The sequence below is a fragment of the Muscardinus avellanarius genome (genome assembly GCF_963383645.1).
Source record: "Muscardinus avellanarius genome assembly, chromosome: 17".
Taxonomy (NCBI): domain Eukaryota; kingdom Metazoa; phylum Chordata; class Mammalia; order Rodentia; family Gliridae; genus Muscardinus; species Muscardinus avellanarius.
The window spans coordinates 10,081,917-10,154,005 of record NC_137803.1 but is presented as its reverse complement, the minus strand read 5'-3'; positions in this window follow the sequence as shown (position 1 = coordinate 10,154,005).

The following is a 72,089-nucleotide window of genomic DNA, read 5'->3' as shown; positions in this document are numbered from 1 at the left end:
ATATATCCGTATTAAGTAGTTTGTGAATCAGTAACATTTTCTATTGAAACCTTGAATAAGAAAGAGAGTAAGAGAAATAAAGTCAATGGTAAATTAGGTCTTAAAAGTAGCAAGATAATGATTACCATATATTTTTGAACATTATCTATTCCCTTTAATTGCTCATAGTGAATTTTGCTAACAGAATGAGCTGGCTACATGCCTGCTGATTCTGAAATAGCTTCTGTGATTCTAAGTACAATTACATCTCCATTTTAAAAGTACATTAAAATAGCCTAACTTGGTGGTGCATACTTGTAATCCCAGCATTTGGGAGGCTGAGACAGGATGATTGCGGTTCGAGGACAACCTCAGCAATTTAGTGAGGCCTTTTGCAACTCAGTGAGACCCTGTTTCAAAATAAAGAATAAAATACATTTCTGGAGTGTAGCTCTGAGATAAAATGCCCCTGGGTTTCATCCCCATTACCATAAATAGGGACATAAAATATACATTTTCTTTCACCATTTTTCAAATGAGATGCTCTTTAGTATTAAATAGCAAATATGCACCATTTTTATGTTGCTATATTACTAATAAGACTCAAACATTTTGGTAAAATAATAATAAAATTGTCACTTTTCTTCTTTTTTGTTCTTTTGCTGATACTGGGGTTCCTGGAAACCCTTCTACCTCCAGGCTACACTCCCAGACCTATTTTATACTTTTTATTTGGAAACAGGGTCTCTTAAGCCAGCGTGGCTGGCTTTGAACCTGGGAGATCCTCCTGTCTCCACCTCCCAAGCGCGGGGATTACAAGCCTGGGCCACCATGCCCCGGCAAATTGTCACTTTTCTAACTTCTGTTTTTCCCAAGAAGTTTCAGAAAGTACCTCAATGCTATAAAGTGAATACATATTCTAAAATACATTTTATTAGAGTCTAAAGTATTACTGATAAAATGTTGCATACATTAATGAAACATTCATATTAAATGGACATGCTTTTATTGCCATTAAGGTTTTCATTTTTATCCCTTAAATTCAAAATAGGAGTAATTAATTTTTAAGTTTCAACTGAGTCAACCACAACAACTTTGAAATTGCATAATAATTTACCTGAAGCAACCAAAATAAAGATTACTTTACTACACATTAGTGTTTTATGTCTCATTATCCTGAAAGCCAGTTTTATGCATCCAAAACTATTTCAAAAGACAAAATAACTGAAACTTTAATGATCTAATTTGCTTCTAGTAATCACCCTGAATTGAGCAGATCCCCTTCTGAAGATTTCACAAAGGGCTCCTTTAGCTGGGCATGGTGGCACATGCCTATCATCACAGTACTTGGGAGCCTGAGACAGGAGTGTAGTAAGTTCAAAGGCAGCCTCAGCAACTTAGTGAGACCATCATCAAACTTAGTGAGACCCTGTTGTTCCAAAACTAAATGAAATAAAATAAAAATAGGGGCTGGGTGTAGCTCAGAGATAGAGTATACTTGAGTTCAAAGTACAATACTACAAATAAAAAAGGAAGAAAGGAAAGAAGGAAAGAAGGAAGGAAGGAAGGAAGAAAAGAAGAAAGGAAGGGAGGGAGGGAGGGAGTGAGGGAAGAGACTTCTTTAGGGAAAGCAGAAGAGTTGGTTTTTATAAAGTAGATTGCAGAAACAAAGAAACGATGACATGATACAAACGTGGGTTAGATTCCATCTCCTTACTTCCATTCAATGTTCTTTTAAGGTTTAAAGCAAAGCAGACTTTGGTATCATGAATGTTAACACTGGCCTGTTTAGGGATCTGGCTATCAAGTATTTTTATCCATTTGTTAGCAGGTTGAACAACCCAGTTTTAATTTGGTAGCACACGGGTGTGGTGGGGCACACTTGTAATCCCCGCGCTTGGGAGGGGCTGCGCTGGCTTAAGAGACCCTGTTTCCAAATAAAAATATAAAAATGGGTCTGGGAGTGTAGCCCGGAGATAGAAGGGTTTTCAGGAACCCCAGTACCACCACCAATAATAATAATAGTGATATGGTATCACATAATCTTTGTACTAATGGCTTCAGTTCAGTCCAAAACAATTGTGTTCTTTAAATTTTATTTAACAACAACATTAACAATCAAGCCTTCAGTTTTTTGAATTCTCTACTAGTTTGTTGTTACTGTTTTAGGTAAAACATCCTTATCAATCAATTGATCCTATGCTTTTAATACCCAAAAGTATCTTTGTAATTTTTGTACTTATGAGATAAGATTCATTTTGTAAATAAAACATAGTCATAATTTGAATTATATGTGTTGACATGATGTAATATTCATATATTCATATATTGTTGAAAATTTCTGCTATGAATATGTAAATAATATTTCTTCTCAAAATGTATTTTCATGTGAGACTTAAAGAATAATGATCTTGGTTTCCCTTATTCATATAGAAAAAATAGAGATATTCTGGAAAATATCTCTATATAGGTAGCAATAACAGGTATTTTGAGTATTAACACACAATTTTTTATGTATATATTGTTTGATATAATATATAAGCAGTTTCATATATATGCCTTCCATCTATGTTATTGTGGTATAGAGGGTTGGCAAACAATTATGATAATGGTAAAATCAGAATAGAAGATAGGTACAGAGCAACACACAGACACAAAGCGAGATGTACCTAAGTAACCAGGGAGGTCAGACACAACTTCAGTTCAAAAGACACTTTTGAGTCACTTGAATAATGAGTGGAACCTATTCAGGAAGGTAGCCACTTTTAAATGTGACTACAAAATAAGTGTTCTCAATCAAAGCCCAAACCGATCTCTGTTATAAGACATGCACGCAGAAATGTCAGAAAGTGTTTATACATTCCTCATTTGGTTGCAGAAGGTAGAGGCTTTACTATGAGACTCACGCAGACCAGAGAAAACACACAGTTCTGGCAAATAACTTCTCAAATGGAAGACAACATGAAGGGCATAGCAAAATGCTCTCAGTAACTTAATAGGAATGCACTATCAACTTTCATTCCTTTCTTTTAAATAGATAAATATTTTCACAGACAAGAGGAATAAAATGAGAAACTCATATCATGTCCCAGATTTGGCCATGGTGATAGATCTTAGAGGAAAAGCAGCTGAAAGCAATAAGCAAGATGATAATTTCTATAAAAGAGGAGTGGGTAAACTTACATAATATCCTATAAGAAATCCTATAAAATCCTAAAAAAACAAAACGCAAGATCTGGCCCTGAAAGTTTAGGTAAAAATACTGAGATTTAAAAGCCATTTCAAAGCAAGATCTGAACTCATGACTGCACAAATAGAAGATTCCGGAACAGAAGACAAAGGTAATAAAGTAACATCTTAGCATATATATTTTGTAATCAATATCAGTGATAAGGCATAGCTTTTAAATACAGTTGTTTGTAGACGTCTCTGTTGTCTTTGGGTCAGCATATATTCCAATTTTCCTTAAATAGGTATTTTGAGTATTAATATACAATTTATATGTATATATTGTTTGATATAATATGTAAACAGTTTCATATATATGCATATATATTATATATAAAACACCAAATAATATATAGCCTATTAAAAGTTTAAAGCCAGATAGATATACACTTGTTTATGTATTTAAAATATGGTATACATTTATCAAATTAATTATATCTACAAATATAGGCAAAAATTACCTAATAAAACTGATGTTACAAAATTTTGATTATATGCTAATACACTTAAAAACATGAAACAGTAATAAAATTTTATTCATGAGAAGACATCAAATGTGTTATCTCACTCTTTGTGTATGTGTATGGATGTATGAATGTATTGATAAATTTTACATTTTCTGAAATTAAAAGAAAAAGTATAAAAACCAATTTATATTCTTTTTATTTAAAGAGAGTATTGCAGATGGCAAAGTTTCTTAGGATAATGGCAATAACCATATTATATCTTGAATTATATAAAATATAAAGACATTTATTTTTCCTCCTCAAAAAGGGTTCTGAAAAGAAATTTTTAAGCCAGTAGAGTTTTTGTACATGTCAATAAATAAATTTCTGAGGAAATTACTTTGGTATTTTTGAAAACAAACGTTCTCCCTTATTTTTGCTAAGGGCAGTTACATAAAAGCAAGGTCTTTGTTGTCTACCCAAGAATTCAAATGCTTTAGCTATTAGTCAGCCAGTATAATCATAATTCCCATATCAAAACTTCAGTTAGCCACTGCGGAATGATGACAGTACATTTTCCAAATGCATTGTATTAGATAAAAATATAGTTGAGAGAAAATAAAGTTAGAATTAGTCTTATCTCAAAATCATCAGAACTAGTGAAATTTTCCCTGACATACTTTGAACATCCTCCACTTTCTCACTGAATCAGTTTCAAAATTATCAACCCTTCAATACTGGTATAAATTATGAGCCAATGCCCTGGCCACTGCTGTGCAAGAGGATTTTGGGGTGGCTGTTGTGTGTTTCTTATGGGTCTCACACACCCAACCATCTAGAAGGGAAATATATGTTTTCTATGGAAGCCATACAATATGATTTAGATAATGTAATTAAAATTGTACAGCTATATTTTGGTGTATTTCTGAGTGTTTAAGAAGAAAATATGATTACAGAATAAATAAATGTGTCAGCCGACTCATAGAAATATAAAAGAACAGGTGAATACTTTATAATTTAAGTTTGCAATATCCGTAATGTTAAATTCACTGAATGGTCTCAAAGCCACTCAAAGACAATAGTAAAAAAAAAAAAAAAAAATTGGGCCAATGAATTGAAGAGAGAATAATGAAAATTAGTTGATCCAAGAAGAGATAAAAATTGACAGATTAAAAAACATAAAACAAAAAATAAAAACAAAAGGAGATTCTTAGGTAGCACTTGATTAGTGTCTTAGGAAGTTCAGAAAAGAGCACATATAATGAAAAACTGACGGAAATTATATGAAATTTATGAAACCCTAAACCTTATAATTATACTTTTAAGAGATAATAGAGACTGCTCTTAGATGTATAATAGTAAAGTTATTGAAATCCAAACATAAGAAAAAATCTTGCTATTAAACAAGAGAAATTAAACAAGAGAAGTTAAACAAGTAGATAGATTATATAGCTTAATTTTACAACACCTTTCAAGTATCAAAGAGAATGCTGAAACAAAATGTAGGCTATTGCAAGGGAAAATGAGCTCAACAATTTGGCCAATAAAAGGAAAACATTTTTGCGCATATGATTTTCTGTCTTAAATTACTTAAATGATATGTGTTTAAGCAAGTAGCCTATTTGATATATCATAATGAGGCTCTGTCTGAATTCACACACATACACATAAACGCAGTCACACGAGTGGTAGAAGAGTTCATGCCCGATCATGTTTCTTTATTTCATGTGAGATAATATAATAGTAACTTGAGTGGCCTGTGATAATTTATGAGTGCATATGTAATTCTCAGAACAATACTGATAAAACTATCAATAGCATTAGCTCAAATGTCTAATATTCAAATGAGATACTGGAATCCATTCAAGTGACATATTTCTAGAAAATGGTTGCCCTACAAGGAGCTCTGATCTGGTGATCCCTATCTGTTCATCTTTTTGTACAGCTCCTCCCTTAAAGTTCCACATTTGTCCTTCTCAAGCAGGCCACAAGGTTGCTAGAAATAATCATTCATCCTCTGTCTTCCTCCCTTTCTCTCTCTCTCTTCTCTCTTCTCTCTTCTCTCTCCTCTCTTTCCTTTCTTCTCTCTCCTCTCCTCCCTTCGCCCCTCCCCTCCCCTCCCTTCCCTCCTCCTCCTCCTCTTCCTCCTCCTCCTCCTCCTCCTCCTCCTCCTCCTCCTCCTTCTTCTTCTTCTTCCTTCTTCTTCTTCTTCTTCTTCTTCTTCTTCTTCTTCTTCTTCTTCTTCTTCTTCTTCTTCTTCTCTCTCTCTCTCTCTCTCTCTCTCTCTCTCTCTCTCTCTCTCTCTCTCTCTCTCTCTCACATGCTCTCCCTCTCCGTCACATTTACTTTGAAAGTGACTTAGTGACTTTCAGGTACTTGATGTCTATACCTCAACCGGTCACGATGGAAAGCTACCCACTATGACTTATGTCCAGACAAATTCATCACTCAACTCAGCACCTCAGCACAGATGAAGAGGTCTACTACTCCCTTCTCTAAGCTCCCTCTCATTTTCCAAAGGTATTATTTCAGTTATTGGTATCTTTCCATCAACATCATGACTTTCTCTTTACATACTCAAACCTTGATTTATTTCACTAGTTAAATAAATAAAAGAGCCCAAAAAGCTGCCAGTCTTGCCACCATTAGGTCTTTCATTCTGACTCTATCGCAGGAAACCTTGGTTTTTCTCTTAAAATGGACTACTTTTTCTACCTAGGTCTAAAGTTTCCACTTTTCCAGTAGCTCACAAATTGTTCTTATTTATATTTAAATGTTACCCAGAAGTGAGCTACATTTTTCCTTACCATTTATTAGGGCATTTGCATTAGCCTACAGACATGCTGCCTCTAACATTATTTTCAAACTCTCCCTGGATTTCATATATGCGTTATAGAGTGCCACAGTATTCTGGTCCCTCCCCATTTAAATTTGTCCTGACTTGAGTTGATTCCGTTCCTTGTTCAGTCTCTTTCCATTCTCTCCTAAAAAAGAATTCACTCTATCTTCTGCAACCGAAATATAAACTAAATCCAGTATTTTCAAAGTTATGATTAAATTCCATGTTGACACATTTAATGGTCAACTTGCTGTGTTCATCACACATGAACTGGCAATACATTTTTAGAAAGCAAAATTTTCCCTTTAAATGTATGTTTATTTTTAAATGTATATTCATTTTATTTTCACTGGAATCATCCTTCCATTTTCATTTGAACACCATTTCCTTTTTCCTTTCAGATAGCTTATTAAATTCTTTTCTATGGCCCCTGTTCCTCTCAATGTAAATACTAGTACTTAAAGGGGGGGGGATCACATGCTTATCTCTTTAAGTGCAAGCACTTCTTTTTTTTTAAGAGAATGTAAAGAAATTAAATTAAGAAGCAGCCTGATTTACGAACTTAAAAACAAAGAAATAACAAAAAAAACTGGCATACAAATTAACACAACAACTTGCAAACAAACTAATGTAGGGTCTCAAAAATACTTAAACAGGGTGAGCCTTCCTAATTAGAAAATTAGAAATGTGAAGTTATCTAAAAACAACACATTTTGAATGCTAACATCTTTTCATATATTGGAGATCCCACATACGATGGGTTGCCATACAACCCAGACTCACTAAAACAATTGTGTAAAATTACTTTCTGATTGTGTGTATAAGGTATATGTAATATATGAATAAATTTTCTGGTTTGACTGGGAATTCAGCCCCAAACTATCTCATTACATGTATGAAAATATGACAAAATTCCAAATATTCAATATCTGAAATATTTCTGCTTCAAAATGTTTTGGATAAGAGATATTCCAACTTATGTACAAATGCACTTTTTCTAAATTGTATACAGAAGATGAAAGCAAATTTCTAAATTTGAAGGATTTAGCTCTTTGAAATTTCAATGATTGTATGGAGACATGTTATCACTGTTAAAATTTTGGAAAGAAAACAAATATTAAATATTTTAAGTGAAATTAAGTAAAGTGTGTGTGTGTGTGTGTGTGTGTGTGTGTTGTGTGTGTGTGTGAAATTTTCTGGGTATAATAAATTGATCTCTGAATTTATATTTGCTCTATACTTATAGGACGCAGGGGATGGTAAGGCTTTATTTTTATTTTCGAAACATATTTACAATTATTTCTCATAACTGTGTCTTCTATACTCCTGAAATGTCAGTAAAATAAAAAATAATTTCTTATAATTCACATTTTACTATCGACATCAGGGATTTATATTCAGATTTTATAAATTGCTTCATAACACATTTTTAAATCGCTGCTAGACACCCTCCAAAATTATTAATGAAATCCTACAGTTTATTTTCACTACATTTTTAATGCTGTAAATTCTTAGTTTAGAACTGTCGCATCATTACTAAGAGTAAATTGTTATAAGTATGAAAGGGTGATGTGCTCAGGTGTGAGTTCTGACTAGAACCTAATGAGATTAAACATTTTGCTGCTCTGGAATGCAGAATGGCTCCTTGATTTCTGTCCACTCAATCTGTTCTTGCCTTTCATTTTCTGAGGCACCCCCTGTTTAGTTATTCACTTCTCCAACCCACTGTGCCCTGTGCTACTGCACTCAGACAGGTCAACTCTCAATCCGTGCAGGAAGTCCTCCACAACATTTTACACAGGGTTAGGAGACACCGGAGAAACAAAGGCCAGAGCAAAAGTAGCTGAGACCAGGGGTGGAACAAAAGGAAGAGAATGAAAGTTGAAATTATAGTTAGGTGATGAAGTAAAGGAGATTGAAACAGGGAAAGGGAAAGGCTCTGTGAAACCTAAAAAGAATAACACTGGGTGAGTGTGCGTGTGTGTGTGTGTGTGTGTGTGTGTGTGTGTGTGTGTGTGCGTGCATGATGTGCTCTTTTATATAATGCTTGGCACGATTAATACCTTTAAAATTCTCATTTTTCTTTAGCAAATATTTGGACACATAAATGACCACAGATGCCAAGGAGGTAAATATGCCTGACCCATATTGGAAGAGCAGGGAAGTCAGGGGGCCTGTAGAGACCTCATTCAAGGCAGAAAAATGTTACCTTTTCTGAGTAAGGTTTAAAGGGAGAGACAAGTATATTTATACTTTCCCACAAGTCTTGCTTGTTCAAGGTTAACTGTTGTAGTAGTTTACGTTGATGAATGCTAATCCTTGATTTTGCCTAGTATTAAAATGCTACTATTCAGAAAGAGCTCTTTCTGGATTTTATTTATTTATTCATTCTCTTCACTGTCACAATCTGATAAGGATATATAGCTAATATTTTAGAAAGACTACTGCCTTTAAGAAATCTTTTATTATTTCAAGCAGGTTAATTTTGTCTAAAGTGGATGCTTCAGGTAGTATCTAGGTTCTACTTGCCTTATTGGTTGGTATTATAAGAGTGCTACCCCAAAAAGAAAATGTAGGTTGGAGGACACTGAGAGATATATAATTATTCTGTCTGAAATTCTAACCATGTACAGATCTGGAGGACTGGGATTCTAAGAAATATTGGAAAGGACGCAAGTGGTGGGGAGTGTCTAGGACTGGTCGAGAAGGCTTTTCTGGAAAGAACAGGGAAGCCAGGGGCTGCCCAGGACTCTAGAAATAGATGAGGTATAAAATATTGTCAAAGTGCAAGAACACACGTGTTATGAATTATATCTGCTGCATGCTTAACAAAGTAACACAACTAATGAGTAAAAGCTGGCTATGTGTTTGCTGCATTAAATATCTGTCAATGGTACCTGGTAATCACAGGAACTCCAGGGGCTAAACAGTAGAATTGCAAGTAGATTAAGGCCTACTAGGATCCATTTGCAAGACTGTCCTAAAACAGAAAAGGGTTGTAAAAGTAGCTCAGTGGATAAGCATCTTGGCTCAATTATTGTACCAGAAAAAAATATACAATAAATTGTGTTTTCTCTTGTCCCCAGATGACATTGTACAAAAGATGACCAAAATATTGTGCCAAATTTGTAATATTTTATTGAATTCTTTTATTTTTAAAATAGAGCAATGACAATATCATCATTAAAAATTCTCCCTCTTCCCTTATACAATTACCCTATAATATCTTAGAGAAGACATTATCCACTCACCAAAATGGCTCACAGATTTTTCCAGACTTAGTGACATTCAAAGCTGGGTGAGAGAAAAGGAAAACTTCAGATGAGGGAGAACAAGGCATACACAGATTTTTTTTTTTTTTTGACAAGGAAGTTATGTTCATACCACACATAGCCAGTTTCAGCATGTACTGTCCTGGATTGTACAAGCTGGACAGAAGGCACCCAAAAAACAAGACTGAACTATGTAGCATAATGGTTGACTGCTGAGAAAGAATGAGAGGAGCACATTCATGGTGGCACATCTCATGGGAGGAGCTGTATAATCACAGGAGGTTTGCCAAACTCTGACGACTCTGCCAGGAAGACATAGAGACCAACTCCAGAGGCAATGCATGACCAGGCTTGTGGAGTTCCCACACACAGCTATTTATTATAGAAATCAAAGTTTCTATGTTAGAAATTTTCTCACTGACAAAACAGTCATTACAAATTTTAGAAATATTGCTCAGTAAATTTAAGCTGAGGGCTTTCTGCAATACCACTGAAATAGAGCAATGCTGGTAAAACTTGTTCAAAAAGAGTTAGCAGTAGCCTTTCTGCATCTGATGCATGCCAGGCATAGGGATTCATGGCAAAAGCTGGGCCTTGCTGTCACACAGACTACTTTTCAAATGAAAGACATTCAGGTCAGTTTCTATGTCACTGTGTTTTGGTAGAAGCCATAATTGACGTATGCGCAGGGATCTGAGTACAAATGCTTAAGAAAGAGAACTGAAGAAGACTAACCCAAAAGGTGGCATTGACAATGATCTCCAATGCAATACTTTTCTGCACAGATAGGTTTAATAGAAGTGTATGTTTTAAAGCATTTAACAAAAGTATTCTTCCTTTATTATTCGTATTCAAGATCAATGGAAGAAGCCAAGACCTCAGCCATGGTGGAATTATGCCAACTGGTATGTGTGAACGCTCATGGCATTCATGTTGGAGTCTGTTTTTATCACCTCTGTGGCAGTATCTGAGCCCTTCTTTCTGGGTGGGTCAATAAAGATTGGGTACTGCCGAGCGTGGTGGCACATGCTTGTAATCCCAGCATTTGGGAGGCTGAGACCAGAGGATCACGGTTCGCGGACAGCCTCAGCTACTTAGTGAGGCCCTCTGCAACTCAGTGAGACTCTATTTCAACATAAAAAATTAAAAATAGGGCAGGGGGTGTAGCTTGGAGGTCAAATGCCCCTGGGTTCCATCCCCAGACCTGCAAAAAAAAAAAAAAAAAAAAAAAAACATTGTGTAGGCACTCCTAAGGTGTTTATTAAGTCAGAGATACCAGACACAGATAGGCTATCTTGGTTTAGTTCAATTTATACCCTGGAAGGTTTTACTTAGGCTAATTTTTTGGATGGTGGCTCATAGGTGGAAGCAAATTATACAGATACTCATGTGACTTAGGAGATAGTTTCCAGAAGTTGGCTGAAAATATTGTCTGGATCAACACAAGGACACATTCTAAGTATTTTATGCTGACATTTCTTCACTTAGCAGTGGGCTGTGCCAGAAGAAATTGGGGAAATATACAACAGTGTTAAAGGCTTATGAAGTGGACAAAGGAAAAATGTGATTGCAGGGTGGTGAGGAATCTGACATTGAAAATATCCCAGAGCATGAACTATACTGTTCTACTGTTTGATATTCTACCCCACTGTTGGTTTTTGTTTGTTTGTTTGTTTGCTTTTTTGTTTTTTAATATTTTTTATTGGTGCATGTAGTCATACATCTTAATGGGATAAAAATTTGTGGAGATATACATGCACACATCACCCAATCAGCCCTCACCAAATCCCTAACCCCTTCCCTCCACCTCCGTCCTACTCATGCTTCGCTTCCTGATTGATTTTGATATGTTTAGGTACATCGGGTGCTTTAAAGAGTTTCCCTCTTCCCCCTCCCATCCCCTCTGATAGTTCACCTTAATTGCTCCTCTATAGGGTTCCTTCTTCATCTAGAATTTCTTCTATGACCCATTTCTTTCTAGTTTTCACACATTAGGAAAAGCATCTGATTTCTTATTTTTGTGACATTTCACCGTGAATGCCATAATTTTGATCTCCCTTAAGGCTGGGCAAAATTCTATTGAGTATACATCCCATAGTTTTGAAAAAATATGGACTGCTTCAGGAATTTGCGTGTCATCCTTGCGCAGGGCCATGCTAATCTTTTCTGTATAGTTTCAATTTAATATTTATGCTGTTTTTGTTTTTGTTTTTGTTTTAATTGAGTATTGAACTCAGGGACATTCTACCTCCAAATTACAAGCCTAACCTTTTTTTTTAATTGTAAAACTGGGTATTACTAAGTTGCTGAGGGTTTTGCTAAGTTGCTGAGGCTGATTAGCAAACTGCAATCTTCTCAGTTTCTCAAGTACTGGAATTACAGAAATGGGCCGCCATTTTGGATTACATTTATTTTAATTTCTTCATCTACTCGATAAATATATATTACCATTAGATACAAGTTCCTAGGCAATAAAGCCCTTTTCTCTCCTGATCCTTCATAGCTGAAGTGCACGATGGAGGAGCTGCTAAGGCAAATGAGGGGCATAGTTTGAGTAGTGTTTTGATTCTGCCGGTAAATGGAATAACCCCATATGTAGTATGTAGATTATAGCTGGCAGGCTGCTCACTGCTGCTCTAAAGCATATACAACCCGCACGGACCACATACACCATTCATCTTTACGTGTGCACTCACAATGATGTGAGAAATGAAACGCATTCTTCAAACAGCTTCATTTGATATAAAGTACAACTTTTTTTTTTTTTTTTTTTTTTGGTGGTGGTACTGGGGTTCCTGGAAGCCCTTCTACTTCTGGACTACACTCCCAGACCTATTTTTACATTTTTATTTGGAAACAGGGTCTCCTAAGCCAGCGCGCACGGCTGGGTCCAAACCTACGCGATCCCCCTGTCTCTGCCTCCCAAGCGCGGGGATTACAAGCGTGCGCCACCACGCCCGGCCTTGAAGTACAGATTTCAAATCATGAACCACACTACCTAAAAGTCTAACTGCTGTTCAGCTTTACTTGCTTCTCTGTACCAGTCATGAGGCCTCAAATCACTTTCCTGAAGCCTCTCTCACTTTCTCTGACAAGTCGAGATGGCAACATTAGCACAACCCTCCAAGGAGTTTGAAATTTGATAAAATGTTGGCTGTAATACATTTTTTCAATGATTTACACACAAAGACATTTCACTACATGTTTCTCAGGATAAAGAAAAAAACAAAAACAGAAGTAAAAATGCAAAGCATAGAAGCAGATTTTAAAAAGATGACATACTGATGAAAAATTTAATTTGGGAACTATATAGGTAGATGGAGAAATAGATTCATAGATACATATATACATAGATAAATAGATGATAGATAGATAGAATGATAGGTAGATTGATAGCTCCCAGATAGGTGTTTATATATACATACACATACATATATATTTCAATATATGTAGCAATAAGAATTAGAAGTTCTTAGTAAAATGCAGATAATACAATGAAGATATAAATTAAATCTACTCTTAAAAATGCATAACCAATTTTACAAATTTCTAAGATATCTAACAGATTTAGAATCATCAAGGTTTTTTTAGTCCAGGTCATTATAACTGAGCATAACTCAAAACATATGCAAAATTCAGTCGTAGTAATAGATGAGACCCTTCAGTTCTTCGCATGGTCATATCAAGGCTAGAGTAAAGTGGTATTAACATGGTGGTAGCTGGAAGTCCATCTTTACAAAGAAATTTGAGGAAATGGTTGCTTTTGGTTGCTACTTAATTTCACAGAAGAATTGGATAATAAGCACATTTTGGTATAAGGAAAGATGGTTAATGGGACAGTAAATGACAGACTTTTGCCTTTGACAATATTAAGATGTACCACTTGCTGAGTTTGTGATGAAAAACCTGTGTTTTTATCATTGTGAGTTTTATATTTTTTGTATCAAGTACATTTTACACTTATTTTATTGAATGATTTTAATAGTATTTCATAGAGTACCACTAATGAGCATGTGGTTGTTGTTGACATTTTATAAATATGTCAGTATTTAAAAAATGAATAATCTTATAATATGCTCAAAAATGTTCAGATTGGATATACTATGAACACTGATTTTATTCAAAAAAATCAAAGTATGAGTAATGCATATAAAAACAAAGTTATGCATTCACTTTTGAAAAATATTCATAAGTTTATGTTTCTTAATATTTATTATCATAAAAATTTCTTTAGGAGATTTTTCTCCTCATTAACAATGAATTTATAATGTTGAGCAAAATTTTTTATTAGAAAAATGTGACCACAGAGATAGGTAAATTTTTGTTTTTTAATTGTTTGTTTTTGGAATCAATTTTCTCTTTTGCTTATTCCCAGTCTACATATCAAGTCTGTGAAGGATCTAAGATATTTTCTTATTTAAAATGACTCTCTGGCCGTGTGTGGTGGCGCACACTTGTAATCCCAGCATTCGAGAGGCTAAGATTGGAGGATCGTGGTTCGCGGACAGCCTCAGCTTCTTAGTGCGGCCCTCTGCAACTTAGTGAGACCCTGTTTCAAAATAAAGAATAAAAGAATATGGCAGGGGATGTAGATTGGCGGTCAAATGCCCCTGGGTTCCATCCCTAGACCTGCAAAAATAAATAGATAAATAAATAAATAAATAAATAAATAAATAAAATGACTATTTTGACAGTATAACTTAGATTTCACCTCTATCTCTTCTCAGCACAATTTAAATAATAAAAACCAGAGAGATGTTTCTACTTAAAACATAATTTATCTTTGGAGACACCCCCTACCTTTTCTTGGTGGAAATTGTACAATTCTACCTATAAAACTAAAATATGTCAAATAAAATTCATCCATAGTTATTCAAAAATGCATATACTCAATAAAAATCTTTTCAAAAATAGGATCTAAGAATATGTGCACAACTTTTTCTGTTTACACATCAATACACTGAGCTTATCCAAGGTTACACCTTTTGCCCAAAAGTTCATTGGCCTGAAGATTAGAAAAAATACTGGCCCATATATTCTGAGATCATGTGTCAGATAGACAGCAGATTAATACGGAGGGCCTACCAAAGTTATTCTAGTTTTACATTTAGTTCTATGTGTAATGTGCATTCTGCTACATTACCACAATCTTGCATTTTCTAACCTTAAAATTTAAGTACCGGTTTGCTTTTTACCTCTAATTACTATCAGATATTTGGCACTGACTTAGAGAATATGCAGAAAAACTAATAAGAATAAATGAAAAGCAGAGGCTGTGACCTCAAAGTTATACCTGTGTAAAACTCAGAGAACTGGTGAGGATACCCTCTGGCTGGTATCTTACACCATTTGGGGTTTCTTTTCTTCTTGATTTTCTGTGTCATTCCAAAAGCACATGTGTTTCAGGATCATTCTACCTATGTTGAAATAGAGTCACATTTTTATTTGGCAATTGTGTCCAATCTACATGTTTACATTTTGTACTGAAAGAAGAAGAGTAACCAGAGAACAGCAAGACCATAGGAAACATAACGATGATTTCATTGGCATCTTCCTGTCATTCACGCACTGAGTATTTTGTTTCCCATCTTGTGATAAATACTTCCCTTATGGTGAAATGCTGCTTGGAAAATGATTCATCTCCCAAGGCTATGACCGCAGAGTATAAAGGGAATTTTGTTTCCAAATGCCATTTTTGTGATCTAAACTCCCTTATGTTCCCAAATCAGCAACATGAGAACATTAGGACCATTCAGGTCCAGTTCACAAAAGCCAGTCTCCTAAGAGGCTGTATTGTGCTCTGCTTTTATGAATTACATGTCTAGTAATATTACCTTCTGCCATATTCATATTGCCAAAACTTCAATATCATTGTAATTAATTTCCTTAAGAAAAAAGACATTTTTCTTGCCTATAGAGATACTAATTATTACTTTTAATTAAGTTAAATAAGAATTAATTTGCTTATAGAATCATTTATTTTAAAAAGCCATTTTAAGCACATTTCTTATTTCTCAGCGAAGTTACTACATACTTGTCATTCAACAGTGGCAGGAAAAAAACCTAAATTTTACTGTGAGATATAAAACATAGCAGGATGCTTGTTAATCACGCTATTAAAATGTAAAGTCTAGCAGTTACCACACAAAAACAACCATTCAGCAACTGATTCCACACTACTCTCTGGCACTGAGCTATATGTGTTAAATCCCTGGATTAATGGTAAAAGTTAAGACAAATTATAGGTTTCTTAAACCTGAGAAAATAAAACAGGAAACATATGTTATTGTTTTTTAAATAGTGATTATGACTAGGGAATAAATTTTTTATCTAGAGAGAAGCAATAAGGCAAAAAGAGATATATTCAATTTGAGAGGAAAAGACACAGGAACGGAAAGACAGCTCATGTTAGTATAAACTCCCTAATTGTTCCAAATAAAGGATCTTGAAAGGGGAGATAATTTTACTTTAAAATGCAATAGACATGAGCATGTGATATTTTGAAGGTTTGTTTTTTGATTAATTTTCCAGGCATACTTTTTTCTTTCACTTGAGAAATCTTATTTCTTTTGCTGTCACTAGGAACTGACATTGAGTTGTTGGGAAGAAGCGAGTAGGGGCCAGAGAGTGACGTGGATCCTCTGAAATAAATTTTGGCCCCATGGTATGTCAGAGTATATGTCATGCCATATTAACACTGTCCTGTGTAAGTCATAAGCAAAATACTATATATTTATTCATTTGCAGATACAACCTTATTGTGCTGCTTTTAATTATGAAAGATGGAAAATGATGCCTTAAAACTTGGAAGCCACTTTGTACAAATTCTGATTTTTAAATATTGCTTAATAAGGGGCTCTAAACAAAATATTTAAATCCATATAGTAAAGTATTTAGTGCCATTGTAGTTAAGAATTGCTAAGTTTGAATATGTTTACCTTTTATAAGCTATGTGGCCAATATTTAAAAAGCATATTTACCATGAAAGTGTAGAGTTAGAAAGAGGATTTTATATTCTGCATCAAATGATTGTTTTAAGGATAAAAATAATACCAACTAGTACAGAAGCCAAAACATCTTTTGTTATATTTTGTGGAAAATATTATATAAGGTAAGTGGAGAGTGGTGGCACATGCCTATAATCTCAGTAGTTCCTAGGCTGGGGTAGAAATATTGCAGGTTCAAAGTCAGCTTCAGCAATTTAGCAAGGCCTTTAGAAACTTAGAGACACCCTGTTTCAAAATAAAAAACAAAATAGGACTGGGGGTTTAGATCAGAGTTAGAATGCAACTAGCTTCAACACCAGTACAAATATACTTGCTTTCAATCTACTTATTACATATTTGATTTAATTTCTTTTCTCCATCCACACAAAATTTGGTTTATTTCCAAAGCAACCTAATTAACACTTGGATAATTTGAAAATGCTGTGGGAACTCTAATACATTGTTAGTGGGATTGCAAATTGGTACAACTGCTTTGGAAAATAGTACGGAGGATTCTCAGAAAAAGGAAAATGATCTACCATATGATCCAGCAGTACCATTTCTGGGTATCTACCCAAAAGAATTGAAAGCAAACTACCAAATTAATGCATGAGTTTCTGTGTTCATAACCGCAAAATCCGCAGTGGCTAAACTATGGAAGTAGCCAAGATGTCCATCAACAAATGAATGGATTAAAAAAAAATGGTGATACATGCTTGTAATCCAAGTATGAGGGAGGCTGAGACAGGAGGATCTGGTTTCATGGCCGGCCTCAGCTACTTAGTGAAGTCCTTTGCAACTTAGCGAGACCCTGTTTCAAAAATGAAAAAGAATAAAAATGCAGGCTAAGGGTGTATGTAGTTCAGAGGTTCATGAGGAGGCATCAGCAGCAAAATAAGATGTATGACTACAATGCACCAATAAAAATGACATCAAAAAAAGAAAATACACTCTCTTTATGTCATATAAATCCATTCACCAAAATATAATTTAATTTGGCTTTTAAAAAGGGCTAAATGAATGTGTATCACATCATCCTGTATCACATAATGATGCATGATTATAAAGCACCAATAAATTTAAAAAGATAAAGATTAATGAACACCCTTTTCTAAAGAAAAAATAAAACAATTGAATAATTTCATGTTGGTTACAGTCTGGGTTAAATAAAATATATTCAGGCCTGTTGGTGCATGCTTGTAATCTCAGTATTTGGAAGGCTGAGGCAGGAGGAATGCAGGTCCATGGCCAGCCTCAGCTCCTTAATGGGACTCTGCAACTTACTGAGACTTTATTTCAAAATAAAGAATAAAATATAGTGCTGGATATATAGATCAGTGGTAGAATTTCTCTAGGTACAATCCTCAGTACTGAAAAAAAACAATGAAAGAAAAAAAGAAAGAGATAAAGAGATAAAGAAAGAAAAAAGTGTTACTTTAATTATTCAACATAATACAAAACTTGAATAATCAATTCAAGATACAGCTGTGATTGAATGACTTAAAGTCAGATACTTCTACTGAAAATATATTTAAGGTTATTACCAATTGAACATTTTATAAACAGATTTGTATATACATGTCACAATAATTTTAAATCCACACTTTTAGCCGGGTGGCGCAAGCTTGTAATCCTCGTGCTTGGGAGGCGGAGACAGGAGGATTGCACAGGTTCAAAGCCAGCCTCCACTGGTTTAAGAGACCCTGTTTCCAATAAAAGTATAAAATAGGTCTGGGAGTATAGCCCAGAGGTAGAAGGCCCCTGGGTTCCATCCCCAGTACCACAAAAAATAAATAAATAAAGATAAAATAAATAAATAAATCTACACTTTTCCCTTTGTGCGCAAACTGGGATGAAATAAATCATCTCAAAATTTAAGAATAGTACATTTTTAGGTTTTGCAACATCTATATTTTCATATTTCTCAGTTTTATATTGATACAGAAATTTCTAATGTCTATGAAATCTGAGAAAACTAAACAATAAGGCATTTTTTTTATTTTCTATGAATGCCATTATTTATAAATGTCAAGATAAACTCGCTTTGAGTGTGATGTAATTTCACATGTCAAATATCATCGACATCACAAAATCATAGCATGAATTGCATTTGGAGATGTCTAACCAACCTTTCTTCTATGTCGAATTCTCAGAGCAAAGATAAAGCTATTTACTTTTCTGGCAAGAGACCATGTTATAAAAAGTGATATAATATATCTTTAACAAAAAGATGTATCAGATTTAAAATGTCACCTCCTTCTCTTCTCAGCTTCTCTATTGAATGTGGACATTGTGAAATTACATTCAGCACAGGACATCATATTTTTTGGTGACTTAAATGTTTATTTAATCTTATTATTATGAAGCAAAAGTCTTGTAATGGATACAAATGTTTTCAGAAAGAAAGTTTTAAAAGCATATTTAAAATATAGAGCTTGTTAGGGACTGAAGTGTGTCTCACCCAAAATTCACTTGTTAGTGCCTGACTCCCAGTGTAGTCCTGTTCGGATGTTGACTGGATTCAGAAATAATCATGAGAGTGGAGCCATGATGATGGGATTATTGCTTATTTAAGAAAAAAAAAAGGGAGCAGCAGACATTTCCTTTTTCTCTGAGAGGACCTTCAGCTAAAAGATGCTTCACCAGGATCGGACCCTGCTGGCATCCCGATTTCAGATTTGTAGGCAGACAAACTCTGCGGCACAGAATCCTGTTATTTCACCAACCAGTCTATGGTATTTGTAATGTCCACCACACTCTATGTATTTTCTTTATATTTGGAGATTTTGACAAGATTGAATTCATTACCCTATTAAATTAAAAACTTATTTATTTTGATCATAAGTGCTGGCTTACAACTGGAGGAAAAGTCAGAATTTTATGATTAAAATTCCATTTGCTTAATTTATGTCTCGATGAAAATAATTTTACTGAATGCCAAATATTTTTCAGGCATTTCAATGAAATTGAGAATAGCAACTTAAGAGAGGCGTGGTCCCTGTCCTCAATTCTCATTTGTTCTAATGGGATATTTTTTTCACTGTTGCAGTCTGGAGTCAGAGTAAGAAAACAATTGGTATTCAGGCCAAATTTACATTTGATGTTGAAAAATAACTGGGAAATTTTCAGGCAAATTTTCAACACCCTCCTCCAAAAGGAAAAAAAATACTCATGGCATATATCCTAACAACAAAAACAATAAAAAAGAAGACATATTTGGTCACCCCCCGAAAAAAGGTTTTGTTGTTGTTCTTGTTGTTGTTGTGGTTGTGGTTGTGGTTGACAGCTTCAGGATACGACAACAAGGCTGATTTTGTGTGCTTAGAATGTATATATTGCAGAAGTTAGACATTTGCCCAAGTGGTTTGTGACCTTCTGCTCTGTCCTGTGGAGTAGCCTTTTATGATGAGGAACGAACTGTGATTCATGAAAGTATAGACATATATTTGGACTAGGTCATGAAAACCATCTACCCCTGAACAAATCACCTCACATCTCTGCTAATACTTTGAATCTTGCCTCACCCAGTTGATAGACCAGCTCCGTGATTTTTACTTTTATTTTTTAATTTTATTTATTTATTTATTTATTTATTTATTTATTTATTTATTTATTTGGTGGTACTGGGGTTCCTGGAAGCCCTTCTATCTCCGGACTACACTCCCAGACCTATTTTTACATTTTTATTTGGAAACAGGGTCTCCTAGGCCAGCGCGCGCGGCTGGCTTCGAACCTGCGCGATCCTCCTGTCTCTGCCTCCCAGGCGCGGGGATTACAAGCGTGCGCCACCACGCCCGGCTACCTACGTGATTTTTAAAGCACAGCGTCCAATCTCAAATGATCTTTGAGAACTGAAGTCAAGCTTTGTGTTAATTTCACCATTAACTCTGTTTTTCAGCAGGTGCATGTGGGAACTGGGGGATGACTTTTTTCCCATTTTGAGAAAAAGTATTTTAGAGACATGTTTTAATCATTATTTGGAAACATATAAAATCCAAAACTACTCTCAACAAAGAAATTACCTGTGGTTTTCTAAGTCAAAGGTCTTATATTCACGTATCACCTCAACACGGGAATGCTAGCATGGCATTCCACCTGAACGCTAAGCATTAGACGTGAGCCCACCCCAAGAACGCGTTCAGAAACAAAGGTATGCATCTCTCCAGCCAAAGGAAACCAGAAATGCCCGCGATGCTCTATAGAGTTACTAAATATTCAGATGTCACAAAGATCCTTCAGCATAAGTCATAGATTGTTTCATATTTGTTTGAAAAAAAAATAAGAACCATAAAGAAGAAACACGTTTCCTCTCGATGTTTGATACTAAAAGTCAACTTTTATAACTGGAAATTGTTCCCATTGCACCTTATGGAAATTAGGAATGATTACCAGTGCTTTAAAATAAAAGCACGTATTAACGTGTCAAAAGAATCAAATCACCAAAGAAATTGTTAGAGTAAAATATTCAGGAGTAGGAATGTTCCAGTTCCTACATTTTATTGTGTAAACTTATATTGACCAAATAGTTACAATATCAGTGTTGGAAATTTTAGTATATATAATGCAAAATTTTTAAAAAGAAATATTAAACTTTAAGTCAGGGAAAGAAAGAAGACAAAAGTGACTAATACAACTTTTTACAGACAGAGCAAAATACACAGAAACAAAAAGCCAAAAATCAATTGCCTTCTGATGTTACATTTGTTTTAACTAAGAAATGTTTTTTAATTCTTTTGTTAGTACCTGGCAGTCATACATCTTAGCGGGATACAAGATTGTGGAGGCATACAGGCACACATCCCTTATTTAGCCCTTCCCCAGTTCCCACCCCATTTCTTCCCCCTCCCTCCTTCTCATGTTTGGCTTAGTGATGAGGGTACGTACAACAGAATGGAAGCCTTATCACCAAAACATGTTTGGAACAAATTATTCACATTTTACTTAAGTATGATACGAATTAAAAGTAGAGATCGAATTACTTGAACATAGCATTAAAAATCAAACTATGTTTCAAATCCTTTCTCTACCTTATTTGTCCAGTTAGAGCTGATATTTTCAGTGGTGATTGAGCTATGAGCCACAGGTACAAAATTAAAGTATTATTAACATTTCTGTTATATACATAGTAAGTAACATTTATTTCAATTCACCATTGAAGAATTAAAGTTAATGAGAAAATGCATGATAGCAAAATATCGAGAACTTGCATAAAGTTTCAACCTTATGCTTGAATAATTCAATTTCCTCACCTCACCCTAGTCCTGGCCTATCGGTTGCTTCTGATACTCTACATATGGTGAAAACAAGAGCTCTATGTTGATACACATCCCAATGCATATGTGGGCACATGAGCACACACACACACATGCACACACACGCCACTTCTCCCTCCGATTTTACTCAGGTGAGTTCTCTCATGCCATTCCTCCTTTCAGCACATATTACCTGTTAGGAATACAACACACCTTGCCTTCAGATTTCTTGCCTGTAAATTTCTGAATCCCTTCAGTAACTGGATTATCCTCAACAGACATAGACCTAGTACCCGTCCCTCTGAGTAAGACTTTTCTTCCTTAGAGAAAGTGTGTTGATCATTTCTAATGGAGAAACAGGACATAGGTTAATGAAATAATGACTAGTAAATGATGTTCATGAAGATGTCCTCAGTTTTAAATGATGTCCATGCATGGTATTTGGGTGCTCCTCCCCTGTAACTATCCCTATTTTATGGATGAGAACACTGTAGAACAGAGATAAAAGAGCAGAAGTCCACATATCTGAAAACTTTCCCTAGTTGGTGTGCAAGTGGAATAACAATTCTTGAGTTTTTCTTTAAAAAATATATTTTTTATAACTGGAGATTGAGCCTAGGGTCATTGTACCTGTGAGCTATATTCTCAGTCTTTTCTAATTGTAGTTTTGAAACGAGGTCTCCATAAGTTGCCAGGGCTCACCAGGAAACTGATATCTTCCTTCTCAGCCTTCTAAATATTGGGGTTATAGATGTGCGCAGCCACTCCTGGCAGAATTTCATAATTTTTACTAATAATTTCACTCTTACCTGAAGGATTATTATTCCTCTGAATGCTTCAAATATATTGTGATAAAATTGATTCTAGAATAGGTCAGGTGTATTTACCATTATATAAACACAATTATTCTGACTGTGTCAACACACAACACACACACACACATACACACACACACACACACACACACACACACAAAGGTCTGTTCATATGTTTCCAATCAGCACTGACAACAATGATGGTATGAACTGTCAAAAAAAGAAGTTGGCACCATCCAAAAATAATTTTCTTGCCTTTTGGGCTGATTTCTCTGTCAAAATGATGAACCAATTTTGCAAGGAGAGTCAGCATCTAAGCATCCAGGGTGGTATCTTTTTTACCTGTCCCAGCAGTCAGTCTTATGGAAGTATAAGCTGATAAAAATGCCTGAAGTCTTCCCTTATCAGCCAACAATTGTCCTGATTACGAAGAAAAGAAACTAGGTGCAAGGCAGGATACGAAGAAAGAAAAGTCTTGATGATCATCCTGAAAATTGCCAAACCATCATATTTTAAAATATAAATCCATTTTACAACAAATAATCGGAAAAAACTCAGAATGAAGATAATTATTACATATGAATTTCTTCAAATATTCTCCCACATTGCGTACTAAAGTACCCCCTTAAGGATGCAAGCTGCAGCCATTAAGTAAAAGGGTCATACCCCTATGGAATGCACACAAATGCATCAAATTATTTTCTAAAATAGCCCAGAGCAGCTCCAGTGGTTTTCAAATTGCTCCAGGCATTCTTAAATTCCTAACAGACAAGCACTACAGAATTTAGCCATAATCACCTTTCTTATTCAAGAGAAAGTTCATAATTTCAAAAATAAAAACAACCTTCTTGTATTTGCACATTTTTAAAATGGAGAACAAAGAGAACAATGCCCTCCAGATCATATTTATCTTTGAACGAAATTGTTAAATAGTGCCGACTGGAGAAAAATAACAAAACAGAATTTGTCAGATAGCTCTCTGTCTAGAAGGCATAACCTTTAACAACTTTTCCCAGGTGTTGTTACCTGGGAAAAGCATTGCAGTGTTATTGTATTTTGGTGAAAATTATAATACTTTTTCTAAAGATTTCTGAAGAAATTGCCTATGTTTACTGACTCAAAACCAAGCAGAGATAAGCTTGATGATCTTGCTGAATCTGCGTCACTTGAAAAAACTAGAACTCATAAGCAGAAAACCATAAATCTATTGTAGAAAGACATTGTTGAAAGTAATTTGTTATATTTTCCATATTCACCGGAAAGCAAGAAATTGGATGTGATGTGTTAATGACTTGTGAAAACAAGAGTGAATGGCAGTGAAGGTGTTTCATGGTCTAGAGGCTCTGAGCGCGAACAGTGTGTTACAGAGCTTCGGGTCTTTCTCAAGAGAAGAAACACTTAAATATTCCTCAAAGAAAATTTTTTTCAAAGATGATTTTAGGTTCGCTATGAATAGCTTATAGAAAATAGAGAGCTCACTATCGAACTTTTCAATGTGGCAGAATTCCTATAGATTTTTTTCTTTTATATAATAATTTCAAGCCCAAATCTTCCATCTGAAAGTTATTCTCATTGTTCTTAAATCCATCACGTGAGGGGTGTCTGAACAGTTGCACTGTTTTTCCCTTATAGCCCCCCACCACCATTCCCTATGGCTTCTGATTGTGCGATTTAAATGCCCCCATTTTTTTTTTTTTTTTACTTTTGTCTTTATGGAACATAACATCCACTCCAAACTCCAAATTTTCTTCTTAGATGTTTTTTATTACCTTGCAAAAAAAATTACTGCTCATAGATATTCAACTCTATTTACATAAATTAGTATTCATTTTAAAACAAAGAGAGTAGAACTGAGCTCTGGACAGCTGATCTACTAAAGTCCTTCCTCATCTCAGTTACGCTAACTCTAATTTCTCTTTCTCTCTCTCTCTCTCTCTCTCTCTCTCTCTCTCTCTCTCTCTCTCTCTCTCTCTCTCTTTCTCTCCCCTCCCCTTTTGGCCGAATTCATAATTCATGTTGGAAATCTTATTTTTCTACCTTCAAATGTTTTCAGAATTTGACCACCATGTTTTGACATGGGTCCTGGTGACATCATCTCTTGGCAGGATTATTGCCTCAGCCCCGTCTCTGGTCACCAACCTTCTCATCATGGAACAGTGTCCTTTCCTCCCTGGGCAGTGGTCTTTCTGGTAAGCTCCAATCCGGACACTCTATGACTATCTGCCTTCTTGCTTACTCACTCTGGTACAGCCCCACTATACTTCTTGCTCTGTTGGGAAGGTGAATTCGATGATGAATTCACAATAGTCTTTTGTGAATATCAGATAATCTAATATTTTGGTCTTAATGATTTTATTTTTAGGGAATTGTTCTGTGTACCCCTAACAAGAAAATGCCAAGAAATGACCAAAGATGTAGCCAGACATTTTTAAATTTCCCCTGTAGATGGGGTCAAAATAGTTGAGAATCATTATCCTAGGACATTGACATTTCCTGTTTCTTTCCTCAGAACACAATTTAATATCCAAAGTAGACTCACTTTTCTTGTCTGCAGTTTACTCAAATATCATGATTTCATTGAAGCTTTTGCACACAATAACTAAAATTTATACAAACATCATTTTAGTGTTTCCCCTTATGTTTTATTTAAAAATATTTTCAGTTATTTTACTAATTTTTCTCTTATGATTACTGAAATTAAAAGTCCATATTTTGTTTCTTTTTCTCCCTAAAGCTTCTCAACTCTTTAGAACACTGGCCAGCTCATAGAAACAGACTCACTTAGTAATTGTAGAATAAAAAAAATTCATGAATAAATGAGTTATTAGAGTCATATACAGATTCTAGGGACTTGACTTCTGAAAATGAGAAAACTTGAAGTACTGAGTGTCTATCCAAAGACTAAGGAGTTTTATTCAGAGTTAGGAAATGTAGAAGTAATATGGTAGGAAGACTATTTCTGGCATTATTCTTTGCTAATTATTTGATGAATGTAAATTTTCATTTATATTGCATAAAATGTGATATATCTAATATATAAGATTTTAAAAATACATAAAATATAAAATATGTAATATTTTCAGATGACTTTTGGATTAAATTAGATTATTCAATTTTTAGTTTGAGAGAAATGTAATTATTAGAATTGCCATTTGATTTATACTAAGAGACTTTCACTAGTAACACAGGCCAAACAAATCATGAGTATTTGGGTCATTCCTCCATTGCCCCTTTTTTATGAAAATGAGAGAAAATGTAAAATATAAGCATGTTATTTAATTTCTGTCTCCAATAGAAATGCTTGGGTTGTGTGTACAATTATCCAGTATTTACTTTAAGAATATAAAATCTGACTCCCAAGGTAAAAATTGATAGGAGCATTTTAAGATTGCTATAGGAGGAGTTAGGGTTTAATATGATATGAGAAGATATATCACATGCCTTTTCGTCATTGAAACAATCAAATATAAGAAAAAAGAAATAGAATCACCATTTTAGGGAAATAATATAAATTTGTAATCCTGAAAATTAATTTATTTACTGACTGGCTGTTGAAGAAACACAGTCCCTGGATGGGTTCTGTGGTTTCTTATGCATTGGATCAGAAAGAATGTAGAGGGAGGCAAAGTGGGTATCGTCTTAAAGCAGCTAAAACAATGAATCTTGCCAGGTCTAGATCCCTGGAGTCTTCTTGACCCTGAAAAGCATCAAGAAGTAAGAGCAAAAGAACTGTCCATGGACAAACAACACCCCAAACACACTAGACAGAGGAGGAATGACAGATGAGGAATATGCATCAGAAAATATCATGCCAAGGCAAAATAAAGTTGTAGCTAAAGCCATTATTCTTCAGCATTTGAACAAAGTATAAAAATATGTCCACTTAGAAGCCATGCAGAGCTGCTATAAGGCTGATGATACAGCAATAAGAAAAATATGGTTTGTAGAAGTGCCATACAGTGAGGAAATAGATTAACTTGCAACAGAGAGATTCTCAAAAGCCTGAGTTGTGATTACCACAAGAAAAAAAATGGAAAATGTCATTTGCCCAAGCCAAGAAACCTATGATTTATGACATGCCACTTAACTCCAAAAACCTAGAAAACAAAAGTGACAGTGCTCCCATGCTGTTAAAAGTGTGTTCAGAAGAGCTTAGCAAGTATATGCAGAGCTGAATTCTAGAGGGCCCCAGAATAAGGCTTTAACAGACTCACTCAGGGCCAAAAGACTAAACCAAACGTTTCAAAAGAAATCACCAGAGTTGATCTACTCTGACCTACAGACCTCGCTTAGGAATTTCCAAAATGTAACAATTCAATAATTTTTTTTAAACTTCACATTTTAATTTCAAAAGAAACGGGAAAGAAAAATAAAAGAAAAGGAAAAAGGTGATGGAAAAGAAATTTGAGGAAGATATGAAGTTTCAGACTTTTGACCATTTTGAGAAACAAGTTACTATTAGTAGTTTTATTGTATTATGTTAGAACATTCAAGAGAATAGCACGCATTCTTCTGTCTTCTTGTTTAATCTGACCCACATAGGATTCATTTATTTGTTATCCTGTCCTATCATTTTATATACTTTACTTTTCTATACTTTTTCTCTACATCTGATTTTATTTTTCCCTCACTAAAACATTTTCAATCTATGTCCATGCTTTCCTTTGCTCTTGTAAGACTAACTCTTAAAAAAGTCTAAAATGGGATCTATTATTTTTCTACGTTCATGTTTTTTTCACACACTATTTATAGCTCAAGGATAATATGGTTGTTCCATGAAATAGCTCAGAGAAAGTAAAATTAACATGAATATCCCTTAAGGGAGCAACACGGGCTCAGTAGTTGCTAAGAGTTGGACACTATTCATTTTCCTACCAACTCTTCAAAAAAAAAAAAAAATAACAGGAGTAAATTGGATTGACTCCGTTAGATTCACCATGAACTTTTGATTAATGCTCTGTTGTGGTTTCCACTTCTCAGCTCTCTGCTTACCGTGCTCAGCCCATTGATCTTTAAATGCAAGAAACCTGGAGCTGTTCTATTGTTCCCCTTTTGGTATAAACCAGTCTTATCTATTGTGAATATATGGTGATACATAAAGTAGGTGTATATTTAACAGGCCTGTGTTCAAGGATTCATTATGTAATGGAACTGTATATTTTATTACTACGTTTATAGTATCTGCATATAATCTCAATTATTACCACATCATCAAACCCAGTGGTATAAAATAAAATTAACATTTTATTTGTACAATTATTCTTAAACAAAATAGTTGACTTGTTCTTCTTTAGCCCAGATAGCCTATATTTATACATATATATGAAGAAATAGATAGGTATTTGTTGAAAAATTAATCTCTTAAAATTCAGTAGTACATTTGCTATTTAGTTAAAATTCAATATAATAAACTGTTGTTATTAGAACTACTTTTTTCAATTGTCTGGATTAAGGTGATTTTAAAATCCATCTTGATTTGAGGTTTATATGTAAAGCAATTAGAGTTGTGTTCATAATACTGATTATCATATAACATACATTAGTTTTATGTTAAAAGTTTTATTAGCATAGTAGGATACCAGTGGTTTCTCTGGGCCATTGGACTGCTTGAAAGGCAGTCTACTGCTATGTGACATCTCTCTACCTTATTGCTTTTGAGCTTTTACACTACGAAGGTAAGTGCTATGTAGGTTAGATTGTCTAATATTGAGAAAAATACACAGATTATGGATAAAATAAATAGTTTCAGAATTATAAAACATGTGTTTTAAAATACTTATAAAGTAATTTTAAACGCGTTGTACTGTTAAATAGTTTTTGTCGGTTGTCATAGCATACACCAGGAATTCAATTACTTGGTAGGCTGAGACAGTGGATGGCAGGTTTGAGGACAGCCTTAGCATCTTAGCAAGACGGTCAGCAACTCAGTGAGGCTCTGCTTAAAAACAAAAATAAAATAGGGCTGTAGGTGTAGCTCAAAGGTAGAATGTCCCAGGATTCATTTCTCAGTACAAGTAATAATGATAAATAATATAATAATAATAATAATTTTAACCCAAATTTCTCCCATGTTTTTATATATTCAGATTTTCACTCTATAATAGAAGTTCACAGGCAGAAGAAGAAAATATTTTGAATATATTTTCTAATATATTAATTTGAGAATAGGCATGATTTTAGGAATCCTTTTTTTCTCAGTGGTTAAAGAGTCCCATTTGTACTGTTTTTACTGTTTCCTTCTGTTTTATTTGATTGTTAAGTTCCTCAAATAAAGAAGAAAATTTTCATTTAATAAGGGTTTTATATTTAAATAATACCCAGGAGAAAGTTTTCTGTTTCAATATTATTATTAGTCCAGGTTCTCCAGAGTGGCAGAACCATTAGATCTATGTAGACCTAAAAACAGATATATGAGGGAGGAATTTTAGGGGAATTGACCAGCATAGTTATGAAAGCTGAGAAGTTCCACAATAAAAAATAGTTACCAAATATAGATTACTAAATAAACTTTACTAAGCAATTGAATATTTCAATGAAAAAAACACTTTCATATTATTTCTAAGAAATAAGGATTATGTAGTCATCAGAAATATTTATAGAGCCCTAGAGAAATGTTGATTTAGCATGAATGAAGTCTTTTGAAATTTGAGAAATCACTCAAAAAAGTAATGCCTTAATTTTTTTTTGCTGTAAGTGTTATATGCTCACACATGCATGCACACACATGTATGTGTATGAGAGAGAAAGAGAAAAAGAGATTAAGAGAGAGAAAGAGAGAAAGACAAAATCACATAAGACTGCTGATGCCAGACAAGTTAGGGTTTCTTATTCTACTTAAGTTATAAATAGAGAACGGTGGGAGGTATGTATGTGGTTTGTATGTAAAAGGAGAAGAGTCAGAACAATTTAGAGTAAGAAATAGATGTAGATGTGGGAAAATCTTATCAGGACACAAATTAACTAAAGATATTCAAGTACATATTAATTAATACCTTAGGTTCTCTGACTAACTCAGGGAATCCTCTATATATTTTCTGTCCAGATCTGTGAAGTGTTTTCTGGTCTTTGCTACAAGCACTGCTACATAACTGATCATCACTCTTTCCAGCAACTGCAGGACCTTCTCCATGGGCTTTCTCTGCCACAACTGACACGTGCGTAATTCCACCAGAAGCCAGTGGCAGTTTTGCATGATTAAAGATGGCAGAATCAGGGCCATACATACATTTCCATGCAAATGTGCTAGAGAAAATAGCATCCAATACATTATGTAAACATATTTAGAATGAATAAACACACTCAGCTAAATTTTCAAACATCTGTTCAGGCTCATGGCAGTACCTCAAATTTGCATACCTAACTGTTTTTAAACAGAGCTTAATTTTATCCTCCACATTATTAGATCACAGTAGCCTCTAAAGTCCCCAAATCCATAACTTTGATGGTACAGATGATGCTAATCATTATTTATAAAGTCCAACTGCACTCTGGCTTTAGACTTCCTCCTGGGCTTTCTTTCAGAGAGAGGAGCAAACAGCAGGGTTTATGATTGGAGGATAACTTTTATACATATTCAAACTCAATTCATATGTTATCAAGATAAAAATTGAGATTTGAATTATTTTACATCACTGTGCTTCCAGCCACGTAAAAGAAAAAACTCAGGCATTCTACCACAAGATGCATATTATATCCACTTCATGGCATAAATCTGCCATTGCTTGTAGTTTATGTACCCAAGAGTTCAAGCAATAATTGAGTGCCAGTATTTTGTTTTTCTTTGTTTCCTATTTTTATTTAAAAGAGTTCATTTTATTTTCAGTTATTTTATTTCATATTATTTCAATGTTTCCGGCATTGCAACTTTTCTTTTTCAGTTTATATAACATGCATTCACTGTTATGTATGCTAGGTATATTAGTTTTTGGTAGGTGTATGCATTGTAGTGGAAACTGGGAAATTTTTTTGTTTTTTAAAGTAGATATATTATATAGAGAAATACATTTGCTTTTATTAGTTACAATAGTGAAAATGACTTATAAGTACATGCTATAAAATGGCTGATTTTTTGTAAAGTCCAGTAAGTTTCTGAATGCTTCTTCTCCTGCAAGCCTTGTGTCTTTTCCTAGATATCAGAAAGATAAATAAGCTGGGTGCAGCAGTCCATGTCTGTAATCCTGGTTCTTGGGAGGTTGTGACAAGAAGATCACAGGCTGGAGACCAGCCTCAGAAACTTAGGGAGACACTGTTTCAAAAATAAATAAGATAGGTCTGGTTCCTTCAGAAGTAGAACACACCTGTTGGTTCAATTCCCAGTAACAAATAAAGAAACAAATAAACAAAGCAAACCCACCATACTAGAGAAGTCATACCAACAAAGCATATCAGAGCAAGGTAACGAAAGCTTCCACAGTAGTGGGAAATGAGACACTTCTTGATGTATCTAAGGACTGTGAGGTGGAGACCATGCCAGACCTGAGTCTTCTCTCTTAGAAGGTGGTCATTGAAATGTAGAAAAAGGGGCGTGGTGGCACATCCTTGTAATCCCTGTGCTTGGGAGGCAGAGACAGGAGGATCACGCTGGTTTGAAGCCAGCCTTGCTGGCTTAAGAGATCCTGTTTCCAAATAAAAAATATAGAATAGGTCTGGGAGTGTAGCCCGGAGGTAGAAGGGTTTCCAGGAACCCCAATACCGCCAAAAAAAAAAAAAGAAAAAATGTAGAAAAAGGAACCCACCATCTCTCAGAGGAAAGTAATGATAAGCAAAGGTACCAAGGTGTAAGATGGTATCCATGTTGTTGGGAAACGGTAGAGCTTTTTCTTACCTTTGGAATGTGAAGTACACATAGAAAGGAGAATGGGTATGCTCTCATTCCCTGTGTAGGGATTGTTGATTTAGGCTCTAACTTGAAGAGAGGAGGAAGATATTGGCACATATTTACGTAGAAAATACCATGAGTAAATCCACATTTTAGATACATTGCTTTAGGACGAATGAAAAAGATAGATTGACATGGCATCGCAACAAACAGAAATCCAGGAAACTAAATCAGTAGAGAGAATAGGCCATGGGGGGTTTACACTTAAGGAAATAATAAATTCTAGAAAACAAATATTCAGTAATTCATGGTTGATTGAACATAGTGGTTCAAAGGAAAGTTAGGATCACAAAAGATAAACTTTTAAAAGAGAAAGATTGAGTAAATCTTTGCTATTTATTTTTGTACATAACATGGGGAAAACAAAAAATATAATGTCCTTTGTCATATAATATTTCTTTGTGCGTCTGGGAATGGAACCCAAGGGAATTCGACTTCTGAGCTACACCCCCTGCCCTATCTTTTATATATATATATTTTGGTGGTACTGGGGTTCCTAGAAGCCCATCTACCTCCGGGCTACACTCCCAGACCTATTTTATACTTCTTTATTTTTGAAAACAGGGTCTCTTAAGCCAGCACGGCTGGCTTCGAACATGCGTGATCCTCCTGTCTCTGCCTCCCATGCGCGGGGATTACAAGCGTGCGCCATCATGACTGGCTTATTCTTCATTTTGAAACAGGGTCTCACTAAGTTGCAGAGGGCCTCACAAAGTAGTTGAGGCTGTCCACAAAACGTAATCCTCCAATCTCAGCTTCCCAAATGCTGGAATTACAAACATGCGCCACCACGCCTGGCTGTCATATAATTTATAATTATAGTTTCTGAGATGTAAGCGTTAGTAAGATATGTGTTACGGGTTATCATAGAAATTTTTGCTACTCTATCAATTCATAGAATGTAGCTTCAATATATAGATATTTTAAGAGACTTTTTTATTGCATTTCAATGCTCTGTGAGAAGAGCTGTCTAAAGTGAGACAGAAAAGACTGCACTTTTCAACACCAAGATATGGCTCTTTTACTATAAAGCTACCCAATTTATCCTAGTTCTGATTGATCTTACCCACAAAGAAGGCAGAAAATCCTTCAGAGGAAAAAGAATTCGAACGTGTTTCTGATCAGGGAATGTTCAGATTAATCGAGTTGTCAACCACCCAGGACCATTACACTGATCAAGATGTTGAGGACACCTACTCAGAGAGCAGAGCATCTATCTTTTCTTTTCTACATTAAGTAGATGACACCTGTAATGACTATATTATATGTCAGCTGTAGGAACCCTTTCCTGAACTATGCCTATATCGTACCTAAATAAAATTAACACCTAGATCGTCTTTTAATCTGCCATCAGAAAGTTTCTGAGGTTTTATTTAAATTGTAATTATAGTCTTTACTGGTGTAATCAGCTATATAGTTTCCTCATGTCAAAACAGATGTAGGTTTTCTTGAGTAGTTAAGCATAAGGGAAACCCACAGCAAACTATGTGCCCAGAATTTGACTGCAAACAAGAATAAGAACTGGAGCTCTAGAATCTGGACCAGTATTGTCGATTATACTTGTGGGACCCTGAGTTAGTTGCGTTTTTTCTATGGCTATCAATACTTTACTGCTATAAAATGAGGAGGTAAAAATTAAGCCTGGATGAACAACAGAGAAAATGTTGAATATGAAGTCTGGGAAATCCCAAAGGAATATAGCAAGTTTCAGAACAGGATACAGTAGTCTATATAAGTTCTTAAGAAAGGACTTTATCTTCCCCTTTTTGAACTAACAAATTGGGCTGCATTTTCTTTTGCTTTCTTGAAGAAATATTATGTTAAACTATCATAAACTGTTCTTGATTATTTTTTGTAATATTGGAAATGGAACGCAGGCTTGTGCTATCATTGAGCTACATACACATTTCCTTTTGCGTTTATTTATTTATATATTTATTTAACTTTGAGGCGAGGTCTCTGTGTTGTCAAGAATGGGCTTGAATCCACGATGCTCCTGCCTTAGCCTCACAGGTACTGGGATTTCAAGTGTGGGTCGCCACACCCACTGTTCCCACCTATTGATGTGATTCATTGCAGAACTCATCTCTGCTTTTCTGTTCCCTTCTTAGAACCACATAACACAAGCACAAATCTTAGGAGGAACCTCTTTCTATTTTCCTTTCTTGGAGAATGATGGAATGGCTCTGAAGGGAACCTTCTCTAAGGATGCAGCAAAATAAATACATCTAACCTTATTGAACTATACAAATGTAGATAATTTTCTATTGTAAGATGAGGTCTTATGTGTAGATGAATCAATATTGGATGAATAGAAAAATCTTCACGGTTTTGTGATTACTTAAGACTGACATCAACAACTAAAAATTAATAATATTAAAACCCAGAGATATGTGTGCATCCCACAGTGATAACAAATGTCATCAAATATGAAAATGCAATAATTTGGGGATTAGACCCATTCATTATATCTAGCTTAGACCCATTATATTTAGTTCAGGTACAAATAAATCACTACTTCTATTTTATTTTCTCAGTTATTATTTATTGGAGAAGCCACCTATTGCTATAAGCAAGCTTATTTTTCATAACTTCCTAATCCATAATTGTCCCCAAATTAGCTTATTCAGCTTGACAGAATTATCATTTTTGTTATTATTCACTGACCGGAAAACTGAAAGACCAGAATATTCTACATTCTGTTTTTCCCCCACTAATACCATGGTGCCATGTTGAAGACTCTGTTTTTTTCCATGACATACTAACAGGGAAAATTCTAAAACTTCTGGGTCACTGAATAACTAAAATTACTATATCTGGAATATACTGCCTGTGACTCAATTATTACGAACTTTGAAGATACTAGAGTTGGGGTTTCTGGATTGATTGGAAGGCTGGGATCCTTGAACAAAAAGACAGTGAAACAGAGACATTTCCCCAGTGAGCATTATTTTAACCAGTATATCTAATACAAGTAAGAAATAGTGATTAATTATTGTCAGGAAAATCAGGCACTGGAAATATTAGTTATTGGCAAGTATAGTAATAGATATATAAACAGACATTTTGGGACAATATAAAATAAGAAAAATAATATTTTAATTAATTTTATATAATGATCACCAACAATGGAAGTTGATTATAATTAAAGAAAACAATGATACTCTGTGTAGATTTAAGTCAGCAACTCTGCCAAATGACCCTAACTTCCCCCAAAGAATCCAATTTCAAAATATCTTAGCAAAAGACAAGTCATGGATGAGATCAAAATATTCTTCCCTGCCTAACTTCTTTGAGGATATATGTATAACAATTAGTCTTGGAAGACATATTGTCTCTCTTTGAGAGGCAGAAAGTAGATTATTTTCTTCAGGTACAATATTAAAAATGCCAAAAATACCGCTTTGTTTCCAAATGAAAATACAAAATTCTGAGCAAGGGTGTAGCCCATAATTAAAATTTCCCTATGCTTAATCCCTAGTAACAAAATTACATGGAAATTTATAAATAATATACATATATGTAAATATATATATATATATGTATATATATATTTTATGTGCCTATCTCTATACCTCTATACTTATATATAGATATAGATTTCAGAATTTCCCAGTTACATTACAAAGGCCATTTGTACTATATCCAAGTAGTCATTTTCACATTGTCTTTGGATTTGAGGAAAAAGAGAAACTGGGAGGAAGGCATAACCCTCATTGTGTTATGAATAATAAAATTCTTTATCTCTGATCAAGCAATCTTATTTTTTCCCAGAATCCAAGAAACTAAGAAAGGTTAAATTGATACTTGAAATTAAGGTAAAATTTCGGACATCCACAATTATTGAAAATGTAAATTGTACAGTGAAGAGCTTTAAATGGTATTTTTGCAAACTGCATTTATTATTGGATGTAGTTGTTTTTTAATATATATGTTAGTAGGACAGAAAAATAGGGCAGGGAGTGTGGCTCGGAGGTCAAATGGCCCTGGGTTCCATCCCCAGACTCGCCAAAAAAAAAAAAAAAAAAAAAATTAAGAGACTCAAGAATTAACTTCAAAATTATAAAACCAAGTAAAAAGAAGTTATTTGTACCACTTAGAATACTACAAAGATTTCTCTTTTAAAGAACAGATATTACACATAAAATATCCGACTTTTTGAAATGTTATGAAGGCATATCTGGGTAAAGATATCAAGAGGACCAGCCTGAGACAAAAATCAGAACTCATCTTTCTATACATGACTGTTGGGAGCTATTCTGAGGCTGAGCCTTTGAAAGATCTAAAATTAAGGGAAACCTTTTATTGAGAGAGTAAAATAAAAGTTGAAGTTGACTATAAAGTCAAGATACTGATATAATCTTGAAAACAAGAGAGAGAAGGGGAGCACTGCAAAAATGTGCTAAAATTCTCAAAGACTTTTGAGAAATTAAGTCATAAGGAATTATGACAAGTTCTAGGGAAATGACATTGCTCACCACTCTGTCCTCACTGTTTGATGGCCAGCCAAAAGGGAAAAGCCTGTATCCTTAAAGCCTTCCACTTACTAAAAAGACGTCATAGTTGGCTTTCTAGAACTCCTCCATCTCTTGCTTGGCACAGACTACAACTGATCATCCTTAAGACATTCCTTTCCCACCACAAGTATACCTGCTCTTCAGCCTTAAGAACTACCCACCAGGAATTAAATTCTCCTCCTTAACTCATACGAGCTCCCAGCTAGTACATGAACGTGGGCTCCATCCTATCCCGAAAGTGCCTATTCACAGGTTTCATCTCAATAAAGCCTGTTTGCAATAGAACGGTTTCACTCTCTCTCCTTTGCCTACCCTAACCTTTTCATCCATAGCCTAACAGTGAGTGGTATTAATTCACACTAAAAAAAAAAAAAAACACGTTTTTTTTTTTTTTAATACTGAGTAGGATAATATATACATGTAATCCCAAGGACTCGGGATGGTGAAGCAGGAGGGTCATAAGAGGCCAACACAGATATCTAAATCCTAGTACTTGGGAAACTGAGACAGGTAGATCAAAAATCTAAGGCCATCTTAGGAAAGTAAGTGGAATCCTATTTCAAAATGGGCTTGGGATATAGCTCAATGGTAAAGCACTCCTGGGTTTAACTCACTGTATCCACCCCCTCATGAAATAAAAAGACTTTAATAGTGCTGCATGCATTAAACACAAACTAGGTAGCCTTGTATTCATGATTTTATCAGGATATCAGTCACGGTACTGAGGTCTGTAGATTTTACAATCAAGCTAACGTGATTTCTTTTTATTTCTTTTTTATTTTTTGTGGGTTTGGGGATGGAACCCAGGGTCACTACTGGCCTACTTTGTATTCTTTATTTTGAAACAGGGTCTCACTGAGTTTCAGAGGGCCTCACTAAGTAGCTGAGGCTGGCTGCAAACCATGATTCTCCTGTCTCAGCATGCCAAATGATGGGATTACAAGCGTGCGCCACCACTCTTGGCAGTTTCCACTCCAACGCATATCTATTTTAAAATGCAAGTGTCTTGGTGAACATTCTCACTCCTCCAATCCAAAATGATTGACTACACAACACAGAAGAAAAATTTATTTTCTCACAATTTTTTGAAGATTTTTGAGTTCAGTACATGTAAAACCTGGTCTTCTGAGCTCAAGAGATGGGAGAAAAAAGAAGAGAAAGGGAGAGAGAGAGAAAGAGGTCTGCTCTCACATCATGGAGACTAGAAGTAAGAAAATAAGCAAACACGAGGATACTAAAACAAGAACACAGTACCTACGGTCAGAATGCCCAGGGACTCAACATCTTCAGCCCTATCTCACCTGCCTAGTTACCACCCAGTAAATCCTACTGTCCTGTGAGATTTAAGATCTAGAGTTCTGATTGCATTTTCAGGTAGTAAGAAGTAACTCTGTGGGGCTGTGTGGTTAACAAAGAGTGCTTCTGTTGCCATTTCATACATCCAGAGTCAGCAGAATTTGCTTGCCTGTCTCCTTTGACTCATCAATGTAGAAAAGATCTAATCAATCCACAATCATGCTAATCAATGTAGTGTGCTACCTCCATTGCAAAGAATAATGCTGTTATAAACTCGGTTACATTTTAGAATAATGCAAAAATTGAAAGTGCTATTCTGTGTGGTATGCAAATGAAGCATTTTATGACCTGAGGCTTCCCCATCAAAATTCCATTTTGATCCATCAATTTTCATCAGCAAATTAGAAGAACTTGTAACTCAAGAATGGCACACAATGAATTTAAAGTTACAACCTATTATTTATACAGAATGTTACAAAATAGACTACTTGTAACAACAAAATATAAAAATTCATTGACATTTCTGAAATCAAAAGCCCAAATTGTTTCTGTATCACATTGAGCTAAATATTATAGAAGGCTGCTTTGCTCAAATAACTGAACTTTCTCATAATTAAACCAACACGGTTTCTCCTTCTGATTTGGAGAAATAAAGCACCGTGTCTTCTTAAGATTCAAATTTTGTTTAATTATAGCCAGGTATTGAGGTGGACAGCTATAATTCTAGTGGTTGTAGGCTGCGGACAGCAGGTTTGCATGTTCGAAGCCAGCCTCAGAAAGGGAGGGGACTTAGAACCTAGCAAGACTCTGTTTCAAAATAAACAATAGGGCTGGGGATCACAGTTTGTGGACAGCCTCAGCTACATAGCAACCAGGCCCTTAGCAACCCAGAGAGACCCTGTTTCAAAATAAAAAGGCTAAAAAAATAGGGCTGGAGGTGTAGCTCAGAGGTACAATGCCCCTGGGTTCCATCCCCAGTAAAGCAAAAAGAAAAAAAAAAAAATGAAAGAAGAAACAACATTCAAGCCAGGCATGGTGGCGCACGCTTGTAATCCCCACACTTGGGAGGCAGAGACAAGATGATCACGCAGGTTCGAAGCCAGTCACACTCGCTTAAGAGACCCTGTTTCCAAATAACAAAAAAAAGTATAATATAGGTCTGGGAGTGTAGCCCGGAGGTAGAAGGACTTCCAGAAACCCCAGTACCTCCAAAAAACTAAAATAAATAAATGAATAGCATTTATAAACATATCAAAGTCAATCACCAAGCCAAACATGAGAAGGAGGGATGAGGAAGGAATGGGATGGGAAATCAGGGAAGGTCTAAATGAGTGATGTGTTTATTTATGCCTCTTCTATCATATACCCCATTAAGATGTAAGACTACAATGCACCAATAAAAAATATAAAACAAACTAGCAACAACAACAATATTTCAAAATGGCTGGAGTGTAACCAGGAGGTAGAATGCTCCTGGGCTCAATCCCCAAAACCACCCCCAGCACCACCAAAAAAAAAAAAAAAAATTACTTATTTCTCTCAGCATTTATATTTTTGACATAATTCTCCAGATTCCTCCCATTTTAGTTATTTTTGTCTTGTCATTATAAGATAGTATTATGTGCGCTCTTTACCATTTTGTGTATATTTTCTAGGTAATAAATAATAATAGATCACAGGCAATTCAATTTTGTCACTTAAGCATCTCATATTTCAGACATATAATGAGCATCAGAATAGGTTTCCCTTTATGGAAGCATCATACTAGACAAGGTTTTCCATAGAAACAGAAACAATAGATATGTGCAGACATATGAGAGGGAATATTTTTTGTGGTACTGAGGATGAAACCCAGGGATATTCTATCTCCAAGCTACACCACCAGCCCTATTTTTTATTCTTTATTTTGAAATAGGGTTTCACTAAGTTGCAAAAGGCCTCACTAAGTAGCTGAGACTGGCCACGAACCTGGAATCCACCTATCTCAGCCTCCCAAATTCTTTGATTACAAGTGTTTTCCACAATGCCCGGGTGAGAAGAAATTTTTTTACAGGTAACAATTCACAAAATTATAAAGACTGAGGAGTATGTGTGTGTATAGATAGATAGATAGATAGATAGATAGATAGATAGATAGATAGATAGATAGATAGACCATACTTGCTATTACAGGTAGTGATAGCTTAGTACAAAGACCTATGGATTTGGTAGTAAATAAGACAGCTCTCTTCTAGGTGCCAATTTTTTCTATAAAAGTGTTAGCCATTTTTCTATAAATTGTGAACAATAGATATATAAAATGAAGCAATAATTTTAGCCAGTGAATATACTTTATGACTGCAAGCCATAAATTTCCTTGGGATAAGGTTGTCGTAGGCAGTGGCTTCATGAATGTAAACTTAAGGCTGGCCTGTGAGGATGTGAAGGACTCAGCTCAGGGATGAAGGAGGAACAGTAACAGCGTCTGTGAATGCAGTAAGGGAGGAATGAATTGAAGAATCCACCAGAGAAACAAGAGGTCAATGATGTAATGCACAGAACAACTTATTGGTATAATATACTATACGCGAGGGCATTAGAAAACAAGTTTATGCAGCACCCTGTAGTTTCTGTTTTGGACTATGAAATTTTATTCTAAGTAAAAAGGAAAACCTGCCCTAATTACATTAATTGATTGATTCAATATACAGTTCAGGAAAAGCAATCTGGCTAATTTTTAGTGAATGGATTGCAACAGTAAAAGTCACAGAGGGAAATTGGGTCAGATGACTAGGCATATAACCCAGTTAATGTGTATTGGGAAGATGAATACAATTAGGAGGAATGAAGCAACAGAAATGGTAAGGACAAGCCTGATAAAATTCATAGGATTTAATTCATAGGATTCTTTGCATGAGATGAAGATGGAAAATCTTTGCAAGTCAAAACAGGAGATGCTGAATCACACTTTTCTTTAATCCTTAAACTGTCTTCTTTGCCATTCTCAATACTGCATATCAAATTCCTTCAGCCTTTCATGTTTGCTTTATGTCTGTTAAATTTATGTGTCATCTGGGCTACACCATGACCCTATTATTTTGGTGCCTAATCTTTGGTGGTTCTGTGGGGTGCCTGTGAGAGTATTTCTGGGTGAGTTAAAATTTGAATTCAGAGACTATGTAAAGAAGATTTTTCTCTCAATGTGTGTGGGCTTCATCAAATGTGTTCCAGACAGGATAGAACAAGTACATGAATAAGAGGAAATTTAACCTCTGTCTTTCAAGGCGGGGGGGGGATCATCCAATTGTTTATCACCTTATTTAGTCAAGAGAAAATTACTTATAGATTATATGTAAAATTTTCCATCCATTTTCAAATTAAAGGTGCCTTTGTCTCAGAGCTAGACTGGAACTATACTGTAAGTCCTCCTGAATCTCAGCTTGCCAGTTACATATCTTGGGACTCATAGCCCTCATACCCATGTTAAAGTGGTTACGTATAATAAATCTATATACCTAACTACTTTTCTGGAGAAGCCTTATATGCTTACCAGACAACAGTCTCAGTTGTCTTGAATTTTGCATATATTTTACTAAAAATCTTCTTAGTTGGTTACTCTTACAGGGATAGAGACCTTTATTTATCTAGATGAATTATTCATTCTGTTGTATCCAAGAGGTGATTAAGGAAATTCAACCAAGATGATTCTTCTTGCTCACAAAGTGTCCCTTTCTTAAGTAAACTTTTATTGAAGTATAACACGTTTAATACAATATGCACAGATAATAATGTATAATTCTACCTGGGTGGGGCGGTGTACACTTATAAAGCTGAAACAGAAGGACTGTAGGTTCAAGGAAAGCTTCAGTAATTTAGCAAGACTCTCAGACCCTATTTCAAAACAAACAAAAAGGACTGGGGTATAGCTTAGGGGTAGAATGCCCCTGCTTTCGATACCATACCACAAAAAACATGAATAATGTATAATTTTAAAAGTTATTGTAATCCAGGCATGGTGGTGCACACTTGTAATCCCAGCATTTGGGAGGCTGAGACAGGCGGATTGTGGTTTGTGGACAGTCTCAGCTACTTAGTGAGACCTTTTGCAACTAAATGAGACCCTGCTTCAAAAAAATAAAGAAAAAAAAATAGAGCTGGGGTTATAGCTTGGAGGGAGAATGCCCCAGGCTTCCATTCCCAGTTAGGCATTATAGAAATCAGATTATATTCCATAGTATTTTATTTCATCTCATCTTTAGTCCAATGTTATGTTTGAGAAAACCATATTTGTTCTCATAATAATCATAGAATTCATATTTTTAAAAACAGGTTTATGTGTACAATAGAATTTTAATAAACAGTGGCTATGTAAAATGCACAGTGGATTTTAACTGTCATATACACCCATGAAACCATCACCGCAACGAACATAATGAATATGGACATGATCCTTATGTGTCTCTTATTCCCCCTCAAAATTCTTTTTCTCTAGTCTTTCCACAACCCACCTCCCCTATCATTGGGCAAATAATAATGTTTTATATTATTATTTATATCACAACTATTTTTGTAGTACTGGGGATGGAACCCAGGGGCATTTTCCCTTGAGCTACACTACCACCCATAGTTTTTAGTCTTTTTTAGTTTTGAAGCAGGGTCTCCCTGAGTTGCAAAAAGCCTCACTAAGTAGCTGAGCCTGTCCGTGAATTGCGATCCTCCTGTCTCAGCCTCCTGAATGCTGAGATTACAATATGTCACAACTCTTAATTACATCTTTTAGTTCTATAATTCTATTTTAGTTTATAAAGATTTATACATATATGTATATATGTCTATGTTATACATACATATATAATCCACATACATATATACACACATACATTTCATATCTACCTATGTGTGTATTGTAAAAAGCTATATATATGTATATGTGGAATACATATGATATATATGTATATATGTGTATATATTTGTGTACATATATTATATATATAAATTCTGGATACAACCTCATAGCCTGGATTTGATTAGAAGTAACTGAAAATAAAATGATCAGAGATTAATTACCTAATTCAGAACTAAGTTCTTTTTGTTAATTAGACAATAAAAAATTCACATTGAATGTAACAGTTTTCAACAGGAAAATATATTTTTTCCATCACAGCAATGTACTTATTTCTTGGGTTACCAGTATATGACTACTTTAAATATTAATATTCTTAAAACAAAATGTTTCCACTCCCCATGGTCTTCATAGTTCCTAATGAGTATAGCTGACATTTAGGAAGAGATAATTAGTCAGAATCATAGCTTACCACTTACTACATTATTGAGAAAAATCACCCAGTCATTTGTGACTTTAATTTTCTAAGAGGGAATGACTTATGGATTATGGAAAACTCGACTGATTATTTTTAAGCAATAGAAAATGGAGAGAAAAATTAGAAAGAGAAATGTCGTATGCACTTACACACTAACTATAATGATGTGCTAGATTTGATACATTCCCCCTGGTACTGATATGATGATTATCTATAAATATTGGTTATGCACTTGAACCTATAGCAGAGTGTGTCATATTGCAATAAAATATTCAGTGTGATGCTTTGAGATCTTCAGAGGAACATAAAATAGTTCCCAAAGTGCACATTACATGTAGTTTTCCATTACACACTGCACAGAATGTCCTTGACATTCAAGTGTGTACCATCATATTTTAGTCTACCTCACTCCAGGGTGTATTTGAAAATACCCTCCATTTGCCTTTAATAATAATGACTTGTCATATGGAATCCAGATCGTACGTAATACGCACTTGATGGTTTTTATTAACTGTCAAATGAAACCCAATAGTCGTCAGAAACATTCCCCCCTTCTGCTGTGCAATTGTTCTCAGCATGTTTGATTTCTGACCATTCATGTAAAAGGTTAATAAACTCAACTCCTTGATATTATTAATATTCAACATGCGTTCCGAGGGAATCATTTTGCAGACTTTTGATTTTGAAAGATATTGGGCTATTAATGTTACTATTTTGCAGCCCTGTAAAATTATACCATGCAGCAGGCATACCATAATTTGAGCGCTAAAAGGTGTGAAGAATTTTTGCTACGCTACACTTTACTCACCTTTATTGAAATTCAGATGATTCCTTTCGAAGATAAAAATTTTCTTTCTCTCAATATTTTGTTTTTCTTTTCTATTATTTCTTATTAATAACTAGCTCAATCAAATTAAATTTCTGGCATTACTGGATCCCTTATTGTCATAAAATCAGTTGCAGATTTTATATGATTCATTTAATGGTCAATATATATTGTCATATAGATTATTAGTTCAACATGCTTAACTGAGTTCTTCAGTTATAAAATATGTTTCGAATATAAAAGGCATTTGAAGAAATTTTCAGACATAATTCACAGGTTGTTACTTGGAATCATTAAAGAGGCTTAGGGTTATGAAAATAATGGATTATAAAAAGAAACTCAAAGATGAGCTTTGTCTTCAAAATTGAACCTTAATTTAATTTTCTTTTCTCTGACAGCAAATGTCTCATAGTTTTCCCTTGAAATGGAAGAATTCCCACAGCTCATTTTATTAAAAAAAAACTAACAATAAAGACAGCAACAAAAGAGATGTTAAGTAAATCATTCTTACAAAAATAATCAGAACTGAACAAGGTCTTCAATTCTTGCTAGAACAATGATAGAAGTCTGTGTCGGGAATTTGCAACCAATCATTGTTATGCAAGGAAAATGTCTTTAACAACAATTGACAGGAGTAAAGCAAGAAAAAATATATAGGGCTAGTACCCTCCTTTACTCCAGGCATATGTAATCAATCACCAAAGGAAATCCAGGACTGTAACACTGTTGAGATATGGAGGATGAATCAGATACATCTAGAATATCCCTGAAATATACAATGTGATTCTGGAAGCCATTCCTTGTTAGGTTATTTTCCAAGTATTGTACATAAACACATGAACACATAGAAACACACATATACTCACATATATGTCGTATAAAACACAGGAAGTAGCGTTTTTCTGTTGTAATTTACAAGTATGGAACATCTTGGGAGTACAATGGATACATTACTTAAAATAGATAAATCACTTAAAATTATTGCTAACACAATATCCTGTCAAGTTCTAGAGCGCACATCCGTTGATTTAGAAGAGTTTGATGTTCATTTTCAAATGGTATCTGAAATTGAAAGTGAACGAGGTTACAAAAATCTTCTTTCATGGAGAGTGGGGACAGGATTTATGGTAGTTCATATTTGGTGAACAAAATCATTGTTACTATAGGTAATATTTTTTGGTCCTGAGGATTGAATTTAAGGGCATTCTACCTCCAAACTATACTCTCAGACCCTTTTAATTTTTTATTTTGTAACAGTTTTGCTTAGGTGCTGAGGGGCTTGCTAAGTAGTTGAGGCTGTTTTGAGAACTGTGATCCTCCTATTTCAGTCCCCCAAGTATTTGGATTACAGATGTATCACAATGCCGGGTTTACTGTAGGTAACTCGAGGTTGATTTCTTCTTAAACTTTATAAACACTTTTATTGGTGCATTGTAAAGTTGAGGTTTTTAGTAAATATTTAAGTTAGCAAAAAATAACTAATTGAAAGCTTTTGATTGCAGTTAGAGCCCATAAAATTATTGGTTACTGTGAAAAGTACATAGGAGAAAAAATTGTTGAGAGACTGCAGATGCCTGAGATATAATTTGGTAAAAAAAAGAAGAGTTTTATCTTTTGAAATAGCAACATGTATATTAGATTAGTGTCATAACAAATATAGCAAATAGAAATGCAAAAAGAACGCTACCCTGGGTTGTTTTTTTGTTTTTTTGTACTTAGTATTGAACCCCAGGTATTTTATAGGGTCTCTCACCAGGTTGCTGAGAGCCTAGCTAAGTTGTTCAGACTGGATTTGAACCTGTGATTCTCCTGTCTTGGCTTGTACTGAAATTACAAGTACCCACATTGGGTTTACAAGGATTTTGCACTCTGAGAAGTGGAAGGCAGAAAATGAAATTTTAAACTTTCGTTTAAGCCCTGATAAAAAGAAAAGAACAGCTGGTTTGGATGCTGGGCATATGTGAGACAAAGGTTGGCAAATCCCACTGAGACTGATTCGATGATAAATGAAAATCTAAATCCGAAGTGTCCATCCATTTCATAGCCATTACTAAGGATGATTCCTGAACACCTTAGACATAAGAACTGACTAGAGAAAAATAGAAATAGTTACAAGCCCATTTTTAAATAACCAGGTACGCTAGTGTTCCTCCAAGTCTTAGCTAATTAGCATTGTTAATGTTGTTGCATTTTTTCTATAACTTTCACAAGTATTTATAAAATACCTTTTTTCCTATTTTCATAAGGTCTTATACATATGCATATTAATTACTGGTTTATACTTTACAAGGCCTATGCATTTAAGAGAAAACTGCTTATAAAGTAAAATTTACCAAAGTGTTCTTAAAATCTATGATTTACCTGGGTAATTGAAGATAAATTAATGAAAAAATTAGTTTGGCTTTTATTGTTATAGAATTAAAAATATTAACATTAAATCCAAATATAGATCATTATAATATTGAAAAAATTGAGGTTGAGACGGAGGTTTCAGAATGTAGGCTTCCTGTTACTGAAATATTTTCCTTCCTCTAAATAATATACGAGTCAGTATGTTGACATAAACAGATGTAGTTTCCAAGTGGAGTTGTCATTTTCAGCTCAAGTTTTCCCTAAAGTTGTTTCCTATCATCTCTGGGATGATTAGACATACTGCCTGGAAGGGGGTCAGTTGCATGCTTCTCCCTGAATTTATGCAGCCATTGCCTCAGATTTGAGCAGTAGACAAAAAGTTGTGGTCACTTAGGCAGAGAAGATATGAGTCTTCACATTTGGAGATGGAAGAATTTGACATGCAAGGCCCCTGACATCAAATGTTCTCCTAGTATCTAGAACGATACAATGATGACAGTTTATCGTTCTGTGCTAACATATTGAATTAAAATTTAATTTTCCCACTATGTATATTTGGGAGACAGTTTAGAATTTCAAAGAAAATTGGTTTTCTCATTAGCTTTTATATTGCTAGAGCTAAGAAGTAAAACCAAACATAAAGTGCTGTATCTGTTCTTAAAACATAAAAGATTAATGAAAGAAAAAATAAGTTAATAAGCTATTGCAATATTTTTATGTTTAAATCTAAGTATTGCAAGATGGAAATCCAGTAAATAAAAGTTTACCAAAAGTATGTGTGTACCACTCTTAGGCAAGTGATGAAACTTTCTCTGTGGATGAAGTTTCTGCTACCAAAAATGAGAATTGATTTTCTATACTCAAGTGATTCTACAAAATGTGTGAGAAGTAACAAAAGTGGCTATACAGCCAGAATTTCTAATTTATTTGCAAAATAATGACTTATGTATCTGTATACCTGAATTGTAGAGTTAGTATTTTGCATCTCGCATTGTCAAGAAAGCCGCGGGTGATACTTCATCTGAGAATTGCCACTGGGATATTATTTAGAGTTTATTAATGTTAAGTATTTGGGTTCTCTGTTATTGTACGATCATTATTTCAAACAAAACAGAAATTAATAAAATATTCATAGATATAAATTAGCAATGAATATTAAAAAGCCTCTAATTCATACAGACATTCAATCAACTAATTATCCATAAAGAAGATATTTACTACTTGAATCGCTGTCTACCAAGGATAATTTTGGCAGATATTGTGAATCTTTCCAGCCAAAAGCAACATTTGTCTTTTGTTTAGCAAGAAAAGAAATAAAGCACATAAGAGAGATAACAGTGCGCTCTTAATCAAAAGCATGGAAGCTGCAGGATGTCTCATGCTGTGATGAGGGTAATTGTATTTGCTAAGACCTCCATGAAGTTTTTATTTCATGAAAATACACACGAAGGAAACTGCTACTGGTTTTATATAACAAAAGATTTTAAACATTTCAATCCAGATCTTCATGTCTTCAGAGAATGTGTCGCTATGAAATACCTTAACTTTGGATAGCTTGAACTTCTATTAATAGTGTCTACACAATCCCCATCTATTCTTTATGTCTTCTCCTCTATTTCCACAACTGTTTTTTAATAATACCTGTATATTTCCATTTATTTTGCTTTTTATCTTTCTCATCCTTTTGCGTTGCTGTTTGTTTTGTGGTAAGCATCGAGTATCCTTTTTGTATTTTCTTTTCCGCTTGTACTCTGACCAAACACTTTGCCATTTTGTCTCAATGATCATTCTCTTCTTTCTAAACTAGTGGAAGAAGGATGAAATGTCTAATTGTTTTGAGTTTTATGGTTCCTACTTTATCTCCATAATTGCCTTTGTAGATACCCAGAGCTATAACTGGAGCTTGGCCACTTAGCGCATTTTCGTTTATGGTTTGATGCTAATAAATATTAGCTAAAATATTTTAACTCCATATTTTATGATTTGATTAAACTGTATTACATATCTATTTTGTTGGTAGTGACTATTTAATGAGAACTCACCACCTTTCAGGCACTGCAGTAATAATTCTAAATATATTGTCGTACCTGCTTCACCAATAATCATGAGGTATATTTATAGTTATATTTTTTGAAGTCATCTTCTATTTATTATTAAATGAACATACTAGGTAAAAGTTTTAGATCCCTGACGTGATGTTGCTGTAGAGAGCTGATTTTCATTCCCTTCCATTTTGATTATATTATTGATTGATACAGTGTTGTTCTTCTGTACATTTTTTCTCATCCAATGAAATTAGTCCTATCTCTGGCTATTATTTTAATTAAGGTATAGATGTAATAATACGGTCAGGTAATTGAGGAGATCTCCAGAACTTGAAATAGAACCCAAGGGTGTACCTGCAAGAATGAGTACACAATGAGGGGTCTTATTTAAATTTCTGAAATCACAAAATTTAATAGACTGTATAAAGACCTGGTAACATTTTCACAAATCTATCTTTATTATTTAAGATATATACATATGTGTTTTTAACTTACATTATTTTCATATCTGGTTTTTGTCTGAAGTAAAATGATCATTGGGCTGGTCCAATTTTGAGCTCTGTTTCTTTCTATATTTATATTCCTCTAATTACTCATTGATAAAGTCTGTCAATGGATAATGCTTGAGAACATTATCAAATGGCTTGGTAATGACTCATGCCGAGCACTGATATCTTTCCTTATTTGCCTAATCAGTATCTCACTTTTCAATTTGCCTAGATCATTACCTCTGGCATGTCTCACAATACTTCTGGGGCCCAAGAATTTAGCTAACAATTCTAAAATATAAAGCCTCAGTTGCTGCCAAATTGTTCTTTTCTATCTAAACTACTAAACACAGTGTGTAAAGTAAAAACAGTACATCTTAGCGGGGATTCCACCAAGAAACTTAATGTCTTCTGTAAATAGTAAATGCTTTATAAAATTTAAAATAGAGAATGTTGCTACCTTGTAGGTATATTTACATATAGTTAAAATAACAATAAAAGCAATTCCCTGAAGTTCTTTATAGTATTTATATATTTTTCATTTATATTTATATAAATTCACTGTTAATGTTATCATTATTATTATAATATTTTCTCTGATATGTGGGACAGACACAGGGACATTCTACCTCTAAGCTACAATGCCAGCCCTGTGTTTGCCTGTTTATTTGTTTTTTGTTTTGAAGCAGCCTCTCACAGTTTTGCTGAGGGCCTTGCTAAGTTTCTGAGACTAGTCTTGAATCTGGGATTCCCCTTTCTCAGCCTCCAAACTACTAGAATCACAGATATGGCCCACCATGCTTTTATTATCTTTATTACTAAGTTCCTAACAATGTTAGCTTGGGATTCTTATTTTTTGGAGCTCATGGATATCATCATTACATGGTAATGCTTTCATGAAAATCAATGTGATAACATGTCAGTTTTGACTCATAATATAGATCCCTGGTCACATCGCAAAATGGTGAGAGGGTATCCATCTTTTGGGCAGAGAACACTCTTAGCAAGAAATGTCTTTATCTCATGCTCAGAAAGTTCCATTACCTTTTTCTGTTTTCCTTTTCAGGCAGAGGTGCTAATAAATCAAATAGATGGTTCCTTGAAATTTTTTGATAGAAGTCAGCAGAGTACACAATACATTTGTAGTCGCCAGGAGTCTGTGTGAACAGATTGAAGACAACCTTGTATGATGAGGTCTACATTTCTTTCAATGTATTCACCATGTAGATGGTTCCAAAATCAGTCTCCAAAGTTCCTTTCTCAGCTTTTCCCAAGGTTAACATTGATATTTTTCTCTAATTAATGATTATATTGATTGTAATTTTTACAAAGGCATTCATGTTTACTGACCCACAAAATAAAAAGGTTTTTTTTTTCTTTTTCTTTTTCTTTTTCCTTTTTTTTTTTTTGTGGTATGGGGGATGGAACCCAGGGACATTCTACCTCCAAGCTACAACCCTAGCCCTATTGTTTTATTCTTTATTTTAAAACAGAGTCTTACTGAGTTGCAAAGGGCCTCACTAAATAGTAGCTGAGGCTGCTGGTGAACCATGATCCCAGGATCCTCTTGTCTCAGCCTCCCAAATGCTGGGTTTACAAGTGTGCACCACCATGCCAGGCTAACAGCTTTTTATTTTTTTTTAAATCATTGAATTAGGCTTAGTCTTGCATTCTAGGATTCTGGTTTGTACATAAAATCTAGGAGAGGGTGAGACTTTTATAAAGAAAGAAAAGAGTGAGCAGCCCTTATCCATGCAAAATACAATAGTCGATTACCTTTAAGATGATTTTAAAAGAAGTATGAAGAAGCAATATAAGGCAAGTTAATAGACCAAAGCAACTTCGTAATGTAACTACTGCCAGCCAATTCCTGAAACAGAACTTGGTCACCTTCCCTGGACTCCCCACATCTCACAGCCTTCTGTGCTCTTCCAGATATCTTTCCTTTCTCATAAGAAATACCCCTTGTTTACATTTAAGAAGTATTTTCAGCCAGATTTTACTTTTTGTAGAAATGTCGGAGTCCAAACAACTCTTGTAATTTTATTGTATTTTCCTTTCTAAATAGTCACAGAATTAAAATAACATATTTCTAAATGTTAGAACACATTATTACTCCTTTGTACTCTTACCTAATTAATAAATGACAAGAGTGGTAGACAGTTACTATTTGTTCTACCTTACAAGTAAAATATTAATTTTCTCCAAAATTAAAGAAGGACATGCAGATACAATAACAGACATGGAAAAATCAAAACTGAAGGCAAATATTTTATTTCTATTTTGTTAAGTGAGCTGAAATATAAATCGAGAATAATAGATTCCATAATGCTTAAGAGACAAAAAAAATGAAGTTTTCCAATAAGGAAAGCATGGGAAAGAAACCTTATTCTAAAAGAATACACTAATATTTAATAGAGACAAATTTTACTATTTAGTGATTTTTGTGGACTAGTGAACATTTTTTCTTTGCAGATACATTTTCCTCACCCAGTTCACTCATGAAATTTTATGAAAATATGATCAATAATGGGTTCAGAAAGTTGAATTACATTATAAAATACATTCTAAGTAATCTTACAAGCACTCTTATTAATCTTTTAATTTTATTCCCACATTCCATGGGTCTTGCCCTATGTAAACTTAAAAGAACTCCTGCTGGTCTTTGAAGGAAGAAGTATAGTTTATTGGCAGACAAGAAAAGAAAGGCAGACAAAAGGGGATATACCAAATCACCATATAATGAACATTTATGTAAGATTATATCTTATTCATTATCCTTAGGGTGCAGAAGGTGAGTTGAAGTTAAACATAGATAAAGCTTACACTAACTTAAAAGAAAGTTCTAAGTTTGCCCAACAATGACACACATGACTTTTAGTCCTATTTATATTTCCAATGATATTCATCAAGTTTAATTTAATAGTGGTTTTCATCATTTATTATGAATAAAACACCCATATATGTAGCCAAAATCTGGCAAGTGCTCTTACCTTGCTTTAAATATAAAAAATTTAGTGTTTGTGTCAAAGAAATGATGCTAAGCTCTGGTGACTTTTCAAATTGTCTTCTTGCCTTAGTTTTTACCCAGGTGAGAAATGTGAAGTCTGTTCAGTGAATGGTTGAGCCTGACAGCAAGAAAATTTAATTGGTGGTGGGCTAGTATGTTTTTTATGTCTAGTAGATGCTTGTAGCAATTCCATAATTACTATATGTTTTCTCCCTAGATCCTGCATATTAGGGAGAATATCCTATTTCTTACTTTTTGTGACAGACTAATTTCACTTAGCTTAATGTTCTACAGCTCTATCCAGTTCCCTGTAAATGACAACGTTGTTCCTCTTTATGGCTGACTAAAATTCCATTGTGTACATTGCTTTTGATTAGGATTCATAGATATGTTAAGTGCATTTCTGATATCTCAATATCTATATTGAGAGTCCTAAATTGGTTGTTTTTGTGATTTTCTCTAATGTTTTTGTTATTTGGGGGATGAGAACTGGGGACTCTTAAATAACTTTTAGGAAACTGCCATAAAATACTCAGACATTTTTGCAGTAGAAGAACATATGAACTTTAATCTTTTTTTGATATTCTCTAATATATAAAAGAATCTGCTTCTAGATAATGAGACATACAGAATAAATATCACGAGAGGTGAATAAGGCACCAATATAGTATTTGAGTGAATGTATAATATTTGTTTTGAACAATAAGTTGAGATTGTTTAATCAAAACAATTTTCTACCATGAAAATATACTTTAAAAGTATGTAATGCACTATGTTATGCATTATCCTATTTATAAGGTTTAAATGGGTTGTACTGGTATCAGTTTTCACATTATACATAAGCTGCGATTAATGAAAGTTAATGATAGCAAGAATTATTAGAAATGAAAGGGAGATCAAATCAGGGAGACATTAATGCCCTATTTTTCTGTTCAAATGTCAAAAGTTACTTGGCATGGTTTCCTTTCATACATATCTTAAACAACCTAAAAACTAATCAAGTGTCAGCTGGGCATGGTAGGGCACACTTGTAATCCCAGCATTCGGGAGGCTGAGATAGGAGGATCATGGTTCGCGGACAGCCTCAGCTACTTAGTGAGGCCCTTTGCAACTCAGTGAGACCTTGTTTCAAAATAAAGAAAAAAAAAAATGTGTCTGTAGGTGTATCTCAGAGGTAGAATGCCCATGGGTTCCATCCCTATTACTTAAAAAAAAATTAGGTGTTCAAATAATTACTAAGTCATAACCAGTACCTAAGATTTTATAAATTTATATAAATTTTATTTTAGTGGTTCATTTTGTTAAAACAAAAAAAAATTGCCATGGACTTTTTTTAATTTCAAGGAGAATTTCTCTAATATAGTCATAGAACCTATTGTTTAACATCATACTTTTCATTTCATACATCCTGTACAACTCATGGTGGGGATGGTTAAACTACAGCCTTCTAGGGAAGAAAAAAGTGAGTATCAAGAAAAGATGCAAAATCTATTTCTATTATTCTGTTGAATATTTTTTGTTATTTTTGAAAGCTCTGAGAATTTTCTCTTTCACTTATGAATATTAACAGATAACTGATATAATCATCAAATATCAACATATATTTGGCAAATTTTCCTTAGCCCTTTATATAAAATATGATTTAAGTTTTACCATATTTATCATAAATATGAATGCCACACTTGCTTGGTATGAAAATTCTTTATTCTTGGTACTTAAAGGAAGTAAAAGAAATAATTTTATGTCAGCAGGACTTAACCTTTCTACTTTCCAATTTATCTAATACAATTGTAAAAAGTTCTAATTGGAAAGTTATTTACCTCTAGATGACGTACTTTATAAAAATCTGCATAATAAATTCAATGGCTCAAGGCAAAATTCAAATCCTTTACTTATTGACTAAAGATGTATTTTGTATAAATGCAAGTTGTTAATACCTTGGGCATTATTTATTGATTTAAATTTTCTTTAGTCCTTCAGGTTAAAATAATTACAAACAATATACCATATAATTAGCATTTAAAGTTGTTCTACTTCTAATTATTTTATATACATTCATAATCAATCACTTGGGAAATAGATTTTATCTATGCTGTTTATTAGTCACAGAATAATTATTTACTATAATATGTATTTATTATTGTTATTCTAATACATTTTAAAAGTGCCTTTAATTTTTATTAAGTGCTATTAAAAATAGGTTCTTTTTTTTTTTTTTTTGGTACTGGGGATGGAACCCAGGGGCCTTCGACCCCGGGCTACACTAACAGACCTATTTTATATTTTATTTGGAAACGGCGTCTCACTAAGTTGCTGAGAGCCTCACTCAATTGCTGAGGCTGGCTTCAAACCTGTGCGATCCTCCTGTCTCAGCCTCCCAAGCACAGGGATTACAAGCGTGTGCCACCACGCCCAGCTTAAAAATAGGTTCTTAATTATAATTTACATTTTAAATGATATAAAATCACCTAGAAGCCAGGCATGGTGATGCATGCTTGTAATCCCAGTATTAGGGAGGTCAAGACAGGAGGATCACGGTTTGTGGACCACCTCAGCTACTTAGTAAGGCCCTTTGAAACTCAGTGAGATCCTCTTTCAAAATAAAAAATAAAAAATAGGGCTGGGAATTTAGCTCAGAGGTAGAATTCTCCTGGGTTCCATTCCCAGTACTGAAAAAAGAAATCACCTAGGGTTCATATTTATATTTAATATTTACCATATCTGATATATTCTTAATATTTTTGATGTAACATTTAACAATTATTGACACAATATTTTCTTTCATTTTATACTTGAGAATTTCTATTTCTAGAAAAATATATGATGTAAAGATTATATAGGTCAATGAATACTATTAAAAATGAGCAAATGAGCATTTCCTTTTATATCTCAATATTAAGCACTATATTCATATTATATGCTAGTTACAAAATTATTCTTTCATTAATTTTCTTTACAGAAAATTATCTTATGGAAACTGTCCTGGTTTGTTCTATAGTTGTTTAGAATGTCTGTCAGCAATTTTTTTTCTATTAAAAGCCCATATTAAGAAATGAATTATATTGTCCCAGGATTTACATGTTGAAGTTATAAGCCCCTGTTCCTGGCAGTGTGGTGTACTTGGAGATTGAGTCCTTAAATAATAATTAGCTTAAAATGAGATCATTACAATGAGCTCTAATTCAACATGACTGGTGTCCTTATACAAAAAAAGAAGTCAAACTTAGGAGATGGGCATGGTGGTACACATCTGAGTTTCTAATACTTGGGAGGCTGAGACAGGAGAATTGCAGGTTTGAGGCCAGCTCAGCAACTTAATATCCTGTTTGAATAATAAAAAAAAAGGCAAAATCCCCAGTTCAGTCCCTTCCCCTCCCCAAAAACCAAGCAAACAAACAAAAGCAACAGTAAGAGAGAAAATTTCATTTAATATTTAGTAAAAGATGCTCATCTACCACCCAAGGAAAGAGATCTCAGAAGAAACCAATCCTGTTTATACTTTGATCTTTGGGCATCTAGACTCTAGACCTGTGCGAAATCAATTTCTGTTGTTTAAAACAACCGATCTGTGGCATTTTGTGATAGCGGGTCCCTTTTGCAGCAGCATTTGTGGAAACGACTAAGTATTTCAAAGGAAATGTAAGCTACAGGTTAGACATCAAGACTAAGATCACAGAAAAATGGACATTGATAGAAATTACTTAGAGTTTTTCTTCTGATTTTTATGGAAAACTAGGTTCCCCAGGGGCTTTACTATTGCATGAACAGTTACATTTCTCAAAATTCGCTGAGATTAGGATTACCTCAATTATCAAGTGCAATGCACATACATTAGGATCAAAAGAAAACTGTATTTTATAGTTAAAGCGGATAACAAACACATTCCGAGTGAAAATGGAGCTCATAATCAAAAGATCCAGAGCTACAGTAGGAGCTGATTTTCAGAGGCAGGAATAAATACCACAATACAGATGAAAAAAATCTTCCAATCAACAAAGGAATGGTATGATCAGCCCAAATTTATATGCCAAAAAACTATTATTCAGGAATGATACTGGGCTTAATGGTATTTTCTGATAAAAATGGGAATCTTCTATCAACGCTTCATGCTAGAAAAAATTTTAAAGGAAAAAGAATGTTTCAAAAGAAAAAGATTCCTCAAGAAGGAAAACTAAAATGCAAATAAGGAATGAGATAAATTGGTTTGGAAGCTCTATCAATAAATCAAAGCAAATATTACATGAGTCTTAAAAACCAAACTTAAGTATCCATATCCTTGGAACATGAAAATTGATTCCACTTACAGGAATTTGAGTTGTTGTTTCTTAGAGGCATGTCAAACATGCAGAAATATCAAGAACCTGACTGTATGAAACGCCGAATGGGAGGAATGAACTGAAGACCTTTAGCTATGCCTGGGGGCTCTGCCAATTCCAGAAAGTGTTCAACAAGCTCTATGTCGGAGAAAGCAGCAGAAGTTGTTATAGATACATAGGGTTGGCGGGGCAAAATGGAGACATAGGAAGGCTCCAATGCACCCTGAAAAGCTCTCTCCACTCAAGACCTGTGTGGAAAGCTAAGCCTACTGGAAGTGGATAGGGGGCCAAAGAACCAATCTGATAAAGGATGAAGACAGGTGTCACACTTGGTGAAATAACACTATTTGAAAATATAAAGGTGAGATCGGTACTATCTTTAATTTTTTTTTTTTTTTTTTGGTGGTACTGGGGAAGCCCTTCTACCTCCGGGCTACACTCCCAGACCTATTTTTACATTTTTATATGGAAACAGGGTCTCCTAAGCCAGCGTGCGCGGCTGGCTTCGAACCTGTGCGATCCTCCTGTCTCTGCCTCCCAAGCGCGGGGATTACAAGCGTGCGCCACCACACCTTTAATGTTAATATGATGCCTTTAATGTTAATATGATGATTAGTAGTCAGATTAAAAATAACATTGAGATGGGGTTTACGTGTTTCAGAGGACTGGTGTCATCAAAGTGTGAGGATAGACCATCCCTATGTCACTAAACTAAGCCTATGGATCTTACTGCTATTCCTAAAACCAGCCAGGTAGCATTATTTCTAGCCCTTACAAAAGGCTCTCACTAAGTATTTTTAAGTTGGTAAGTGGCATAAATTATTTATCATTATCTCTTTGAAGATATATCAGATAGAAAAACAAATAGATAATGATAAGCAAATGTAATTAACTATCAAATACTCATAGAAACATAGCAAGGTGAAAGCCTTGCTATGTTGCTAAGGTTATCCTTCAACCAGCAATCCTCCTGTCTTAGTTTCCCAAATATTGGGATAACAGGCATGTGCTGCCACTGGACCCAACTCTGAGCATACTTTGATGTTGAGACATAACTCCCAGAACCATTGACATTTTGCTGTTAAACTGGGTGAAGTGGATCTGGGAACATGAACAAGTGTTGGATTCAGAAGGAGAAGGATATGCATCTTGGACATGATACTTTGCCCCTCCTAGGGGCCATAGTAGCAGTCATGCTCCATTAAGCAATCCTTGAATGCTGTCAGTCCACAAAAGGCTTCATATCATTAGATCATTATATTTGCCAAGAATGTTGGCTTTAGGAACTCCTGGCTCCATGGCCACTGCCATACTCAGAGACATGTTTTTCTTTGCCTGGGAAGAAATAAACTGTGCTGTGAATGGTTTTTGGAACTGAGGGCAGTCCCCAGGTAATAGCCAGCATGCAAACAAAGTGAGATAATAAATGAGTGTTATTTTAAGCCACTACATTTCTTGTAATTTGTTACACAGCAATAGAAAACGAATATGCAGGCTGAATAAATTACCCGGGGAGTCAACTGTTTCTCCCTTTCTTGTCCTTCCTTCCTTGATTTCTTTCCTTCCTTCTATTATTAAAACAAATGGGATGATAACACAGTCAGTGCTTTATTTTTCTCCTCCTATATCGCTACATATGGTAAATATATTGTTCAGATATATAAATTCAACTTTAATATTCAATTTATTTAGATATCCTTGTGATTTCTAGTCATTTGCTACTAATTATTTTGTTAAAAATTCCCATCTAGGAAGCAGGCATGGTGGCACATGCTTGTAATCCCAGCACTTGGGAGGCTGAGACAAGAGGATCGCACAGGTTCGAAGCCAGCCTCAGCTATTAGTGAGGCTCTCAGCAACTTAGTGAGACTCTGTTTCCAAATAAAATATAAAAAATGGTCTGGGAGTATATCCCAGAGGTAAAAAAGCCCCTGGGTTTCACCCCCAGTACCACAAAAAAGTAAAAATTCCCATCTGGGTTTGTTTTTTATTTTAATTTTGAATACTTGGAACATTATCTTTAAACAAGATGAGTATTGGTGAATAAATTCACCAAATAAATAATTAACAATATGACATGCTTTAGTTTTAATCACACTTAAGAACTTTGAGAAATCCAGGTCATTCACTGCACTAGTTACAATTCAAGGGCTTCAAAGCAACATACGGCTAAGTGACTACCATGTTGGATAGCATGGATATAGGACATTGTTCTTTATATAAGAAAAACCTATAGGATAGCCTATGATTATACCATCAAGCTGGAAGAAACTGCTTTGATATTATAATATTAAAAAATAAAATTTTCTACATTTTTGCATATATTATTGTAGCTTTACCTGGTCAGATTGGTGACATAATCAATCTCATTTTAGTATCTGTACTCAAGATGTATTCAAGATATTCAGGATAACTATGATAATTCTCTATATGTACGTGTATATGTATATATGCATCTATACATTTTTAACGAATGGATTGTATAGTTTGGCATTTGGTATATGATATATGTAAGTTTGAACATATATGTTATATGAAAAAGTATCCCTATACAAGGTTGTTTTAGGAAAGAAGGTAAATACACAGACTCTTGTCTCAAAGGAAACTTTGAGAACTCCTTTTCTCCATGTTCTTCCAGTGCACTTTTGATATTTTTACCATAGATAGTTTGGACCCATGACCACTGCACTTGAATCTAGTTGGGATTCTGACATATAAAGATGGCTAAAATAATGCTGCTTTATGATTTTTGAGACAGAATGAAGATGAAGATTACTATCTTGTCTTCCTCTTTTCATCCCAATAGAAGAAATATTACCTCTCTGAGGATGAAGAGAGTCTTAGCCTGGGCCTTGGCAGGTGTTCAAACACAGTGTCAACTATTTAATAAAGTATTATGTACATCAAAAAGGACTATTATCTAAGTTACTAATTTATTACAGTTACTAGACAAAGACTTAAGTAAATATGAGTAGTATGATTAATAAAATTTCTAACAATATAAATAAATTTACAAAACTATTAGAAGCAAACTTAAAAACACATATGCTGTGTTTGATAGTAGCTTAGAAACAGCATAATTTGGGTTCAGGAAGTGAACATTTTGACTTACAGCAAGATGAAAAAAAAATAATAAACCCAAAAGAGAGAAAAGTTGATACTGAAAATGTTTTATACATTTATTCAACATGGAGAGGGCAGTGATAATTGACAAGATGCCACATATGAAAAATGATGTGCCACCATTTTTACTAAGGTAATAAAATGTTATTAGACCATATTTTCAAGAAGCTTACAAATAGCAAGCTTTAGGTTAAAAATGACTTGAACGCCAAGTGTGGAATTGTTTTAGGGATAAACTAGAATAATCAAGTAAAACAATATAATTTTGAGAAAAATCAGGAAATCTGATAATGGGTAGGAAGTTAAAATTAATGAATACCTTTTAATTTTGTAAATATAATACACACTATGTAAATATACATGGTTTCTGGAAAATTATAGAAACTTGAATGATAAATTTACAAAATAGTTTAAATTTTATTTTTAAAAAGTGAATATTCAAAAACAGATACAACTGCATTAAATATTATATTAATTGGTCCATATGATTATATTTGGATACAAAATATGAATTATTTCTATTGAAAATAAATATATAATTCATAAGTGGTAAATGATTTGATCCACTTTGATAATAAAAAGCAAGGATTATATATAATATATATACATAAATTATAACTTTGGTGTTCTTTATTATCTATTCCTATTTACAAAATAAATAAAAGATGGTAAACAGAAATTTAAAATAAAATTTATTATTTTTCAGAAAAAAAAATTTGCTCATATTTTGGTTACTATCTCCAAAGTGTGTGTTTGTGCATTGCTTGTATATATGTTTTTTGATTTCTACTTTGACCATGTAGTTTAGTATTAACTTTAACAATACAGTAAAATATTTTTCAGCCTTATATAATTCACTTCCAAGCATTCTAATTTACCATAATAACATATTTCTTTATACTTAAATAGCCTCAGCTACTTAGGCTCTCTGCAACTTAGTGAGACTCTGTTTCAAAATAAATAATAAAAAATAGGGCATTAGATGTACCTTGGAGGTCAAATGCCTCTGGGTTCTATTCCCAGATCCGAAAATAAATAAATAAATGAATAAATAAATAAATAAAATAAAATGGCGAAAATTATCTGGGTATGGTGGAACAACACATTTGCAATCACTGTAGTTGGGAGGGTGAGATAGGATGATCGTAGGTCCTAAGTCAGCCTCAGTAATTTAGGGAAACTCTCAGTAACCTAGAGAGGCTCTGTTTCAAAAGAAAAAAATAACAAGGAATGGGGTATAGTTTAGAGGTAGAAAACCCCTGGTTTCAATCCCTTGTACTGCACACACACAAACACACACACCCAAATTGGAGTTCTTCAAATAAATACTACTGACAATTCAGTATTAGATACTTTAGTACTGTCTCATAAATGTATTTTACACAATAAACATCAAGGTTATCTCCCAACACTTTTTTAACAATATTTACTCAGTGTTTAAAAATTTATAAAAGTGTCATTTTGTGATTTTTATTCTTGAAGGTGTTGGTCTGGGGGAAACTTCTTTAATGATGAGTTAAACAAAATTTGATTTGAGGATACCCTTTCACTTTACTTGAAAAACACTCCAGCATTCTTCATTGCACCAAGGACCTTTGTGCTGTTTAATAATTAAGGCCATCAATCAAGAACACTTTTATTGCTGATTTGTGGGGCAGGAGTGCTTGGCTAAGGCTTTGTAAAGTAAATAATCTTCGAGTGGTAGTTTCTATGTCAATTTCAGGTTTGACTTTGGTGTTTGGTTCCCACAGTCTATATTACTTTAGGTGAGAACTCTGTAAATAAAAAAATTTGCTTGTTACTACAAAAATAACAGAAAACAAAATAGAGGACAATAAAAAAGCAAAACTTAGATTGCTAAAATAAATCCAATCTGGCTGGCCTCTGTGAAATTACACTCATATCTGCCTCTTTCTTAGAACCAGGTCTGAGAATTATCTGTTTCTCTAACTGGGCCATTTTCTGAGGTAAAAAAATAATAATAATAATAATTTCCTCTATAAATGTTTCAAGAGCTATTTCTACATAGTTTTACTTTCCAAAGTTCCTAACCTCTAACTTTATTTTCAACAAATGAACTCATTATTCACTTTATTATGAGAAGAAATTTACGAAAATATATTTTCTTAAATTTTTTTTTAATTTTTTACACTCAAAATTTTTTACAGACCAAGTTCTCCTTTCTTTTATTCCCTAAGTGGAACATCCATTGCTGTTGTTCCCACCCATCTCTTCTTGCCTTCCCTGATAATCTTCTGTCTTATCTTTATCTTCATGGAAACTATTTCAATATCCCTTGGATGCAAAATCTGACAAAAAACCTGGCCTTCATTTCAGCCTCAGAACTTAGTACCAAGTCTGCTCATCTGCCTCCTATTCATGAGATACATTTTGCTAAATGCTGTGTTCATTGCAGTTTGTTTTTCAAAACTGAATCAAAAAACGTAGTCACTTACTCAAGCAAACCCAATAGTCTTTAGAATCCCAACATTCTTCTCCTAAAAGTTTATAGTCTTAAGATTTATATTTAGGTCTATTATCTATTTTGAGTTAATATTTGTATATGGGATTAGGTAAGGGTCCAATTTTATTCTTTTCCATGTAATTATTATTTTTAACAATATTTAGTTAAAAGATTATCATTTCTACCACCAAATGTTCGTGGAAACCTTGTCAAAAATAACTTGACAATATAGGGAAGAATTTAGCTCTAGGCTTTTATTTAACTCCAATGGTTTATATATCTGCCTTTAGAATAGTACTACACTGTTTCAATTATTGTAGCTTTATATGGTTTGAAATCAGAAAATATATATCTTCTAGCTTTGTTCTTTTTCAAGATAGTTTTGGGTACCTAGACACCATATTCCATATTAGGATAGATTTTTTTTCTGAAAAACAAATATATAAATATATGATAGTTTCACCTAAAAAATAGAAAAAAATATTCTCTGGTAAGAAAGAAAGCAAAAAGAAATATTGAAATGTTATCTTTAAGTCATCAAAAGCTTGGTATCAGACAAATGAAACTGTTATGTGAGATTATCATTTTTAATTTTAGATAAATTGCCATAATACTAGATGTCAACTACTAAGCCAAGCATGGGAGGGAGGGATAGGGAGAGAATGGGGTGGGGATTGGGTGGGGGCTGACTGGGAAAAGTGTGCATGTATGTCTACAAAAGTATGTATCCTACTATGATGTATGAATACAGTGCACCAATAAAAAAAAAAAGAATCCCAACATTCTCTATGTTATGGTGTCATTAAGGAACAAAACAGATCACTGTCATTCTCAGTGAGCTTAGATTAGGCTTAAAATAAACAGAGAACAATTTCAATAGATTAAGTAAGTGGATGTAAACATTGTGGTAATATTTTACCCCAAAATATCACATATAAATGTTGTGTGTAATAATGCAAACACATTCAACTTTTGGCCACAAAGTTTATCATTCAAAAAACTGAAAAATATGTCAATGCATTTTAAAACTTCTATGATTTATAATTAAAAACATAGAATTTTTGTTGAAATACATGATACTTTATTTCTATGTTTTTGTTTTGGTTTTGTACCGGGAATTGTATCCTGAAGCATTCTATCTCCAAGCTATACCCCAGTTCTATTTCTATTATTGTTTGGAAATATAATTTATGTTTTTACAGAAAGACCATGTTATTTCTGTAAAAAAAATCAGTTCTGTATTCTTATGATCTAATTATCAGTAAATATTAAAATTCAGGACCTTTATTTATGTTCTTTGTTTCTCTGACAGTAATCATCAGTTCTGGAGATAAATAAGAAGAAACAGAAAACTCACTAAAGCAAACATGTACCTTCAGCCCATTCTTTTGTTGTTGTGGTTGTTTGGTGGGCACTAAGGATCAACCTTTGGGACGTTTTACCTCTGAGCAACATTTCTAGCTCTCTCTAGTCCTTTGCCTTTGCGACATTGCCAACGTTGATCCTCCTGTCTCAGCCTCCCAAGTGCTGAGATCAGTGGTGTGTGCTATCCTGCCTGGCTGCCAGTTGGAATTAAAGCTACAGGGTGACAATTTTCTATTGATAAATACTAAGTTATATAAGTAATAGGAATAAGATACCTTCTGGATATCACAAAAATTTCAGGAATATTGACAAATCTAGAACAGAGGGAAAATATGGAAATAAAGAAGACTAGCTATATAGTTGCACTTTGCTTCCTCATGAAACTTACGATTCCTATTATATAACTATCTGGAAAGGCTCCAGAAGAGTTGCTTCCACTTTCCAAAACCCTCTTAAATGACAGAAAGAGATTTAGGTTAAATGCCTACTAAGGTAAATAATTTTTAAAAGATAAAGAAAGAGGAGATGATACAGAATAAATGCATTATAGATTATTTTATTTTAATAAAATGTCATGCTGGAAATTTGCTATACTTGGGTTATGAGACTTAAATCAATTTCCTTTATTTCTCACAAACTTCCTTCTTTGCCACTCAGTTGACATCTGAGGTTCATGTATTTTGTATAATTGCCAAGGTTTCCAGTGAGAAGCATTTGTAACAAACATGTTCTCTCCTTCCATTAAAATTTATACCACCATGAGCCTGATGTACTATTGATCAGTTTCAATGTGTTTGCCAAAAATCTTTCTGCTAGAGCAAGTTCTGGTAATTGCACTTATACAAAGAGCCAGTGGCATTTCGAAGTAGGGGCAAGAAATGAAAGATAAAACAGTTTTGAGGCTGTAAATATTTCTAGTAATTGAAAATCAGGCTATCATTAAAGGAATATATTGTTTCCTGGCTAAAAATAATAAGCCTTTTTTTAATCTTATATATACAGGCAGAGTGTATCAACATTGCTAATAATTTATTAATAATACCATTTTGCATTGAAAGTCAAGGTTGACCTACCTCGATCCCACTTATATCCATGACAATAAGCCTACTCTAAACTCAGCAGTCAAGATTTTCTAACATATACTGTACAGAAAAAAAAAAATCTTCCTCAATGCTGAGTTCTCAAGGGGCTCCACAAAGAAAGAGAGAAATAAGTTATAATTCAAAAACTTAATGGCCTAAAATTATGGCATATACTTATTAATCCCATGGGCAATGCCTTTTGGAAAAATATACAATAATAAAATATAGAAGGTATAACATAGACTGATGTAATGAAAAAATGTCATTCCAAAGGAAGAGAAAATCCAGTAGATGAGACCACTGACTAAAGTGTAACCTGAATTTAAATTTGGGTGTGGCCAGGTGCCAAGTGTGCACACCTGTCATTCCAGTACTCGGGAGGTTGAGACGGAGGATCACAGCTTAACAAAGACCGTTGCAACTTAGAGCTCTTTTCAATTTCAAATAAAATGAAATAAAATATGGTTGAGCATGAAGTTTAGAGGTTGAGTTCAATCTCCAGTGAAGAAGAAGAAGAAGAAGAAGAAGAAGAAGAAGAAGGAGGAGGAGGAGGAGGAGGAGGAGGAGGAGGAGGAGGAGGAGGAGGAGGAGGAAGAGGAGGAGGAGGAGGAGGAGGAGGAGGAGGAGGAAGAGGAGGAAGAGGAGGAGGAGGAGGAGGAGGAGGAGGAAGAATTAGTGTGATTTTTTTTATCCCTGAATTTAGAAGAAAAAAGAGAACACAGAATGAATCATCCATTTGTCCATGAGAACTCTAGAGGAGAGAAAATGACGACTCGCTTCCTAACAGGTCCTCTTGGCTATTCACCAGTAATTTAAAGAGATGCCAATGCTTTACAATACTAGTGAATGCACTGAAATTCTAAGTAGATAGACCTGTGGGGGCTCTCATTCATTCCTCTACATCCTAAATATGAATCTGTAAATATCTGCAATGAGTTAGTATGCCTGGGTAATATTTGTAGACAGGTTTATGAAAATAAATTCAATTGAGTGCTTAAAATACAGGATATAGTACAAGTAAGTAACTTCTGATTATCAATACTCTTGGTAATGATGTGGCTTATGAAATGAATTATCTATTCCTCATCCTTATTCAGTTCACAATCTGTGATTTGTCCCCATGAGGACAACAGAGATGGTAATTAGAGCAGTACGATTCATTGTCCACTGCGTTCACTCACAGCGCTTTACCTTGATGTTGTCTCTTCACTGATAGCTCAGTTGAGGCTATCAGCCAGGTGATCAATTTCCTTTCTTGCTTCTAGAACTTTCCACCTAGCAGCTAGGGCTTGGATTTCCTCCAGTGTTAGGACAGAAGTCTGGCTCTGTTATGAGGATGAGCACTCCAACAGGATTGTTGCGGGCTAAGTTTTCTCAAAAATTTTATATAAATCTCTCAATTTCTTCTAGCCAAACAAGTTATTAAGGCCAGCTCAAATTCAAGGTGAGTAGAATTTGATTCCAACACTCTATATTGGCAATTGTAAAGCATTTATGATGTCTTTAGTCTACTAGAGTTTATTCTTTGCCTGTAAAACAATTAACATTGTTTTCATATGTAAAATAGGTGCACTCTCTCAAAAACCTTGCAAAAAACTAATCTGCAAATACTAGTATCTTGTTAGATTTAAGTGAAGATGATGCTGTGCAGTAATGACACAGTATTAATCTCCAGGAGCCAATTATAAATTCTATCCATTTTTTAGTACTTGGGATTGAATACACAGGCATTTCTCTAAATTCTATAGTACAGCAACTATTTACCTAGCACTTGCATTATATTAGTGAGTTTAGGTGCTCTAGAGATCATGTGAAGTGTGCAGGAAGATGTGCATAGGTCAAATGCAAAAGACAAGATGATGCGTTTTGTTTTGTTTGTTGGTACTTAGGGATTGAAACCAGGTGCATTTTATCTCTGATCTACACTGCTATCCTTTTTTTTTTTTTTTAATTTTGAAACAGGGTTTCTCCATTGGTTGAGGACCTTGCTAAATTTTGAGGCTGTCTTCTAAATTGTGATCTGCCTATATCAGTCTCCAGAAGTACTGATATTACAGGCATGCACCATCACACCCAAGTTACATAAAAACATTTTAATTCAGAAGATTCTAATTGTAAATCTCCAATTGTATAATATTTCAAAAGTTTTTTTTTTTTTTTTGGTAGTACTGGGGTTCCTGGAAGCCCTTCTACCTCCAGGCTACACTCCCAGACTATTTTATTTTTGGAAACAGTGTCTCTTATGCCAGTTTAAACCTGCATCCTCCTGTCTGCCTCCCAAGCACGAGGATTACAAGCATGCAGCCACCACGCCTGGCATAAAAGTTTCTAATAACACAATATGCATTTGCTTTTAATTTACTTTGTTACTTTCAGATGAAAATAAATAGTTCTTTTTTAAATATTACGCAGGTTATAGGTAATGTGAATTTGTGGTATGTATGTGGTGTGTGTACATGTAGGTGTGTGTGTGTGTGTGTGTGTGTGTGTGTGTGTGTGTGTGTGAGTTTGTTCCTCTTAAGAATCTGGGCTTATAAAAAAAGAATCTGGGCTTAATTATCAATTTCCAAGAAATCTAATAATAAAAACTTTTCTTAAGCCTTGTTTAAAAAGCGTCCTCATTGTAAATATCTAGATCTCATTAACAGTGGCAGATGTTGACACCCACTAAACTGATCCCATTGCCCTGACATTTCATTGTTACTGTTTTGTAAAGTGTGCTATTTGCATTCTTGCATTTTCGTGTCAATGAGTTTCTAGGGTGCACTGCACACATTTTTAAAGCATGCCTTCAGACACTGTCTCCTCCTTCCACACATCTGCCTCTTGGCCTTTAATCCTCCTGCACTTTGCATTTGCCAATACCGTGGATTAAAATCCTTCACCCAGCTGGACATACTGACCTTTGTGTTTGCATCTGTTTGAACAAAACCTTCTTTTAATGAAGAGATTTCTACCAATTAGTTACATTGATGTTTACTCTATCACAGTGTAATGACTACAGAATTTGCAGGCTTAGAGGAGGGTAAGCAAATTAAACCTGAGGTTTACCTGGCTTTGTTCACATTTGTACAACCAATTAGGTTTCTCCAAGGAAACCGCTCACAGTTGGCTCAAAAAGATAAGATCTGATATTTGGGGAATAAAGCACAAATTTATCATTAAGAATCAATTTTATAATATTGAAGTCAGTGCAATTCCAATTATATTGCAGTTTCTAAATATAATTTTTGTTCACTAAAACTACTTTTAAACAAAATATATTTAAAATAAATCTATAACATAAATATTAGCTACAACTTATCATTTGCATGGTATATTGATTTGTGATAATTACACACTTTTCCAAAGATAATGTTATCTTTAAATAATGTGTAATAAAATTAGGCACTTTTACTTGAAGATTCAATATTTTTCCATCCGATCTCTATGTCTCCATATTCATATTAAGAGCTTATCTTTTTCCACAAAGTTCATCCTATGAATTATGATATTATGATGTTTGTGGCTATTCCAATGGTTCTCTTGTAAACCATTTTAAATATATCACAAATTAAATGATGCTTAGAAATTGATCACATACTTCTCTGGCGTCTGTGTCTTAATATGTGATGATGACATTTGAACCTATGCCAGGATGAATTAAGGGGATAAATTCTGTACTGGTTGTACTGGTATTGGGAAGAGAGTTTAAAAAGTATTAATGTATCAATCCTGGGAAAGATGTCCAACCTTGAAACATATCTTCTTTACTAAGAAAGCCAGGGTTAGCCAACATGTCCTTGCATTCCTAAGAACAATTTAAAACAGTTTGGGGGCCTGTGTTTGAAGATAGAGATGCCTCCCCCTCCGGCCATAAATCTGGGCCTGTGTTTGAAGACAGAGATGTTTCCCCCTTTTAGGCCATAAACCCAGCTGGAGAGATAACAGAAGCAGAGCAGGGGCTGGCGATAAGGTGTAACATGATCTCCAAAAATCAAAGGGACCTGCTGGACTTAAACAGGATAAAAACTCAGTAAACTGGAGTTCTTTGGCATTTTCATTCGAATTGCCCCCCTGTGCCCCTCTCTGGCACAGGGCTGTAACTATCTCTATATTTCTACCTTTTTAATAATCTTCTTTAAATCTTCAGCAGCTGTCCAAGCGATGAATACTTATTCTTAGCTTAGGACAAGAATCCACGGTTTTTCTGTTTGTCTCTGTGTGTCTGGTGGGGGGGGGGAGTTATTTCACACCACACACCTTTCCCCCCCAACCAATCCCCTGCAACAAATTCCATAGAGCATAGAAGGCACCATGTTTTATGAAATAAGCATAGAGATGAGGAAAGTGATTTTTATTCTATCTTTGCCACAAGGAAGGCTATTTCCCTCTCTGAAAGTGTTGCAGGCTGTCACACAGAAATAACCATACCTAGTTCACAGGTTTTTCTGAGGCAGATACCCAGGATAGAATTTGTACATGGTAAGTTCTCACAACTATTTTTGTCCCTGAAATAATGCATAAACATTTTATAAGGTGGATTTTGAATAATAAATGAGTTGATTAGGTGCCACCATCATTGTTTCAAAAATATCGTAAGGTGAATTTAAGATTCTATAAGAACAATTTTAATTCTGAGAATATATAAAGTACCATCCACAATGCACCAACTTAAAAATATATAGATGTTTTAATTAAAATTAAATGAAAACCTAATGGATGTTTTTAAATGGTTGGAAGTAAGTAGAGACGATGTGTATTTATTATTTATTAATTTTATATTATATATACATTTAACAATTTCTCCATATTTTTGATATTGATTCAATTTAAGGATTTGTGAGCATGATCACATTTCTTCCTTTTAATCCGTAAAATTTATGAACCGGGGTTTAAAGCATTCCTTCTTAATATCCATGACAGCATGTTAGCATCAGTTATAAGTGAGAGGCAATAATAAAATATAGAAATTTTCTATATTCATAAACAAAGTGAAAATAAAATATACATTCATTTAATAATGTTAGTGGAAAAGTTAGATTAGGCTGTTTATATGCAAAGGAGTAATTATTTTAGTTTAGGAAGTACTTTATAAATACTTATAAAGTACTATATAAATCCTTAATAATAAAATACTTCTAAAATAAGTATTTACTATAGAATTTTATGTTTCATTATATCTATGCGTTTAAACAAAATCAAAGATGCCCTGACCCCTGTTTTAGTGGACTGGAGGCTGAGAGACCCTTTACTAACTTTTTTCTATTAAAATCATTCTGTATTCTCAGAAACTTCTCCAGGTAATTATCATTCCTTTCGAAGTTGTTGTATTTAATTTGAGAACGCATTTATAGAATTCATTTATAGCCGTACCAATGGAGGACTGTAATATTGGTACAATTTGACAGGTGTCACATTGTAATAAGTGTACTAACTTAAGGAGACTTACTATACATGTAAATTATTCCTTTGGGGTAGATAAGTGATACAATGAGGAGTTAACAAACTATCAATTACCAAACAATCCTTAAAGACATGCTTATGAAAATGAAGAGGTTAAATATCTTCTACTGCTAAATTTCACCCCACCCTGGTCATCAATTCAGCCTTTATCAACATTACAGCCCACCCATTTTCTGCCTTCTTTCTGGCTTCATTTACCATGTGATGATCTGAGAATGCATTCCAAGTACATAGGAAAAAAAATAATCTTGCTATCTGATGCTAACCCACCATTATTTTCTTGTTGTGGTACTGAGGATTTAACTCAGTGGCATTCTACCTCTGAGCTACACTCCTACTCCTATTTTTATTCTTTATTTGAAACATTATCTCACTAAGTTGTGGAGGGCCTCACTAAGTAGCTGAACCCAAGAGGCTCCTGTCTCAGCCTCCCAAACACTGGCATTATAAATATGTGCCACCACACCCAGCTTGATGGTAACCCATCATTCTGAAGATTTTCTCCTTTTTATTTTTGATTAGGCACTTTCTTTGAATTTATATAATTTTCTTTGTCTTTGAGCTTAGAGATTCACAATAACGCATGTGTTCTTAATTGGCAGTCTGCAGTTTAATTATATCAATATAATAAACCATTCCCCAAGGTGTCTTTTGTTTATATTTGCTCTAAAATATGTATGAGCCTTCAAGTTTAATATTTGGCTTAAACTTAACTGATAATTAAATGATCAAAATCAGTAATAATACAGGCAATAACATAAACCACTTTGTTCCATAAGTGCAAGGAGATTATGATACTAATTCAAGCTGCATTGATTTTATGAACTATTCAGCATTTTCATCAAAGCGTTATAGCTTCTTTTATAACAAACACATTGTTAACTGATGGAAATAGTAGTGAAGTCCATGTTTTATATATCTGTTATAAAATAGAATTTGTAATCATCAGTAATGAAGTTATACTACCTCTCTTCCAAGAATTACTTGATCTTCTAAATAAATTATAGTGGAAAGTGTCATTTTTCTAAACATTAAATTATATGGCCACATCTACCACTTATTTTTAGATATGATAGAGAGTCAGGGGATTTTCATTTAATCCTCTATATTTGGAGAGCGATTTCAAACAGCACAGGATGCGGTAATATCAGGCTCTTTCACTTTTATCATTGAACAAGGTAGTGGAAAAAATGAGATCTTGAAATGCAAAATAATTTTGAAAAAGCTGTTTCACAAAATGAGAACATAAACTTACCACTTTAAAGCGGGAACTACAAGGTTAAGCATAAAACATTTGAAGCCACGTAAGTATTTTAGAAGTACTTGGAGAAGGAAGGACATGAAAATTTACTAAAAGCCAATAATATGTCAAATACTGTGCAAAGAGATACCACCCTGGCAGCCGTGTTTAGTTCGCATAAACACTCTTCAAGGTAAGTGTGACATTCCAATATTGGTTGAAACTAACCTCAGCAGTTTAAGTAATTTGCGGCAGCCACGAAGACAATAGTGGCAAACCCAGATAACAACACAGGTATGTGGTTTCGAATATTCATAATTTTGCATCCTATGAAAAACAAAGTGTATTCCCTAGGGCTTGTGTAAAGCTTAGTAGTAAAGCACTTACCTCTTATGAGTTAATTCCCGGATTCCAGCATCACAGAACAAAATGAGTGTCACTCTCTGAGTTCTCTGCTTCTAAATCTTGAATTTGCCTTCCACCCGTCACATAAACACAGGACAATGACATAATAAGTTTCACCTCTACCACATATTTTTTCGGTATAAAATCTGAATGAAATTATTATATTAATTTAGTGGTAGGATACACACATAGTGAACGAAGAGAGGACATGATCAGTGAATTTTGTAATAATGTATGGAAATGTCACATGCAACCACATTCCTATGTAATTAATACATATTCATCACATATTTTAAAATGATTAATGAGTAGTTTCCATTTCTTTGGAGTCAACATCTACGAGCTAATAACTGGCAAAGCAATGGCATGAATCATGATTTCCTGCTCCCGTTTTGTTCAGTTTACTAAATACTGTTTAAAAGAGATGGCTTTTTTAAATATGCTATAATCAAGTATTACCTTTATAACCTCCTTTGAGGAGGTTATATTATATATATATCAACTTAGCCATGTAGAGGGTTCTGGAAGCCGTAAAACACTCATCAAAACCCACATGTTCTAATAATGTAGGTGGCCACAGTTTCAGGGATGCTGAGAAGAGATGAGAGCTTTCTGTGTTGAAGATAGAAGAACGGTGTTATTCACAGCAGAGCAAGCGACAGGATTAGATGAACATCTGTCCTCGATCGTCCTGTCACCTGGGGCAAGGTGACAAATTGGATGGATGTTACATAAGGTGTGGGGAGTATCACAGTCTAGGAACCCAATTCTCAGTGAATCTTCATCAATATAAGAAATAGTAAGACTGATGCTTCTTGGCCTGGAGGGAAACCAGGTGTGAGCAGGAATATTGAGTCCATTTTTACCCTCTGCTTTTACCTTCAAGGATGCAGTACATGAAGTCAAGGAAGATGAATCTGAAACCTGAAGATGAGATGTTGTTTGACATGATAGATTTTACATGACCCAAGGCCAGTGACTCCTAGTCTCTTTTCCATTTGTCATTTTAACTTATTTTTTATTTTTTATTTTTTTGCGGGTCTGGGGATGGAACCCAGAGGCATTTGACCTCTGAGCTACACCCACTGTCCAATTTTTTATTCTTTATTTTTAAACAGGG